This window comes from Populus alba, chromosome 4, assembly GCF_005239225.2.
Source record: "Populus alba chromosome 4, ASM523922v2, whole genome shotgun sequence".
Lineage (NCBI taxonomy): Eukaryota > Viridiplantae > Streptophyta > Magnoliopsida > Malpighiales > Salicaceae > Populus > Populus alba.
In genome coordinates, this window is record NC_133287.1 from 9,244,239 (window position 1) to 9,305,186 (window position 60,948).

Sequence of the window (60,948 nt, forward strand, 5' to 3'; positions counted from 1 at the left end):
TTACAGCAATTTTTAGGTCTTTGCTTTACGAGGCTTGTGGGAGGATAGTGAACCCAATTTATGGATCAGTTGGGTTGATGTGGTCGGGAAGCTGGCCACTTTGTCAAGCAGCCGTTGAAGCCGTGCTAAGAGGTGCGTCGATAACTCAAATCAACTCTGAAACCGCAGCTAATGCCCAGGGACCTCCGCTGAAAGCTTATGATATACGGCACGTTTCGAAAGATGAGAACTCGGCTGCCTCAAACGATGCTAACCGGGTCAGGACTCGGTGTCGAGTCGGGCGAGTTGTGAAGCCGAAAGCTAGCAAACCGTCTTGTGGTGGTAATGGGTTGGGGTCGATTGTTGCTGACTTGTCGGCGACACGGGACGGCTTGACTCGGTCCACGAGTCACGAGTCCTCGGTGAGTCACCAATCCGAGTTGGCAATGGTGGACGGTGAAAGCAAAGAGACGGACGAGAGCATGATGTCTGTGGAAACAGCAGAGGATTCATTGCTGTTCCGATCCGAACCGGAGTCAAAGAGCGATTTGGCGACCCAAGACGCTGCTAGTAACGAAATTGCCGGGGTTGGGCTGGACTTAGCTCTGGGCCTTGAGCCCGTGTCACGAGCGCATCTCGTTGTTCCGGTGAAGAAGAGAAGAATTGAAGCTCCCTGGTCTAGTGATATTGACACGTGTAAGATGGAGCTGGGACTTGACTACGCAGCTTGAATCGATGAGAAAGCCCAAAGGAAACGTGAAGGGTTTTTTTTTTTTTTTTTTTTTTTCCCGGGGTTTTTTCCCTCGGTGTAATTTATTTTGTTTGATTTTGCGGCCCTTTATGGTGAAAATAGAGCTGTACAAACCTGGTTTTTACATGGACAGAAACGGTAAATGATCAATAGAGGGATCTTTTTAACCTTTGAGCAATCAAATCCATTTGATTTGTTGTGGGGATCCCCCCCCCCCCCAAGAGTCTCCCTCCTTCAACATCTGTGGAGGCATGGAGTGCTCAAGCGATTCAAAAGTAATGGCTTCAACTGTTCAATCTCGCCGCTAAAAGGAGAGTCGTCAATGGTGGTTGGATGTCATGGGGACTCGTGTGCCTGTACGCCTGGTTTGAATGGGTGTGTGTTTTACTGGATGCGGAGTCTCATGTGATGATGGAATGATGTTAAAAGCTGTGGAAGACTCTTGACACGGGGGGTGGCCGGTGGGGGGCGCTCAAAACAAGGAAAATAATCTACGAGCTGGGGGTTGCTCTGCTGTCTATGTCAGGGCTAGTTTCGTTATTAACACATTTAAATTTTTTTGTCTAAATAAATGAAAAAAGAATGGGTTAAATGGTACTGTTTATACATTTCAGGTTAAAAAACACAATATTTATTGCTTGTTGCTAAAGGAATAACGGAACTCGTAGAAAAGATGAAAGAAAGGGATTTTGTAAATACACCAAAGCTTTTATTATAATAATACTAGTATGGTAAAAAAAATTTATGAATCTAACAATAACAAGAAATATCAATAATAATAATCTAAATATGCCATATCTGCAGTAAAGAACAATGAGCTAGCTGTTATTATTGGGTGTTGTTAATTTATTATCATTGAGCAATAATGTATGATTCATTCATTCGAGTTATTATTGTTTGTTTTTCAAGTTTTTTTTTTAATTATCTAATTTTTTTATTAGATGTTGCTATTTTGAATAGAGATAAATTGTATTGTGATATTGATTGTTTTTAAATAATTTTTATTTAAAATATATTAAAATAATTTTTTTTTTAATTTTTAATATTTATTTTAACTGTAATAATTTTAATTTACTGTAATTTTGTTTTTATAAAAAAATTATGTGTCAGGTGGCCTGAACTGCTCTGCCAGATACATGCGCATGTCTTGCACATGTACAAAAGTAGGTGTGACGTGCACTGTTTTTGATGGCACCTTTTGCTTAGGTTCTGTACTTTCAGTTTTCCATCATGGGAAGAGGCATGGCTCCTGTCCAATCAGGAATCAAAGCCGTTTCCTTGCCCCTCTCTCTCTCGTTCGTTAATTTGGGCCTCAGACTCACCCAATGCTTTTAAAGTCCGTTTCACCCTCCTCTCCTGTGCCCCACTGCCCCTCTTCCATGCAAATGTTAGCCAGGAAGAAGCCCCCTAATTCGTCATATCACGTATCCTCTTCACTTTACCTGCGTGGGACTTGATTTTTAGAGTTGTAAAGGGAATTTTTTTTTTAATATTTTAAATTATTTCTTATTTTTTATATACTAATATTAAAAAAAAAAAATATATCATTTTAATATATTTTTAAATAAAAAATTATTTTAAAAAGGAACGTTATTAAGCTTTCAAATATATATTTAAGATGACTTTGTTTTAATTTTTAATTTTTTTCTGTTTAAAAATATATTAAATTATTATTTTTATTATTTTTTATGATTTTAATATATTAATATTAAAAAATCTAAAAAATATCATATATTATATTATTAAATACATGTGTCATTAAGCTACATACAAGGTAAAAAGTTCATCCCACATGTCCAGATGTGTGGGGTTGTTTTACTAGGTCTCAGCGTTCCTTTCCTATTACTAATTGATGTTTCGATCACAAAAGTTTTCAAGGTTTATTTGAAGTGGTTTTGTGATGTTTAAAAGTTTAGCGATGATTATATTTTAAAGTATTTTTTATTTAAAAAGAATATATTTTGTTTTAAATTTATTTTTGATATTATTATATTAAAATAATCTAAAATAAAAAATAAAAAATATTTTTAAATAGTTTTTTTAATTTTTGCAAATCTATATTTAAACTGGACTCTGATTTGTTTTGCGAAATAAGAATGAAAAAGAAATAAATTATTTGAACATAAATTTTTTGTTGTGTGAATATAGATGATGCTTTATTTAATATTTTTCCGAGGAAGGTAAGTATTCTAAGAATAATCATTCATTTGCATTTTATTTATCTAAATTAATAATTATATTTAAATTAATATATTTTATGTGGTTTATATATATATATATATTTAATTAAATGTAATTGTTAATAATTACGTAAGATTCAATTTAAATAAATAAAGTATGAAGTTGTGAGTATTTATAATACTTCTGATGTAGTTTTTTCTATATAAAATTTGATCTAAGTTAAATTTTATTTTAAATTATTTTTTATTAAAATAATACTATTTTTAATTAAAAGAATATTGATCTGCTATATTAATTAAAAAAATTAGAAGTATATTTTTTTAAGATATTTTTCAATTGAAAATAAATATTTTTTTTTAATTCCAACAATCTACATACTTAAAAAACAATTTAAAAAAAATAGTTAGAAGATAAAAACAATCACTCCTTACAAATCCCCTTGATTTGTCATTGGACTTGGCCCAAACCACACTAAAAAACTACGAAGAACAAATAAACTCAAAGAAGGGGGGGGGGGGGGGGTTCCTCCATTGAGAGTTCCACCGCTGCCATCTCTAGCTAGCGGCAATTTGCTTGAACTCTCTCTCTCTCTCTCTCTCTCAGGTATGCGCCTCTCTCCTCCTCCTTATCACATTTTACAAAACCCTAAGTTTTTGATTCTTTACTTTATTTTCTTACAAAAAGATCAATCACGAGTTTATAGTTCTAAATTTTGAGTCTAGTTAATATTTTTTATATATATAATTTTGTTGAAGAATGGATGGGAATAGGTGGAAACTTTTCAAGAAACCGGTAAATACTCAATTTAAAAGGAAAGGGGTGAGTATTAGTTGTAGGAAAGGAAAATACGAAGAATTATCTTGATGATGGTACTGTTTGTAGGATACTGTGTCCGTCCAGAGAGATTTGGAGTGTTATTGGAAAGGGTGGGAATATAGTGAAAGCCTTAAGGGAAGAAAGGCAGTCCAAAATTACTGTTGCTGATTCAGTTCAGGGTTTGGACGAGAGAGTTATTATTTTTTATAGTTCTTCGGTTAAACCTCCGATAAAAAATGACGATGACGAGGAATTGGAGCCACATTGTGCTGGCTGGACGCGCCTTTGAAAGTTCACGGCCGTATTGTGGATGGTGAATTGATGATGATAAGGAGAATAATTTTGTCACGGCAAGGCTTCTTGTTCAGAATAATATGGTACGTTGTGTTTTAGGAAAACGGGGAGATGTTACTCAGAGGTTAAGAAGAGAGACTGGTGTAAACATACGTGTTCTTGCTGTGCTACGGACACTGATGAATTGGTCCAGGTAATATATGATGTTGGTCTCTCTTTTGCTTCATCGGGTTTTTATTGGACATGATACTGGCAACGCATTGTTATTTCTTTTATTCCAATTCTTTTTCCCCAGTAACTGAATTATAGTTAATATGTAGGCTTTTTGGCTGACTATAATTTGTATTAGAAGTGGATGATAATTCATGTTAACATTTGACAAATTACCGAAGCTGTGTGTTGGTATTATGTAGTAGTACAGATTTTGGCATATGAGTATTGATCGTGAATGAATATGAATCATGCCATCTCTCTCTTTAATTGGCCTGTCTTGAGAATTGTAAATCGTTCTTGAACCTTTTCAAAGAAAATATTGATTCGACTTTCATCATGAGATCACATTAAAGACATGTCCGGAGATTGATGGCATTGCATTCTTGTATGTTCCCAAGGTAGAACTCTGTTATATGCATGTTGGAGAAGGTATTTTGTTATTATGCATGGATTGCTCACCAGGGGAAGGTGTGCTAATTCTTTTATTCCTTCTTTTCGATAAACGCTGTTGTTTTTTGGGCTCTTGGTCCTAATTAGTTCCTGTAGTTGTGAGCCAGGATAACTAGTTGTTAAGTAGGAGGATTCAGGAATCTCATTTGCATTTGTATCTTGCATACAAGAAAAAAAAGGCTTAAAGTCCTATTCTGTATAGTCTGCTCCATCACTTGATTATCACTACTGCAGAAAAATAATTGCTAAGTTGAAGACCTGTTAGGTAGCGCATATTTTTTTTTTGTCCCGTTAAGGTTTTTGGCTGTGCCTTCTGGAGACTACTTGCCAGTGGTTTGGTTCTGGATAATGAGAACATGTAATTAGTTTTGGGCGTGCAATGCACTGAGCCCACCCATATCAAGTTGCAGTTTTAGCATCATTAGGAACGAATGTAAAGCCTGCTCTTTTTAGGTAAGAATGCAGTGTGCAGCTTTAACTTTTTTTTACTGCATTATACCTCAAGTTTGTGATTTTTTGATACAAAATTAATGTAGCTCATGCAATTGCAGTCTGATCTTTCTAATAATTTCTTGAGTATAAAATGACATCTGAGAAGAAATACCTTGGTTTGCAAATTGTCCTTTGCCTCTTCAACCTTTGATGGTAACTGCAGCATAATGGATTTAAGAAGTGGCATCAAACACTTATTTGAAGTTTGTAGTGAATTATGTGAGACAGGATATGGAAATAGTCTTTCATTGGCTTTTGAGAGGCTGATTCTCAGTGCTTTTTTCTACGTGAGCGAAGTTAATTGAGATGCCCAACAACCCAAGGACTTAGCAAAATCTTAACTGGAAGGATATTGGGATTCTTGGAATTCTTTTAATGCGTATGCCAATAGTTGAATAAAGTAGTATCACTAGATAAAGTAGACGAGTGCCTCATGTGGAAGATTGTTGGGTTGATTGAAGTCACATATATGATCTGAAAGTTACTAATTGAATTTTGATATAACCATATCATCCAATGGATTGTAGTGTAGTTGACTCAATACCTAAGTGGATATGTTAACGTTGTTTGGCTAAAGACTTTTGGCATTGACATCTTTATGCTTTCAACTGATTTCACTGCTAGATTTCTTACCCGAGTTCCGCCTTGTGAATCAGCATAGTGGAATGCAGGTCTTCTAAAAAAGATGGGTCTTCTTTGGCTGTTTGTACGCTTCTCATGAGCAGTTGACATAGGCGGTCGCCATGAACTGTCCTCAAAGATGTGACAATTATTTCCCCAATAGAGCTCAAGTGATCTGCTTGACTGAACGCTCTTTGTATTGGAAGGAATGTTGTAGTTTCAAGTTTGAGTTTGAGAGATACATACAGAAATGAGTATACCCCTGCAAGATCTTAGCGTACACTGGTTAAGTCATGACAGTTGTAAAGGATGAGGCCAAACATGCAGAAGAGGTGGGTGGATTGACCTTTCTCACCTTATTGTTATATCTAGTGCAGGAAGACTGGCATAACTACGGAATTAATAGCATTTATGAAGGACATTTATTTTTCTATTTTGACCTCTTTCCCTGTTTTCTTTGTTATATTATTTTATGTGAAGTGTGAGTTGTTTCATATTCTTTACTGTGTCTTCAATAGAAGATAGATGGGGTTTTCCCTGGCATTAGTAGATACGCTATTCATACTTTGAAGTTCACTTTCTCCATTTAGCAACCTCCAGCCAGATGATGAGTGGTACCTCTTCCCCCTTGAAAAGGAAGAGTTACGTACGGGAGCTTTTAAGAATGGAGTAGGACAGAGCTATGCCATGATCCTGTCATATAGCCTTCTATTATCATATGATTTGACTATTTACTTAATAACTACATATTTTCTTATGATTTTTCTCTGTGATTGGGTTATGCCCTTACCCCCATTGCATTATGCAGGCTGGGGAGATTTCTTTTATCCCTGTTTGATAGTTTCGAAGCTATTTTTTTATACTATATCTAATCCTGGCAGAATTTTGGTGGTTAGCCCTGCATATATATGGGAGCACAAATGGGAGCACAAGTGAACTGGTTCTTTTTCTTTTTTTAACTGGTTTATTCTACAAATTTGTCCTTTATGTAGGAAGAAACAGTTTAAGAGGATTGGCCATAATGATAATGACACCCTAGTTCTTAGATTCAGTAAATTGTTAGTTTGATTGCATCCTGCTCTTGGTGGTTTCATTCTGGTTGAATTTGACAACAAAGATTTTCTCTCCCTGGAGTTTAAGATGGTGGATTGCTTTGCTAGGATTGGTGGTCTTTGCTTTTCTAAAGGCTTTATAACCTGACCAATTTCCATTACTGTTGTATATTTTGATGTTGTTTTTTCCCTAGAGACATTGTAATATTTCTCAATGCTTAATGAGTATCTGGTTGGGGTAGTATATGTGGTACTTTTGGCTGAGCTTTAAGTTGGCAAGACTATCTAACAGGCTGTTATTACGAGGGCTTTAGAAGTTAACATCTATCCTGAGTTGGATTGATGTATATAACATACAAAAGTGCCGTAGTACTTCCTGGACCTGTAAACTGCTGCTAAGTTGAAAGAATGTGGTGGTATGGCGTGTCTTTTGCATGCAAGAAACTGCACTGAAACAGAAGTCTAGGAGGGTTTGTTCAGCATACACATTACAAGAAGCGGACCTTTTCTATCCATAAGGTGACTCTGGAACAGAAGTCTAGGAGGGTTTGTTCAGCATATACATTACAAGAAACACACTTTTTCTATCCATAAGGTGACTGATCATGCCTCATTGCATGTTGTCAAGTATTTGATGATTGTGTGAGCTCACTGCTTTTGAGCATTTGGATGCAGAAGCATCATCATTTGCACTGGTGTGCACAGGGACATGAGTACAAACTTGATTGCTGCATAATTATGTTACGATGTTTTATTATGGAATCATAGCAATGGGCGCACGCGCGCCTTGCATATTACTTTTTGTAACATTCCAAGTTCATGTTTATGAAATATTGCATGTAGATTTTCCCCTCTTCATTAATCTATGGAAAAGTTGGAATTTTCGTGCAACTCCCTACAGTGTGTAATTTCAAAAGGTAAATTTCAGATCTCTGGAAAACCAGCTGTGGCAAAGAGGGCTCTTTATGAAATACCTGCTCTATTGCATCAGAATCTGCGCAAGGACAAATCTCCAAGTGTTTCAGGGTCTATGGAATCCAAGATCACAAACCATTGAAGCAATTCTTCAGCTTCAGAATAAAACTAGTGAATTTTCTGAAAAGGGTATGATTACTAGACTTCTGGTTCCGTCAAGCAAGGCTGGCTGCAATCTTGGACAAGGAGGTCAGGATATCAATGAAATGAGGAGGTTGCGGGCAGAAATTCACGTATACCCCAAGAATGAATAGCCTAAATGTGCATCTGAAGATGAGGAGCTTTTACAGGTAATGAGGTTGAATGCAGCACTTCACAATCAATATATTTTGCTGATTTTAATGTTTTAACTGATGATGCTCTGATTTTTTTCCCCTTTTCCTTGGAGCTTGGCTATTATTTGAGGTAAACTTCATACTGGTTTTCTCAGATATCTGGAAATTATGGTGTTGCTAAAGATGTTTTGGTAGATATTGCATCTGACTCGGAGAAAGAACTTTGCATGATGAAAATGCTGGAGCAGAACCTGAGCGTGCTGGACCTGTCCTGGGCTTTGGGCTGGCACACAACTTGCTAGGAATAGGACACCCACCATCTGTTATGATGGGAGCTAGCAATTCTGGTGGATATGAACCTCTCAAGGTAATTTTGTTTCTTTTTTCCATCTTTATGTACTTTATATGCTGACTATGTGACTACCTGTTTAAGTTTTTTGTGATAAATTCAGTGACGAGGGTTATAGATTGTTCTTGTTGGGAATTAGTGTATTTCTACCACACTCTGGGCAGTAACTTGTACTTTTAAATCTGTTTTTCTGTAGTGATATAATTGAATTGAGACAATATCTTGATTGAACATAGGCCACAGTTCCATAATGTATTTAGGAATGTCTGAACCAAGAAAATAAATTGATTTATATCCCACAGTTAGGGGTGCTTGAACTGCTAAACAAAACTCTTCTTTCTTCTGCTGCAAGTCCAGCACATGCTGTGTTTGTGTGTGTAATGTGGACGAAACACAGGTGCAAGTCCAGCTGCTATGGGGAATTGATAATGTTTCTATTTTTGCAAGTACATGTTAGCATTTGAATAATAATGTGATTGAGTTCTTTGTTATTCTCCAAATTTCAGATACCCAACTATGAAACCATGTTTTGGAGGCTAATAACTCGCCTAATATGAACCGTGTTTTGGAGGCCTATAACTCACATAATGGAATGGATTCTGTCATTAGATCTGGAGGGTGTGATGTTTCAATTATTGACGAGGTATGTTCTTGACATATTTTCTGATACAAGTCTTGACCATTCTAAGAGCTCCTACAATTTCTGGCCTTGTTGTTTAGCAGAAGCATATAAAATTTGTGAGGATTTGGACATATTTTCTGATACAAGTCTTGGTTTTTTTGCGTTCATATCAAGCATGGAACAACCACAAAAATATCACCCATGATTTCAAACTGTGCCATTGAGTTTTATGAGCTTTCAGGTTTTTGTAAAGTTCATCAATGATCGTCTGCTAGAGTCTGCTAGATGATTGATGCTGCTGCTAATAAGTGGTTCCATTAGCTGGTGACATGGCAGACCAGATCAACATAAATATATATCGTTTGACATATCAACAAGTGACAATGGCAACTAGTCCATGCCTCGTGTTTCGAGAATTCAGAAATCTCAACTCAATTTGCTGAGTTATAATTCCTGATTAATGAAAAAGCAACACTTATGGTCATTATGTGGACAAAACCATTCTAAGAGCTCCTACAATTTCTGATCAGAATTCTTGTTCTTTCTAACTTTTAGTGGTTGTTTCTCCCTTCTTATAATGGCCTTTTCTCTCCCCAAACACACAGTTCATGGTACCATCCATCTCCTCCTTTTGGTGCCTTGGAGTCTCCAAACCAAATATTTTTCAAATAATTAAAATAGTATTGCCAGGCATAAGTTCTTTAGCACAATTTCCACAGATAAAAAGAAAGGCATCATTTTCCAAATCTCATTTATATTTGTTAAGATACCAGTAAATGTTTCCATTTAGCATCATTATGATGTACTGATGGCAGTGATAAAATTATTGAGTTGTGAAATCTGAGAAATGCCACATGTCTCTGAATTCAAATAAATCATTTAGAGGAGAGCGAGTTTTTTAGAGTTCTCAAGAGACACATTAGGAAACCAACTAAAATTCCTTGATACAGGTAGCAAATAAAACTGCCTTCTGCACCAGCATAGAGTTACAACTGCAGATTGAGTTGGAACTTCCCAGTTGTATGAGTTCACTCACAGTCTCGCCTTTCTCCTGGTCTCTTTAAGCTAAACTCATCCCTGAACTCTTCTTGATCTAAAAACATAACCACTACTTGAAGAAAACTAATATCTGAGTTTTCTCATACACGACCTGCTTCCTTCCTGCTGTGTTTCTCTTCAACAACATCCTGCTTCTATTTATGTTGCTCAATTGATTCATGGTTTGACTATCATGGTTTTCCTTGGACTCATCATCCATGCTTGATCATGTGGGTATGTGTTGATTGTAGCAGTGGTCATGGAGCTGGCCTTGCCATTGGCAATATTCCTTCCCTCAAGGAATTTACACTGCCAGTACTATACGTAACTAGCTTAAAGCATTGTGAATAATGGCTCTATTCTGGTGCTTTCAAAGCAATAAAACTGAAACATTAGATGAAATTAACCTTTACAGTTGAAGGAATTTTTGTAGTATTTTGTTTTGCTCTGTAGCATCAATCATTTGTAATATTTTATTTCATGAATTTTATTTTTGCAAAAGATTCTTAAATTTCTTTATACAAAATGCAGGTTGTTGGAACAAGGTTGAAGCTTTTACATCCCATTATGGTAGTTATGAAGTTGAGAATCACGGATCTTCTGAGCATTTGACTGCTGCACAAAGTCTTTATCGAGCTTTCATGTCTTCCGGTGGACAGAACATGAATTCCCACCAGGTTTCCTACCAAACCAGCGTAAATTCCCAGCAAAGCTCATACCAAAGCATGAATGCTCACCAGCAAGACCCCTACCAAAGCAAGAACACGCAGCAGATCACCTAACAAAACGTCCATGCTCAGCAGAACACGTACCGGGACATGAATGCTCGGCAGATCCCCTATTAAAATATGAGGGCACATCAAAGCCCCTACTCCATGACTGCCCAGCAAGGTTTCCACAAATACTAACGCTCCACAAAGTTCCAACAACAACAGTTCTCAGCAAGTCGCTTACCATCACCGAGCACCGACTTTGATTTGCCCATTTTGTATCAGGATTTGTCATTTAGTGTCCTAACAATAATAATTATTGGGAAAAAAAGAGAGGAAGGTTTCTTAACTACAACTGGCAGATAGACTCGTCAGCAGGACAGGATGCACAGCGATTGCTCTAGCTGTGACATTATCTCGGGGGATACGTTAGTGGAGGTGCAATTTTGGCTGGTTAGTGCAAATTGTTAACTTCTGATTAGAGAAGACAGGATTTTTATTCTTTAAAATCGACAATCAAGTATTTTCTAGAATCGAAATCATTAAAATCTTATCAGGATGAGAAATCTGTTGGAAATCCATGTAATTCCTGCTGCGGTTCCATCCTTAAATGACATGCATCAGAACCAATTTAGATTCAGATGGTTTGGTGACCAGGAGTGATGTGATTATTGGTTGTCTCTTCAGTACTTTGAGCTCTGTTGTGGATGTATACCAAAAAGCTAGCTTTCTTCTAAATGATTCAAGTAGATCTTGAATGGATTGATATGATCTCTTCGGAAAAGGCATAATCAAGCTTTACAGCTCAATATTTATCCTTAACCCATTGCAGACGACCTGTGCGTGTTCGAGGTCCCGAGTTTTGACAGAAACGCCAACAAGTCTCGAGTACCCTTGCACCTTCTAGGCTCCATTGCATACAACTGGTAGCACATTGCAATGGCACACCCAAGGTTGACTTGGTATGAAGTGGGGATGAATTTTGTACTGAAAAGTACAAGTTTGATCACGTATGGGCCTGGGTCATTTTGCACATGCAATACAAGAAATGGATAAGAGTCTGGTATCCACTACTCATCAGCAACCAGAAGAAATTCAAGATAGATGGTATCCTCAATAAACAAGTGCACCCTCAACTTGGCCACTTAATCAGAGGTATTGTGGCGATCCATGTTGAAGATTTGATCTTGTTTGCATTATAATCATAATTCTATCTAGTGCTATGAAAATTACTTGTTGATTGCCCACAAAAGGAGTTGTTGTACAGCGGTAGAATCTTGTCATTTCAAAGCTGCAACACAAGAACTTGCACCACAACAGGAGGCATCACAAGCCATGTTTGATAGACTGCCATAAATTGAGCGCACCCATGAAATCATGCAATCAGACTTTTCCACATGAAATCTGTCCCAAGTTATTGTAGTGTCGAGTTTTGTGACACCCTTGACTCAATTCCATAGGACCGACAAAAGTGTCCATGACTGTTGAGGCGAGAATGCTGTCAGCATTTCACTTTGGATTCACTAAGGAAGACTTTCCGAGGGCATCATTGTTTTTGTGTATTTTGAAGTGTGTGAGAGTCATGTAGATGTCTACAAGTCACAGAAACCTTAATCCTCACCTCAGATTTCCTGTGGGTTGCTCTTTCAGAAACACAGTATTGCGTCATGTTGAATTGCTTCCATGTGTGGATGAACACGAGAGCATGATCATGTTGAATTGCTTCCATGTGTGGTTGAACACGAGAGCATGATCATGTTTTAGCTTGCCAATAAACTCCATGTTTCTTCCCTTGATAAATAGTGTGTGATGCATGTAAGCTTTGTAACAAGGAATTTGCAATGAATAATGTGCTATGAAGGGTTCGATAAACACAGATGAATTAAGGTAGTAACGTTTAGCCCAGATTGTAAAGTAGCATGTTTCTAACATGAAATATATATAGTCATATTTCTTACATTGTTTTCAAATTAGCTTTTAGCATTAAGATCAAGTCTGTTAAAAGACATAGAAATCATTTTATCACCCTTTATCATAAGATCTGAAACTTGAATAATTACATGGAAATCAAACCCACTTACAATTAATTATCAAAACACTAAAAAGTAGTGGTTTTTTATTTTTTTTTTTATTTTTTTTTCCAATTTTAATCTAAACCTTTAATATTTAGTTTGTTTGATAGGGATTTGATTTTATGATTCGGTTTACTTTATATGTGGTTATCCCACTCTCATGATTTGGGTCGAGAGTTTGATATATTAACTTGATTTTTTTTTTAATTTTAATTTTATTATTTAATATTTGATTTGTTGGGGGGTTGATATTCATGGTTATCCCACCATTAAAACATTTGGCAGGTTAACTCAGTTTGACACTGATAATTTTTTTAGTCCTTTTATAAAACTAATATTGTTAGAGAATATTATAAATCAAATCTTGGAACCTTACTTAACAGTTTAAGTTATTGGGTTAATTGGTTCTTTGATAGATATTTTTTCAATTTCATCATTTAATATTGAGGTTGTTTGAGAATTGAGTTTCATAATTTTTTTTTATTTTTTTTTCTATAAGGTTATCTCAATCTTATAAACTAGTTTGTGGATCTAGCAAGTTAATCTGTTGACATAGGTTGTTTTTTTTAGATTTTTTAAATTGATTTCTTTTTTAATTTTATACTTTAATATTAAATTGATTAGAGACTAGGCTTTATAATTTGTGAGGATTTGCTTTTAGGGGTTATTATGATTTCATGACCATGATTGTGGATCTAACATATTTATCTCAAGTTGATCAGATATATTGTCTTTTTAATAGTTTAATTAAAATACCGTCTTGAATTTTTCTCGAGTCAAGCCTCTCATGATTTGTTTTTTATTAGAAAAAATATTAGCAAGGCCTGGATATTTTTTTTTAATGTTAAAAAAAAATTAATTTGACCCATAATATAACACGAGTCAGTAATGTAGTTTAAACTAAGTTTTTAGATTGTGGTTGGTTAGTATATAGAAAAAATATAAACATATTTGATTGAAAACAATAATAAAAATATAAAAATAAATCTTTATCTATTTTTTTTTTTTATTTTCAAAACAATAATAGAGATGTACACTAAGAGTTTCTGAACATTAATGCCGTGTAGAGATGAATCCCTTTCAACTGACATGTACACTAGGAGTTTCTAACATAAAATGCAGTAGTAATCATATCTCCAATGAATCGAAGAAAATATGGCACTTGTGAATTCCATTATATATATACATATAAAAACTCATTTCGACATTTTCTAATGCCGTGTAGAGATGAATCCCTTTCAACTGTGGTTTCCAAAATCACCAAAGTCATATAATGTATCACTGTTCCTTTGACTTTCTTGGCAAAAATAAAGTCAACTGTTTCTTCTCACCCAACATGGTTCACTGTGCTAATTAGTCAAGCATGTTTCCGCATTGTCTCCATCAAATATTCCACTTCATCCGAAATCTTCATTTTGATAAAAGAATTACCAGAAACAAACACAAAAGGATGGAAATATTCATTGACCGGATCCCAGTTTGCTCGACGCTTAGTTTTTGGTTTTTTGAGAGAATTTCTGTTGGATTTTTAGGCTGCACAAGAGAGATAACCTCCTTCCTTTCTCAATCTCTTAATTTATTCCAAGTCTGCGTGCTGAAATTATTGCTATTGTTTTTATTTATTAGAAGGCACATTTGGATTATATACACGATAGTAGATAGAGATTATAACTACAAAGTTAGTGGAATGTATTGGATGGGTTTTTCTATTTGTGTAATTATTTCTTTTCTATTGAAAGAAAGATTGTATTAATATCATATTATTGTGATTAATTAAGTACATTTCTGAAATCTCTCTTGAAAATTGATGATGTGTTCATACCCTATATCTTTTATATTTATCTCCCTCTTTTATTTTTGTCCATTTACTATGGGGATGAAATTAAAATCAACACATATTTTCTGTAGAATTTAACAATACAGATGAGGTAGAATGATTTTCTTATTTTTCTTTTGTATTTGTTGTGCATAAAGTCTAAGTAATTATAATATAGTTGTGAGTAAATCACTCTTACCAATTTGCTATACAAAATTTAAAAGTAAAATATGAAGATGTAAATCAAGGCGTGTAACAGAACCGAAAATAAAGATCCAGGATTGCTATTATATCTTCTCCGCTTGCTGAGGTTTGGCTTGATTTTTAGTTGTTGCACAATTTTCTACGTGATCAACGGATCTCAATTCAATGTTTTCAAAGAATTATCTCACATAAAATCTCAAGCGTCTTAATAATAGTTTTATACTATTATTTAACACACTCCTTTAAGTGAAAGTTTTTTAAATTTGAAACTTGTATAAACCAATACTATTTTATGTTTAATTTTTATTAATTAGAATGAGATGATGATATTTGAACTTGTAACCACTTGATTAATAAGATTCTGATACTATATTACAAAATTATCTGACTCAAAAACTTAAAATTATTAGATGGATCCCAATAATAAATTACTTTTCTTGCTCCCACTCATCTGTCAACTCTTTTTAATTTGTTAAACAACATCTGTTTCTCCATCGTTTGAATAAATTTTGCATTCTTCTATTTCAAAATGGAAGTAAGATACAATTAAAAAAAGATGTAATCTAGTTTTTAGTGCCAATTGCCTGTTTAATAGACCTGTTAATTGTTGATGTTTATAAGAAGATTAAACAAGGTTTTCAATTGATCACAATCTTTTATTATAGACCTTTCAATAAAAAATAATACATGCATTCAAACTCATCAAACTGCACAAGTATCGAAATTTTATAATTATCAATAAATAAAATAGTGTCATTTTCTTTCTTTCATTTCCTCTCATGTTTTATTTGAAAAGAATGGATCGTTTATTACCACATCAAATAATCTTAAGCATCTAAGGTTGTGTTGGGTTTGGTATTAAAAATTAGAGATTTAGGACCGAGGAATGAAATATAAGGTTGTAAAAAAAATAGTTGAGAGGCAGAATATAAGGACAACTACCATAAAATTAGCAAATACAAATAGAAACACCAATAACATTTTTTCGTCATTATAGTACGGTGACATTTATTGACCAATTTTTTCCACTGCTAAATCTGTCAGTAAACACCAACAAGAATATGTTATCGTTATATACTGAGGGAATCACAGTGGGAATAGAAGGAATAAAAAAAAATCCAACCAGTACAATGACATATAAGTTTTTACAGACAAAGTTACCGACGAAAGTAGACCAACAATACAATTTGTCCGTGAATATCCCGATGAAAAATTTTTGTCGGTATATATCGATAACATTAAGAATGATATTAAAATAGGATTTAAAAAGGTAAATCATATGGTGACGTGACATTTATATCGATGGAATTGCCATCAAAATAATTTTGTTAGTTAATCCGTCAGTAATATTTAATTTATGACCTGACGCTTGACCCTCCTCTCCCCCTCCCCCATTTCTACTTTTTCCTTGTAAAATTTTTCTCTACAACTAAACAATCACCCCCTCAATCTTAACACAACTCAACCTTCCACAACCTTTTCAATCACCATAACACTCAGTTTGTTAGCATTCGTATTCTGATTCAAATTTTATTGAGGATTCTTCACCTTAAGTAAGCAAATCTACATTTTTTTTTTTAATTTTAAACATAATTTTAAAATGTTTATTTTGTATATTTTTGTAGTATATGTATTTTGTCTGGGTGTTTACTTGTTTTATAATTTTTTTTCTCAAACAAACTTGTTGTATGGATATATGATTTGTACATCTTATAGTTTGTTTTAGATTTTGTAAAATTATATTTGTTTGTAAATTGTTAAAACTTATGTTGAATTACTGACTTAGATATTTTGTGATGAAATAAATAATGGCTTATTTAACTTAGTTTTATATTGTGTCAATTTTATTACTGAGTTGTAATTTCCGATAAATGTGTACAAATTTTCATTTATATAGATAATTGATAATGAATTAAGATAAGTATTAAAATAGATTGAATAAGCTTGAGCTAAACCAATATTTTTGCAAATTTATTTAGTTAACGTAGTTAATTAATACATGTTGTCATCATTATTTTAATTAATAGATGATCGTTCATAGACATATCGAGATTCACCCCAAGGATTGCAGATGATGAATTATTGTAATAGGGCTTAGGATTTTATTAATTACGCAATATCTAATCCAAGAAATATTAGTAGATGTGGTATTAGATATTCATGTAAAAGGTGTAAAACTAAAAAGTTTATTGATCTAAATATTGTAACGATGCATCTTTTATAAAAGGGTTCATAGAGCAATACCTATGTTGATATGCACATGAAGAACAATATGTTCCACACGAGACCATGTTATAAATGATGATTGGGTCAACTTCTAGAGCTAGCAATGTGCATGGAGTTGTAGAAGACAATAACAATCCTTATAGGAATATCATTATGGATGCGATGAGAATGAATTAGATGCATGTCGGTCAATGTTCAATCATAGATGAAGAACTTAATGTAGACGCAACCAAGTTTTTTATTTTTTGAAAGATTATAACGAACCATTATGGGATGATTGCACAAATCACAATAAATTATTGATTGTTGCACAAGTGTTCACCATTAAGTCGGATCATGAGTTGAGCGAGGCCAATTATGAAAGAATTATCGAATAGGTAAGAAGCAGTTTACCTTTAGAGAATAGGCTGAAAGAGAACTTCTATGCTGCTAAGTTTATGACGAAACCCATTCATCTAGGATACCATAAAATTGATACGTGTCTAAACTTTTACATGCTGTACTACCTTGAAAATTCAGAGCTGATCGAGTGTAGGACATGTGGGCATTCTCGTTGTAAACCCAAAATTAACAGGGAAAATACTTTTATCGCATGTAAAAAAACTTAGATACTTTTCAATCATATATAGATTGTAAAGGTTATTTATGTCACCAAAGATTGCTGAGCACATGACATGACACCAATCATATGATACGGTGGATAGAATGATGGTGCACCCTTTTGATGGTGAAGCATTGAAACAATTAGTCTAGGTTGGAATATGGATGTTTGTCTTCAACTGTTGATTGATAAGTTGACGTAGTTATGGTCATCCGGGGTTTTGACAAATAATGTATTAACAAAACAAAATTTTCAGATGAATACAACCTTGATGTGGACTATCAATGATTTTCTATCTTATGGAATTGTTTTTGGTTGGAGCATACATGAAAAACTAGCATGACCATACTGTATGGAAAATAATAAGGCATTTACGCTTACAAACGGCGGTAAATTTTTTTTTTTTGGATTGCCATCAACGGTTCTTACCAATAGATCACAAGTATAGAAAGAGCAAAAATGACTTCTTTGTTGGTAGAGTTGAAAAGGAAGTTGCATCGCCACATCTTTCGGGTGAAGAATAGTATGACATGGTGTTAGAGTACGGTGATATTGTGTTTGGTTTCCAATCCGATAAGCAGAAGTTTTCCAGTTTTGGTTTGACCCATAATTAGGTAAAACAAAGTATTTTTTAGAAGCTTTCTTATTAGAAGACCAATCTTTTCCGTCACAACATTGACTTCATGCACATAGAAAGATTTTGAGAACATTTTCAATGTGGTTATGGACGTGAAGGAGAAGACAAAGGACAATATCAAGACTAGAATGAATATAGCTTTGTTTTGTCACCATAAAAATATAGAGTTGGTTTATGTTGGGTCACAGGTCATAAAGCCTAAAGTAAGCTTCACCTTAAATAAGAATGCACATTAATTACTTGTCTATCCATGGCTTAAGAGTCTTCATTTTCTTGATGCACATGCCTCAAACATATCAAGGTTGGTTAATTTGGAAGATTGCAAATTGTATGGAATGAAGAGTTATGATTGCCACATGTTTATGCAAACACGAATTATTAGCTTATCGGAATTTATCACTAATTAGGATATGAGATGCACTAATGAAGATCAGTTATTTGTTTAGAGATATATGCTCCAACAAGTTGTAGACATAACACATTAAGAGGTTTGAAACGAATATTGTCTAGACAATATGCAAACTTAAAATGATATTCACTCCATCATTTTTTTGACTTCATGGCGTATGTACCCATACATTTACCGTTTAATTATTATTATCTATCAGGATACTTAATTTCATTACACATTTCTTGTTAACTATTCATAGTTATACTTCGTGTACCATGTTTATAAATTAGAAAGGAATGCTAGTGTTACTTTGTATTTATTAAGTCTCGATCCTGGAAGAAAGATGAAGTGTTATAACAGTTATTTCATTAATAGACATGTGTTTTATACTGAAGAATATGGGTGGGGTAGAAAGACATATAACAATGAGGTTTGTGTTAAGGGATCGACTTCTAATGAGTTTGAAGTTGACTATTATAAGAAATTAGAAGAAGTGATTGAATTGCAATATCATAGCGAGCAATATAGTATTTTTATTCAAATGCTATTGGTATGACACCACTGAAAGAAAAATTAGAGTAAATCCCCATCATGGTTTAGTCAAAATTAATTTAAAAGCTAGACTTCACAACGTTAACAATGTCTTTGTTTTCGCAAAGCAATGTTAGTAAGTTTATTACACACACACCCCTTCATTTAGAAATAATTGCTCAAGAGTTGATTGGTTATCTATATTGAAAACCAAACCTAGGGGTCTTGTCGAAGTTGTTCAGTATGGGAACAATGAATTAAATATGAGAGATGATGTCTTTCAAGTTAGTGAGTTAGTTGATTCTTATTGATTTGCTACATCAATTGAATTAGAAGAAAATTTAAATTTTCACATCCTCAAGAATTTTTTTGTTTATGTTGAGGAGTTGAATATTGTTTTGAGTTCCAGCGGACATGCACAAGTCGATGAAGATGATGATAATGATGAAATCAATATAGAAGATTACAATAGAGCCGACGATGAGTCAATTGAAGAAGAAGAAGACAATTCTGACTAATTTATAAAACATGAAAGTGTAATGCCATGCCATAAACTATAATGTAATATTTATTAATGAAATTCTCTATAAACAAATATTTATTTTATTATTGTTATGTAAACTGATGTTATTGTGGTGTCCGTGCAGCTATCAATTTAAGTATTTGCAAAATGGATAGATAGAGAATACAAATACAATTTGGTGTCATACACTATTTTACATAGATAAAAATATCGACAATTTGTTCATTACAAACGGGTATATTGACAAGCTATTTCTGTCAGTGTATTTTAGAGGCGATGGGCATTGTTCCCCTTGTCCCTGGCACTATTTATGAAACTAATTAAACATGGTATACTGAAGGGCTATTTATGTCGGTATATTTTAAAGGCGATGAGAATTGTTCCTCTTTTCCCTGCACTATTTATGTAACTAATTACACATGGGTATACCAATAGGCTGTGTCCGTTGGTATATTTGAGAGGCAATGATAATTGTTCCCCTTCACAAGTTGGTGATGCCTATTAAATTTTTTAATAATTCTAATGGAATTACCAATGAAATGCGAATTTCAACGCACTAACACTTAATGTTTTTATTGATTGAGGTGCATGTTTTCATAGTTTTCCTAATGAAATCATTAATAGATGAGAATTCTAATGCTCTAGTAATTAATGCATTTCTTACTGAGCGACATAGTTCTGACTATTGACTATGATACCGATAGAATAAAAAAAAACTGGAGTGGTTTTGTGAAATTTTTAGTGCAAATAAAATTTTTAAAGAGATTTTACAACGGAATCACTGATAGAATATTAAAAAATAATAATATTTAATTGGTCGTCGGTAATTTATCCATAAAACCTAATATAAAAGCTCCACGAACGCAACATATCTTTATCCTTTTTTATCTTGGCTTAAAAACTTAGTTTTCTCTCTTATTCTCTTCTCTCTGGTTTGCTATTCTATTCTGTCTCTCAAATATCAAGGCTATTTTAAAGTATTTTTTTTTTTTTCCTAAGGTTTTTTTAACAATTATTTGTTTTTTTTTGTATCACACGTGGTTCAACTCCGAAATTAAACATGCCATTAAGATAAGAATTTTTCATTCCTTATTCATTATATGTTTTTGCATAATTTTTTTCTTTTTTGTCTCTAATTTGTTCAATTATTTGTTCTTCATAATTTTATGAAGCAATAGTTGTGTTGAATTTTAATTGTTATTGCAATAATTTTTCATTATTTTGCTGAAATTTAGTTATTATTTGCAAAAAAAAATTAATTATTGTTTTGTATGGTATTCCATTTAGAACAATTTTTTTTTTTTTTATGAATTTAGGATCACAAGTATTAGCACTGAGAAATAATTGTGTTGAATTGTAGTTGCTATTGAAATAATGTTTTCATTATTTTGTTGAATTTTAGTTATTTTATTTGTTTAATTTTTTGTTAATATTTAATTAAATGTGTAGGATTAATTTTAATTATTATATTGTATGTATTCCATTTAAAATAAATTCTTGTAAATTTAGGATTAAAAGTATTATCATGTAGAAAATGAGAATGTTCTACAAAATTGAATTATAAAAAATTGTTGGTAGAAATAGAATAAAATAAACTGGTATGTGGCATATATGTTGTTTATTTGTAGGATTAAAATTTTTGAGCAGGTTTTCGTACAGGGGAGCTGCTGCCAATTTTTTTTTTTAAATCATTTTTTTTTTTTTGTAAATTTATGTAGATGTTTAGGGCAAAATTAATTGCACGTTGTGAGCACAAGATTGCTGCTAGTTCTTCTAGCAACGATAATGACAACCACGAGTCATTAAATGCCAACCAATAAGAGTCACCTGAGGCACATGTATCGACTCACAACGCTGCCTCTTTAAGTGTGATGCTTCAACATAGAGGGGGGTCCCTTCACAGCGAGATCCATTCACCCACATGTACGAGGCACAATGAAATGATGCCCTTTCAATGTAAGTTTGTTTTTGGTTTATGTTTAAAATTTATGAACAAATAATATGATTTCACAATCCAAATAAAGATAGGTTTCCAAACATCTTGAATAGAAACTGTAGTCGATGCATGGTTTTCAAGATTTAAGGTTAGCATTAACTTAAAATTTTACTATTTATTATGTTAATTCATTTACTTTATTGAAATTACTGAAATTTTTCTTTTTATAAATTTTGAATGCAAGACAAAATTTGAGTGGGATAAAGCAAATGATAATGTTATAAGGAGGGTTTTGGAGAATCATGTTGCAACTAAGTAACATCGAAATCAAGATAATTTTTTTTATTCCAAATATTAAAATTTTATTTGTCATTTACTTATAGATAATACGTTTGTATCATATAGGTTGTGTGATTTTTGGTACGAGGCGCAAAAGAAATATAAAAAATATGTCAAAGAAAGCGCTCTACCAGGCTGGAATGACATGATAGTTTGGAAGGATTTTAAGAGATTATATGGGTGGAATACATTCAGCACATGATGTCCGAGCATTTTACACGATGATTATAGTTTGATGCGGGGAACCAAAGCCAAAAAATTCACGGTTTCGTTACCATGCACACCGATAATTCATCATGTTTGTTTCGTATGTGAAACAGATGGTAACATTTATTTTAATTACATATATAGTTTTTAATTTGTTGTTATTTATAAATATATTTAACTGACAACATTTTAATCTTGCAGGCTACGGATTTTGGATGTGAGCCAAGCCCAAAAGAGCTTTTTATAAAAATGCATGTGCATAGTGATGACAACCAAAAAGAGGTGTAGTAGTTTGTTGACAACCGAGCTCAACACTTTGTGATATATTGGTTTTCAACCATTTTTTTCTTAAGTTATTATTTACTTGAATTTGATGATTTTATTTTTTATTTTCAGGAGACATATAACATCCGGTTTAAAGAGAGATACATGTACGATCATTTGACCCACTTGGATTTTGATTTAATTTTATGATTGGAGGCAGAATCATCCGGTGGACCTGATAGAAATCGAGTATATGAACTCTCTAATACAATGGTTTAGAACTTATAGACGACCCATAGTGTTTCAACCATTGGGTGCTCGCAATCGATCCTGAGCACCAGTCTTTGGAGTTCATGGTCGTGTTAGATCAAGGAGTGCAAGAACGTATGACCCTTCTCAATGAAAATATGAATGACTCTTTATTGATTATTAAGAACTCTGTTGAATAGTTATGGATGTGAGATCATAGATGGGTGGTACATATGCACCCTTATTGGTCCCATGGTCTCCGTGGATGACAACCAACCTCCTCCTCCTCCTCCTCAAGCGCTACCTCTATTCTAGTTTCATTGTAATTGAACATATAAATTTGTAATAAATATTTACTTTTTATATTAAGATAATTTATTTTTAAATTTTTGAATTTTATATTAATTTAATTTTTAAAAAACTATTTTCTATTTATGTTCAATATATATTTTTTTAAAATATTTTTAAATTATTACTGACGGGGTTACCGACGAAATAATTCCGTCAGTATATTCTAGAGAGTTGAAAAAAAATTATGGCAAATGCCATTGCAACTGTTAAATCACCGACAAAATAATTCTGTTAATATATTCTAGAGAGTTGGAATAGAATTACTGCAAATACCACTGCAACTCGCCACCAGATTACCTATGGTTATCCTGTCGATGATATACTAAATAGCACCAAGAGAATTACCAACAAATTGAAGTGGGTAATATTGTTTTTTTGGCGTGCATGGTCCATTTATAAAGCTATCGATAAATTTATTAACAATGAATTTACCGAGAGACCAGAAATTATCGACGAGTATTTTTTTGATGGACAGTTTCTATCCATGATTCCATCGATAAAATAATCATAAATAGAATGTTAGTGTAAATAATGATAGAAATTTTTGTTGGTAAAACTATTAAATCTAGTAATGGATGTTCAATAGGTGTATAAAAATAATTAAATCAAAGTTTAAATTAGATATACTATAAAATAATGTAAAATATATACAAATGAGACCAAAAATTACATGCATAGACAAAAAATGAAGAGTTGGGAAAAAAAAAACTCAAGTTACAAAACTTAATTTAAACAACTCTTTGGATGTTTAAGAGTGTTGTGATTTTTGCATTTTGATGTATTTTAAAAGTAATTTCACTTAACAAAATATTGAATTAATGTTTTTTTAATAATTTTTAATAGTTTTGATGTTTTGATATTAAAAATACCATAAAAAGTATTTTAATTTATTTTCAAGCGGAAAACAAGTGAACCATGGACAACGTCAAATACACACCATCTAACCCATTAAATTTCTCCCATGACACATAAAAATTACTATCAAATGAGAAAATGAAGGGTTAAAAATATTAAAAGATTAACATTTAACTCCCTTGTCAATGAATTGTAACTCAATCGATATTAATCTCTCTCTTCTTCCACGGAGTCTTGAATTGGAACCTATTTTCTTATAACCAAATTTCATTTTAGAACTTAGCTAGCACTAACGCTATATTAATTGGCTGCTTTTAGAGGCTAACCCACTACAATCCCTTTGTGATCTTGTCTTGACTAACTTTTCATTTGTCAAGATTCCAATTCATGCCTAATCCGTAGCCTAATATATGTTGTGGTGCATTACTGCATTTAGATAGAAATAATAATTACTTTATATATATATATATATATATATATATTATTATAAGAACGTGACATTGAATTTCTTCAGACCATTGACAAAAGGGATGGATGAATGGAGACTTGATGGTTTTCTTCAAACTTTTCAAAGGTATAATGTGCGCCAAGCAAACCCTACATGCTATCTATCTATTAGCCAAGGCACAAATAATACTTGGACAAGTTATTCGACCCAAATAGATTCTTTAATTAAGTGGGTTGCCGGTGTCACGTGCTAGTCATGTGATTTGCCTTAACCTAGATTGGATAAAAGCATAACCCTATTTAACATAAATATCTAATTTTGGTTGTTAATTTAAGGACTTGTAAAAATAGTCAAGATACGTGCAAACTAACTTAAATATTCATGTTAATAATAATAATAAAAAGAAATATCTAATTGTATGTCAAGTTTTGCTTAAAAACTATTCATACTGAATAATTTATTTAAGGATTGATTATGTTTTGATCACCAATAACATAAGATCTTAATGCATTTTACCCTTTATTATAAAGAAAAACTTATTTCTCATGACTTCCTCTTAAATTCAAACTTGAAATTATAATGTAGAGAATATTATAATCATACTTTACCTAAGCCATGCCTAGTATCAAAGCTAATATGAGTGGGATCAAATGCACAAGTCATGGCAAGTTGCATGGAAAGTGGTCCAGGAATTTGAACGTCGTAGGCACTAAGTAAGAAAATATTGATACTTGCACCAATATTGTACGTCGTGTAATTAAATCCTACACAAAGACAGGTGATAAACTTAAAACTATAATTTAACATGCCGACAGAAGCTCATCTCTGTTGAAAAAAGAAATGTTTATTTTTATGTTTTAAAAATTTAATTTTTATTTTATTTTTATTTTATTTTTAATTTTTATATATTTTCTAATATTTTAATGTGATAATATCAAAAAAAACTTTTAAAATACAAGTACAATAATTCTCTCGTACTCCCATCACCGCTTCCACTAGGCAATGTGCTCTTAGAAGTCACCGTGCGCACTTGGCCACAGCATAAACAGACATGCAGAGTCTTTCATCTTTCATAATAACTTAGAGATTATTATTTTCTTTTCTTTTTTGTGTTCTTTTTTTCTTTTTCTCGAAAGAAATTGATGGCATGGGCCTTTTCTTCTTCTCTCTTTTACAAATATGTTTGCAAGTATATGCACATCTTATAGGAACTTGAGGACTGTGTATCCTTCAATTAGACATGCAAAACGTACGTTTACAAAATTATCAATAAAAGAGATGCAAACAGATTGGTAAGTTTATTACGTTTGTAATGATGCAAGATTTTTAATTTAATTGTGTTTATTTCTCATGGTAATTTCACTAGAAAAAATATAAAATATTTGCCAACATAGATTAAAAATGGTGGGTTTTACAATTGCGTACATTTTGAAAGTATATTGCAATATACTAATGTAGCTTATTGAAACAAGACAGAAAATAAAAAAAATAACTTAAAATAAAACTAACCAAGGAAAGTTTAATGACCAATAATACTACAACACTAAAACAATGTGTTTTTTTTTTTTTAATAATGTTTCACTGTTCATATGAATATGCACATATTAATATACTTATTTAATTTAAATGAAAATAACTTTTTATTGTAACTCAGTTGATTAACGTGTATATCTAAACCTAGAGGTCTTGAGTTTAAGAGCCGGGAGCCAATATTTCTTTAAGATAACAAAATGATATGTTGTTTGTATTTTTTTTTTTTAAGAATAAATAAATGTCAGGCGCATGTGTACTTGTTACTAGTGGGTTAGATACTAGACTTGACACTTTTCTGTTCTTTTTTTTTTTTTATATTTGGTTTATTTTTTTGGCACTAAAAAAACTTATCAAATTCAGTTATTTTTTGGTTTTGACATGATTCTTAAATTTTATTATAAATAATTATTTAAAAATTTTAAATTTTTTTTTTCAATCATTATGTATCTATATGAAAATAATAATACTAATAATAATTTATTCATAAAAATTCGATTCAAAATATTTTTTTATTCTTAAAATTTTAAAATAGATTTTGAACATGATCATTTTATTATATTTATAATTTTTTTAGCTTTCAATCACACAAAACATAAAGATACTATTATGATATATATTTTGTTTGCATTAACAATCATAAAATAATTTTTTTTAACTTGAGATTATGATTGCAATCAAATACCTAACTTTTACCAAGTTAAACAAAAGATGCGTCAATAAAAATGTTTATCTTGATGAAATTGTTTTTTTCAAAACTACTATTTTTTCAAGTTTAATAACAAAGATAAAAAAAAAATTCCTTGTGACCTATCTATTTTTTTTTAATTCCCACAACACAACACAACTTAAACATACAAACTAGTTAATTGCTAAACATATACCAAATTTGCGTACAAAATGGTCATGAATTTGGCCAAAGAAATTTGTGGCATTTACTAGCTAGGCCTTGACAAAGAGGAGGAAGCAAAACTTGCCCCACCTTCCGAATAACGTGTCTTTGCCATTTCTAAGTGGCGACCACCAAAAACCAATGAGCTGCATCCATTTTCCACAACACACACCAGTTTCTAGCTGTGAGAAATTGAAAACCTGAATATTGACCTATTGACTATGTGAGGGTCAACGCTTTTTCTTCTTCTTCTTTTTTCTTCTTGTGCCATGTTTTAAGTTTTCATATTCTTTTTAATTGATATATCAGATTAAATCCATTTGACTTAGAGAAAAAACACATGTAATTTTCACCAGAGCTAGTTATGGCTTTATAGTGATCTAACTTAAAAGAGTTTTCGAGTTCAATTCCAAGGCCCGTAACTTTTTCTTGAGTTGCGTGTAATTGATGTTCTAGAACAGGGATTTTTTTTTTTTTGAAAAATAACATATTTTGCTAAGAGTTTTGTAAAAAAATATTTAAGAAATAATATGATTTGAACATAATTATGTTCTAGAATATCATTTTTATATATAACCGCTATTCAAAATAATAATTGCATCTCAAAATATATTTTTCTACACAAATACTATTTGAAATAGTGGTCATTTAGTGAATGTTTCAAAACATCTTTCTTTTACAAATCTATTTATCTTAATAAAAGTCAATCAAATATTACATGAAGATCCAAATAGCTAAAAGAAGAAATTGAAAATTCAATGGTCAAGAAAAAAAAGAGAGATAAAGTGAGGTGGCAAGATAGAGAAATGGGAGAAGAAAAAAATGAAAGAAATAATGGGTCATCGGAGACACATCAAAACTTTGTTTTCGATACATCTAGTACCGTTAAAATGATTACTACACATTGGAAGAACACCAAAGGAGGTCAAAATTAACCCTAAACAAAACACCTAACAAATTACGACAATGTTTGGTAGTCTTTTAAGGTGTGGTTAGAATCATCTCATCGAAATCTTTTTAACGGTAATGGGTGTGTTGAAAACAAAGCCTTGGTATGTCCCATTCTTTCTTGGCTATTAGATCTTGAATCTCATTTTTTGGCCATTGATCTTCATAAAATTTTGGATTGATTTTTTATGCATGTTAATTGAATTGAGAGGGACATGGTTTTTAAAACAACAGTTATTCCCAACAACGATTATGTTCAACAATTAATTGTGAGGAACAAAGATGAAGATATAAAAATAAATTATTTTTTAAGATAATTTTAAAGTGAATTTATATTATTTTAAAATATAAAAGATAGGAGACATGTTTCTTTTATCTCTATCTCTTCTGTCTAGAGACAACAACCAAATGCTATCGTGAAGTTTACCAAATTGAACTAACTGAGTTAGATGATTAAATACTAGAATTCATTTAGATTTTATTAATTAATATCAAATAATATAATTAATATATACTAAAAGGCCTTGACATTTCAATGTAGCAATGATCAATGAAATGCCAAGATCTTTTACATTTTGATCCTTAAATTTTTTTTAGAATTTTTTTAATCTCAAACTTAGTCTTTTTATTAAATTTCATTATTTGACATTGGGTTTACTGGTTATTGGACATTGGGTTTACTAGTTATTGGAGTTCATAATTTGTTCCAATTTGTTTTCTAGGGAGTTATCCTGTCTCATGACCTAAGTTAGCCATGTTGACTCGAGTTATTTTTTTTTAATTATTTTTTTCTCAACTTTATCTTTTAACATTAGATTAATTTTGAAATTGAGCTTCATAATTTTTCTTAGTTTTATTTCTATGGGATTATCATGGTCTCATGACTCGGGTTACGAATTTTGCGGGTTAGTTAGGTTGACTACGACTTTTTTTGTCCTTTTTTAATTAAATATATATATATATATATATATATATTTTTTAATTTCATCCTTCAACATTGGGTTGATTGAGAACTAGACTTTATACCTTTTTTTTTTATTTGCTTTATATGGAGCTATACAAGTCTTTTAACCTGAGTTTGATAAGTTAACTCTAGTTAACTTGGGTTCATTTTTTTTTTCTTATTTTAATCATTTAAAATTGGGTTGATTGGAAGTTAAGCATTATAATTTTTTTAATTTAATTTCTATGAGGATATTATCATTTTATGACCCGGGTTGTGAGTTAAGAAAGCTGACTTGGGTTTTTTTTGTTGTTTTTTGGTTGAGACTTTTTCAATTTTATCTTTTAATATTGGATTGATTGGAAATTATACTTCATAATTTGATACAGTTTGTGTTCTCTGAGGTTATCCCGGTTTCATGATCTGGATCGTGAGTTTGACCAGTTGACTCATATGATTTCTATTTATTTATTCCATCCTTCAATATTAAGTTGATTGAGAATTGAGTTTCATAGTTTGTTTCAATTTGTTTTCTATGGGGTTATCCCGAAATCATAACTCATATTTAACATGTTAATCTTGGTTGACTCGGATTAGATGAATTTTATTTTCAATTTCATCCTTCAATATTGAGAATTGGATTAATATATTTTTGTTTTTTTTGCTTTCAATAGGGTTATTAGGGTCTCAAGAATTGGGTAGTAAATTTGGCAGGTTGACCTGAGTCAATATAATATGTTATCATTTAAATATTTTTAAAAAAGATATCGTCTTAATTTTTTTTTGAGTTAAACTATATTTTTATTAGGCGTCCGGATTGTCTTTGAACTTTCCATGTTGACCATATCATTTTATGTCAATCCTTGTATAGTATATTTATTTTTTACTAAAAATTACATTAATAATATCTAGATATTTCTTTGTGTCAAAAAAAAAAATCTGATTTGACCCTAGCTTAGTGTGTACAATAAGATACTTACTACTAATTAAACTAATTGGATTGAGGATCATATCTATAATTATTTTTTAGGGGATATGATAAGTTGATTAGTGTCATGCCAACCTGTTTCTTTATTGTCTTTTTGGTACAAGATTACTATGCCAACATGAATCCAAAAAAGCAGTCTTAAAAAAAAAAAACAAAAAAAAAAAAAGATTAGCACCCTAATGAAAATCTAGACACTTCGGAGACAAAATCTTATAGATCTAGAAGATTGGCTGGGGCAGATACTAGCAAGGATCTTTTCTTGCATTAGCCAAACATGACTTTAAGAATTTAGGTTTTCATAATTTAGATAGTTGAGCAATCTATGCCTCATACTCTAAAGTCTTAAGATTCACTAAAAGATCTCCAAATATTTTTGAATGGCTTGGATTTTGTTTTATACAACACTTATGAAGGCAGAAATTGATTGTCAAGAATTATCGGACCATTGGGATGTTTTAGTGATGGCTGCTGAGGCACATTAGGCCAATCATATATTGTCGGTGCCCTTGATGGGATTTCATAACATTATGTTTTTCCATCTTAATATTGTTGATCATAATGATAATTAATTCCATCGTGGTTGAATAGGGAGAAGTTGTACCTGATTTATGTCGAAGAATATATATATATATATATATATATATATATATATATCGTGGTTGAATAGGGAGAAGTTGTACCTGATTTATGTCGAAGAATATATATATATATATATATTGAAAGTATTTAGCACGATATATTAGACAATATTTAATATGATCTTAACTTTCAAAGCATTTAACTTCGAGATAAATGAGTTTTTTATGAATATTTTGACAAGCATTCAAGAAGAATTAGGAGTCTGGCACTTCACGTAATTATTCGACGAGCAAATTTAAAATGAGGGTCTTATTTTATATCACAGCAATTTCCTGTTTTTTTCTAGAAAAAATAATATATATATATATATATATATATATATAATTTATTTATAGAATATCATGTTACTAATATTACCATAACCATAACCAACATCACACTGTCAATATCACCTCCATTATCATCATCGCGGCGACTATCATCATTATCATAATACAACTATATATCACTATAGTTTTTTATGCCTACCATCTTCTTCTAGTATCATCATCATTATCATTATTAATTCTAATTATATTACCATTATATCTCCTAACCATTATAAATATATTTGACTATATTTACTTTGATCATATTATTACATCAACCTCTATCATATCATTGTCATCAATTGCGCCCATCATTATTTACAAATAAAATAACAATCATTATGATCATATTATCACCGCCATTGCCACTATCATATATATTATTGCTATGATACCATCGTTTAATCATATTGATTAAATTATATATAATTTTTACTTTTTATATTATTTAATTAATAGTATATTATTATGTTTTTTAAATCAATTAGTTTGTATAAGGTTTGCTTCATGCATTTTCTCATAAAAAAATATATTTTTTAAATAATAAACAATAAGCATAAAACAATTTTTGGTTTTCTAAAAATAGAAAACCATAAACGATAAATGGTACTAGAAGTTACCTTAATTTTATTTTTTTTATTTTTGCCTTCAAAAACTTATTTGTCAAATAGTCATTTGGTTATTTTAATATTCCCTTTTACCATAAGTTATTTTAATTACTTCCCAAAAGAATATATTTTCTCATATAGGTTCCCAAAATTTTTAAAAACTTCAATAAAACCCTTTCTGTACAAAATCATAACAAAAAATATATTAGAATTTATTTTTAAAAAATATTTTCTTTAGACCAATTTCTTAAAAGATTAGGATGAAAGGGTATAGTTAATAATAAGTGAAGAATCCCTTGAGGATTCATTTAATATTTTTTTTCTCTAGAAACTTACAAAATTATGGGTTATTGATGGATCAAAGTGTTTTACATATGTTATTTTTGCCTAAAACTTATTGCATTGAGCCTAAGTATATATGGCTTTGACAAGTTGTCTGATCCAACATCTCCGGGTTCAATTACACACTAAGTCTAAGTACATGTGGGTCTAACAAGCTACCAAACCCGACAACTTAGGGCTTAGCATCTCACTAAACTTAAATAGATGTAGAATTGATGATCTTTTTAGGCCTCATATTAAGCCACAAAACTCAGCTTGTTTTCTTCTCATGACCCCTAATATAAAATGTTAAGGTCTTTCTCTACATTCCTAGGTGTATAAAAATTTTCAAGAGGCCCTACCACTTATCCTTTATTAGTCATGTGCAAGGGATATTTATCTATTTTTAATTCATATGTTAGAGATATTTTTTTTTGTTAATGATATCCGGCCAAAATAACATTCCAACCCTTTCTCTCCACAAAAAAAAAAAAAAAAAAAACTCATGGGCTATAAAGACCTTATGATTCATTCAATAAAAAAGATTCACAATCTCTATTATTTATAACATATTTTATTTTTAAAGTATCTCTCTAAAATATCATTGTTTTTTCTCTTAAAAAGATACTTAAGCATTAAAGAGCCCCTAAATCTGCCAAAAAGGACCTTTTACAGGTAACAACTATCAGTCATCATAGTCAATAAGAATGAATTAGATTGTTAGAACCACGAGATGAACCAATCATCCAAAACATAAGTCTTTCTCTTAAGTTACTTGGATTTTTTAGGACATCATCATTGGTATTGTCTGTGAAAAACTGATAAAAAAACCATCAATTATTCTTCCTGAACTAGTTTTTGACATCCCCTATCATTATTAAGGGTAGATAATCAAAACACACCAAGAATAAGATGTGTCATAGACCTCCCTATAACTGCTGACACAACTACTCTATCAAAGCATCAACAACTTTTCAATAAATTCTGACTCCTCATAAAGGTAGTGATAGGCATTTAAGGGAATCATCAGGTCCAATAAGCCCAGTACAGTAACTTGGAACTGACCTCTATTATGGTTTTTAGTGGCCTCTGTTTTAAATTTGTATTGCTTCTTAGCACCATTATGCTAGCCAAAAGAAGCTCCATAGAGCTATAACATCACTCGGCCAAGAGGATGGTGTCCATTCTTATGATCTCATTGATGGTACCAATAAAGTTAGGATATGATTACTTTAATGATCAAGAATGTTCCAAATCAAATTGTGAGGCACAATCTATCATGAAAATTGGACATGAAATGTTTGTAAAAGAATCAGGATGCTATGTAACATTTTTGTTGCTCTAAGTTAGGATATGATTTCTTCTATATTTCCTGGGGCTCAGTGAGACAAGCAAATTTGGTCTACACCTTTTTGACAACTTCACAAATATTGTTCAAACCTCAAGAGCTTAAAAGCCGTCAATAATTACAAGAGGAATGTTAGTTCAAACTATAAAAGATGTGAAGTCTCTTTGGCCAACTATCCAAGGAAAAGTAAGTCAATTACCCAGAATATATTTACTAACGAAACTCTATAGAATTGAGACCATGATCTTAGTAGAAATTGGATATCCAAATCATTGAGTTGATTATACCTTATAGGACAATAAAAATATACCATATTCAATGACTAAGAATTTAAGTTTCTTATGTATAAATTAACTAATTCAAAGTAACGATGTTTTCATCTTCTCCAGGTGATGCTTTAGAGCAATGACCCCATAACTCTTCTAAGGATGGGATGAACTCAATTTCTCTAATGTGATTACACAATTTACCTTAGAAGGGATCAACTCAGTCTTTTTAGTGCGGTTGCACAACTTAACTTTGAAGGGATTGACATGATCTCCTTAGTTTGATTGCATAACTCTCCAAGGATGGGGTTGACATGACACGTCTTTAGGGAAATGGCCCCAAAACTCTTCCAAGGATGGTATGTAATTAGTTTTCTTAGTGCAATTACACAATTTACCTTAGAATGGATTAACTCAATCTATATACTGCAAATGCAAAACTACCCTAAAAGGGATGGATATAGTCCCCCTAGTGCGATTGCATAACTTTTTAAGGATGAGATTGACACGACATCTCTCTAGTAAAAAAAAACCCCATAACTCTTTCAAGGATAAGATGAACTAAGTCTTCCTAGTGCAATTGCACAATTTACCTTTGAAATGATCAACTTAGTCTTCATAGTACGATTGCATAACTTACCTTGAAATGGATTGATATGTTCTCCCTAATATGATTTCAAAACTCTCAAAGTATGAGATTGACACGATACCTCTCCAGGGAAATGGCCCCATAACTCTTCCAAGGATAGGATGTAGTTAGTCTTATCGTGCGATTGCATAATTCATCTTGGAAGGGATTAACCTAGTCTCCCTAGTATGATTGTATAATTTACCTTGATTGATATTGTCTCCCTAGTGTGATTCTAGGGTTTGATTCTACTAAATCTTACTAATATTAGGCAAAGTTCAAAGTTTGATTCTTGCCAAATTTTGAAACTGAATGTTTGACCTATACAAACTTTCAAAAGTATTTTTCTAAGTATGGATGTTGGACCCATACAAACTTTCATGACTCTTGTGGATATGTTTGCGAAGGTAAAAAAAACTAATACATGTCATTACCACCATCAATGCTAACGACCAAATGGTAATAGGTCCTAAAAACATTAATTATAGGCACAATTCTGAAAAGCCTAAGAAACTTATCAAAGGTAGAGCCCAAGGTCGGTTGGTTTATACGTTGAACCAAGCCTTAAAAACCAACACATGTCATACGTTGATTGCCCATGTAAGCCTAAGACAGAGCCCAAGCTCCATATCAAACCACAAGACTCCACTTGTTTTTTCTTGTGTCCCTTAAAATGTTAAGGTTAAGGCTACTGGTCTCTCTGCACCTCTAGGTTTATAAAAGTCTTCAAAAGATCCTACCAGTTATTCCTCATTAATGATGTATAAAAAATATTTACTTCTCTTTAATGTATGTTTCAGAGATATATTTTTTTTGTTAATGCTATAAGGGTAAGATGACACTCTAGCCCCTCCACTTCATAAAATAACAAGACTCATGAATTATAAAGACCCTATGAATCCTTTAATAAAAATAAAGTTTACAATCTTTATTCTTTACAACATATTTATTTTTAGGACATCATCATTTATAATTTAGGAACTAATTCAAAGTTTGCCTACTTTTTTTTTTTAAATAGGAATTGTCCATTAACAAGATATGGTGAGAGATTATGTACTATATATACGTTATAATATATATTAAGGAAATTATGTCCAAGCTTAAAAATCCAACCTATTGGTGAGTGCCCCTTTTATGATCTATTTATATCCCCAACATAATAATTAGCCTAATGAATTCTTGGGCGATGCGTGGAAGGTATTTTAGTTGGCGGCTAATTCAGGCTAATTCACTAGTCATTGATGTTACTAGCAGCCTAACCTCATCTTTAATCTTTGATTTACTGATGGAATTAACACCACGTACCTTAGTGCTAGAAAGGGTTAATTTATGGATATATACTTATCCTAGATGTTGAAGTAAACTATAGCTCATAAATTAATCAAAGTTATCGACCGCTTAAAGATAGTGTGAGATGGGGAATTTACTAATATTATATACTAAATGGCCGCACGAGCTATCACCTAAAAGTATATGGACATTTAATAATGATCCACTTGAACCTCAATTTAATAATGGACATGAGGATTTAAATGATAACTTTGGAGTTCTTCGGAAGAGACACATTCTCTTGTAGCATAATTTTAAATTGGTGAAGCACTTAGTAGTTTCATTATGTTTTTGCAAGGCAAACAAGAGTGGTGGGGAAGGACACGGTAGTGAAGGTGAGAGTAATGGTGGCGCATAATTTGATATCATCTAGTGCATTTCTTTTTTTATCACATATTTTAACACAATTAAATATATGTTTACATCAAGGAGAGAGGCCTTGTATATTATACATCTATTCACCTTTCTTCCCTCGTGCTCTCGTTCACCTACTTCTTCTTCTTCTTCTTCTTTTTCTTTTATAAATATATTAAAATAATTTTTATTTTTTTTTAATATTAACACATAAAAACAATATATAAATATAATAAAAAAATTATTTTTTTTTTAAATTAACTCAAGTGCAAACTCGACGGGGCATTAAAGTACAAACCACTACTTTTCAGCCATTTAATAAAACCCACTCGTGCAAAGGGAAGATAATGAATAAAAAGGTTTAAAATTAATCGTTATATATCATAGGATTGTATATCATTTTCAACATACATTACATATAATACGTATAGCATACATATTAGAAAACACCAATTAATTACATTAATTGACCTCTCAAGGATTCGGCACCACTTGCATCTAATATCAAATCTATATAATATCATAATGTTTAAATTGATTTATGTAACATAAATCGAGGTCGAGCCTAGCTCGAATGTTATATTAAATCGCAAATTAGCATTCAAATTGTTTTGTTAATTTCTTGATAAGCTTGAATTTGTTCACAAACATAAAAATTGAACAAATATCATTAGTTGTAATATAATAAATGTTTAAAAATTATTTGTCTTTTTCTCAATCCTATATATCAGTCTTAATTTGAATGAAAAAAAAATTCATTTAGTGCATCATATTATATGTATTTTGTAATTTATTTGCATTCACCATATAATAAAATATTTTTAAAAAATATTTTTATCCTCACAAATATATAAAGTCAAATATTAAATTATTCTTCAAAAATAATGTTGTTAGATAATTCAATAATAAAGGATGATAGACGACTCTAACATATATAAATTAATTAGAAAAGTAATTAAAACAATTTATGAATTTTTTTTTCACAATCACAACCAGGTGTACGTAAATTAAAAACAAGTATTAGAATAAAATTAAACATAAATAAAAATATAAGATATTTTCATTTTTCATTAATATTATAAGAAATATTAATTAATTTTTAATTTTATTTTATTATTAAATAAAATATTTCACTTTTCTAGTTAACTTTTTTTTTTTTTTAGTTTAGACAATATTACATTTGGTTTCCAATAGATTTTCAAATTGTTTTATATTTATTTTCAATCTTAGTGGTATATATACATAATATGATGTCATCCTAAAAAATCCAAGTAGCTTAAGAGAAAATTTTATGTCTTAAATAAATGGTTAATCTCTTGATTCTAACAAACCGATCTACTCTTTCTAGCAAAGAAGGTCGGTGGCTAGTGCTTGATATTTGCAAAAAATCCTCTTTGATGAATTTAGAGATTCTCCATTTCTTAAGTAAATATATTTTTTTAGAGAAAATACAGTGATATCTTAGAGAGAGACTCTGAGAATAAATATGGAGTAGAGAATCGAGACCTACTCCCTCATTTAAAAGATTCTGGTGTATTTATAATTTATAAGTCTTTTTATGGAGATAAAGGATTAAAGTATGAACAAAATATCCCAAACTCATCAGAGTAAAATGTCTTTAACCTATGAGAGTAAAATATAGAGCCTAAGATTCTTTAGAAATAAAAGGAGCACGAGCTTAAAGCCTGAAATATATTTACATTATAATATAATATTTACATATCTTAATATTGATATAAAATAGACACACACACACATATATATATTAACTATTTTATTTTTTATTAAATAATAAATAATAGTCAAATAAAGGATATCCATATACATATTTTATTTTTATTTCGAGGTTTCACAATGAAACAGTAATTTGATTAATAGAATTCTTTTTTTTTGTTAATAAATATTTTAAAAGCTTATGCTACACAATGAAAACAAACCAATTTTCTGTACCTAAGTCCCATTTCATATGTTACAAAAAAAAAAAAAAAAATCCCACTCACCTTTCTCAAAATTTGAGCCAGAGATCTGATCTCCAAGAAGAAATTCGATATCTTAACCATTAAAGAATTCTCTTAGGGGCAAGTGTTTGTTTTTATAAACTAGAAATATGGTCCAATGGCCGGGAGGGCGAATTTTTAAATATAAATTTACATCCTTTACTAAGTTACTAATATGTGCTAAATATACTTATAATAATCCCTTCTAAAAGATTTAATATATACTCTGTTCTCCTCAAATTAGTAGTTAATTAAGAAAAATATATATTAAAACTTGAGAAATTTGAATAACATCGAGCTCGAGACAACATGTGCTTTGATTTTGGAAAAATTATCGGATCAAATTAAATCACTTAAAGTACAGATACGTTTGTCATAACAATTTCCTTCTAATTAAGATCTAGTCTTTTATAGTATTTACTAACATATTCTTCCCGGATCTTTACTATGATTTTTTCGTGATCTTTTTTCTGTTCATGTCATTAATAACATAATTGTCGAGGTGTATATAATCTACTTGATACCAGTAATTTGATGTATAAAAAACAATCTCATCTTGAAAAAAAAAAAAAAAAAAGTTGGAATTTCTCGTGCAAAGTGATCAAGGACAGTGACAAAAAAAGAGGAATAAAGAAATAGTAAGTTGAAGCAAAAATAATAGAAGGAAAAGAGTAGTGGAAGGAGCAGAATAACAGGCTGCAGGTGCAGGAAGTATATGATGGGGGGAGAGGGCAGTGGCTGATCAGAAAGCATCCTTTTTAAGGGCCAAAATGCCCTACGCAAGCTGGCCTTGCTATTTGTTTTATGAGCGTAGAAAGTGAGAGCACTTAGCTAAATCAAAGATCTAATTGGAGAGAAAACAATGGAAGAATCATAGTTATCTTTACAAGTGATGTGGGCATCAATTGCTAAAGAAGAAACCCTTTTTCCCCCTCTTCACATCTTTGTTTCTTTATTTAGTCTTTTCCATGAGCATCAAAGGCTGATCTACACAGCACTCACACTCGTTTTCCATCGCCTTTAGATACTCTAATGGCTTCATTTGACCTCTTAAGCATGCCTCTAGTGCCTCTCTCCTTCCTTCATTGGATGGCCTCCTGAGTTTTTTTGGCTTCACAAAAGCTTGCCTTAAATTAATCTGGTCTTAGATTACTCGGAGTAGTTAGGATATTTTGCTAATTTAGAGGTTAATCAGCACAGTTAATTACTTGTGAAAATGGACAGGCAAAGGCATGTTTGAACAAAACCTCTCTCACAGTCTTACTGTGCTTTTTTGATTTTATTAGTGGCTGTATCACCTTGTTTACAAAATTGAGAGCACAAACTTCACTACTTAGACATCTAATTTCTTGACTGTAATATAATGAAAAAATCTTTTTTTCACGAATTCAAGGGCTTCAAGTAAACTTGAACCCCATATTTTGGTTTTATTGTAAGGACGACAACAGGAGCATGGCGGTAACTATCTGAAATATTGAAGCTAAACTGGGAAATCAACATGGCTAATATGATTTTAGCTTCCATCATAGCAAAGGATTGGCCTATACAATTCCGGGGACCGGCCGCAAAAGGGATGAAATGCCGTCCGGGAGCGAATGACTTGGAGGCAAATCTGTCAGGATTGAACTCATTTGCATCTTTTCCCCATAATTCTTCGCTGTGGTGAATTGCTAGAACCGGAATCCATATCTGTAGCCCCTTCGGAATATCAAGATCACCTAGCTTAATATCTTCGAAGGCCATTCGAGGGAGCAAAGTACCCGATGGGTAGAGCCTCAGAGACTCGCTTACAACCATGTTTAACTGCAGCAAAGGAAAAAAGTTCGTATACAGGTTAGTTGACCATGAAGAACAGACTTGACCAGATAATCGGGGAATCAAAAGGCAAGGAATGCAGGTGGTTTTTGGCTTTAATGGAAGGTACAAAACTTTACATGGCCACTATAGGACCTTTGTTGACCATACCAACCTGCTTGAACCTAAAGAATACGAAATTCCTTTTGACTCATTAATTTAGGATGATTCCATTTTAATCATCACTAGGCTGGCAGCTAGGCTGTTAAATGGATTAATCAATATTGGGATTCTTTGGCTTCTTCCATTAAACTACATCTTGAAGCAATCTAGCTTAGAAAAACGAGCTCTGGAGTGGCGAACCATGAACTATAAGGCCTGATTTGTTAAATTAGGTGGTGGTGGTTCTATATTTTCTTTGGAAATGACCCTAGACTTGTCGTTTTCATACATAACTGAGTGCCACCAGCTAGCTAAAAAGCACAATAGTACAAGAGCATTTTGTCTAATTCTCTTTAATGACAAAAAGATATGCTACCTTAAAAAGAGAGAGAAATGAAAATATTTAAAACTGATATTCTTTAGCTTATCTGAGGAAGTTTGTCATTGCTAATTATATTGCTGCAAGTAGGATTTGGTAGGTACAACTTTTAGTTAAAAGTTTTAGAAAGGTTAGGCAATAACAACTATCTTATCAGTAGACAGGACAATTTTCAATTTACAATTGAATTCTTCACGAAGCTAGAGGAAATTACACTTAGAATCATAGTGTTGGATTTCAGTGTAATTATACCTCCCTGCACCATGGATTATACTGCCAATTAAGGCCCCCACTGTTTTGCATGGTTTAGGGTAAAGGGGACGGATTTTGAAAGGCTTGATAAATTGTTACTTACCAGATTGAATTTGGGAAGATGGTCGATTGAAGGAGTTTCACCATTGCAGACTTCTTTCACCTCTGCTCTCACCTTTTCTTGCCAGGAAGGGTTGCTAGCTAGGAGCATGACTGTCCATGTGAGTAAAAGAGAAGTTGTCTCATGTCCAGCGAAGAAGAATGTCTTACATTCATCCATAACCAACTGCAGGTTTATATTAAAACCATCACTTGTCTTCTTCTCCATCTCGTTTAGAAGCATCCCCAGTAAATCATCTCCATAAGAACTACTTCTGCCGATCTCTACGCAGTCTTTCCGGCTTTGTATGATCTCCAGCAGTAATCTATCCACCTCCATCTTCTTAGATTTTATTTGTCTGTTGTAGTTGCTTGGAAAGAACCTGTCAGAGGAATACATTAAAATTTAATCCCACATGACCCTGAATCTATTGTTAATGCAAGTTGTCGCAGACAAGGAATCACTAGTAAATTTCTGAAGAGCCAGAACCGACTTGAAAGAGAAAGAAGAGTATCAAAGGAAAAAAAATGACCACGTAAAAGAAATCCATACACTACTTTTTATCGGATATAGAATCAGATTATAAAAAAAGAAAAAAAAAAATTCTACTTCTCTGAATAAGACCTACCGGCTTCCGGGAAGGCACAAGTGCCTAGTTGCCTGATGACAAAGACTTTGCAATTCTGTTAAGAGATGGAATATTTGCTTCCCCTTTTCATAGCTACTACCGAACTGGGTTCTTGAAATTATATCAGCAGTAACTCTAGACATGTATTCACCGATTTCTACCTCTGTTTGGCCTGATTCCACTGCATTTTGCAGTGATCGGAGCATATTCTTTGTGCATTCCACCATCAGCCCTGCTTTGCTCTTCATAACCAGGAAAATAAAAAATCTAAATTAACCCACCATTTTTACCAGCACTTCAATCATTAAAAACGAATCAAATACTGAATCATGTCATAAGCTATATATTAACCTTGAGCCTTTCTCCCATGAAGGACGGCGCCGCAATATGGCGTTGATGATACCAGTCACTGCCGTTAGCCATTAACAAACCACGACCAATAAAATGTTTTGTTCCTTCTCTCTGCAGCCATGATTTTCCAGATTTAGTGCTATACTTTGTTAGAAGTTCCTTGATCATTTCTGTCTCCGATATGCACAGCCGTGGCTCTACCCCATTCCAAAATATGAACCTTTTCCCTGTAAGAAAAACAAAAAAGGAGAGCAAATATAAGTTTTTTCTTTCAGTAAAACAATGAATCAAGTCTCCGGTTCATGTCCCGTCGTCTCGACAGTGAGATATACTTGCATACCGTATTGTTTAGACCAAGCAACGTAATGTGGCAAGAGACGATTGACGGTGTCATGAGTGATGTGATCCATGTCCTTGGAAGTTGATTTAGAAACATAAGCGGCAACGTCTAGGATGTTTCCGGTGAGAGGACGGGGTTTTGGGCCACGCACTCCTTGCTTCTCCATGATTTTCTTGATGCGCCTTGGTGTAAGAAAATAACATGATATGGTGTCATATGCAACCTTGAGAAATGAAAAGATGAATATAACTAATAGACTTGTCAACACTAACATCATCACAGCCATGGTTGGTGGTGATCAATCAACTTATAAGCAATACACTTTGACACAGCAGACAGGGAAAAAAATATTGAGAGTTGCAGACTCGAGGATTGTCTAGTGTATCAACTGAGGAACATTAATTTATAGGCATAACAAAAAAGCACGAATTTTTAAAAGTTGTTTTTTTTTTTTTTTTTAAATGATATTAGAGGTTAAAGAGATATCTATTTTTAACAAAAACATCCTTATAGTTTCAATTTAGGCGATTGAATTCTTGCAATTTTCTCCATTATGTAATAGAGGTCCCTCGTCTATAATTATCTGTTAATTTTGACTTTTGAAAGTATGGGAACGCATGTTACCTTTTTATTAGTTTTTCAGTAGTGGTGTTTGACTGTTTGTAGATATAGTTGGGTTGAGTTTGAGTCTATAATTATATCTAATTTCAATTTTTAATATTTTATAAATAATAAATTTGATTGATTTATTTTTAAAACTTGAGTGAGTTGAATATATCAAGTTGAGCTAAAAACATTTTTTTTTTATGGATATTAAGATATTCACATATTGCTCTTTTTAGTTACGTTGAAAACTGGATGTGAAACATTTATAAATAAAATAAAATAAATATTCAATTCACAAATTACCAAATATAAATAAAAATAGAGAATAAAGTATATATATTGGGTCGGGTTGATCAGATTTTAAAAATCTTGATAAGTTACTAGACCGTGATATTAATTTCTTTGTATTTTTGACCAGCTATTATCTATAATATCCATATTATCATATATTGACGGATTAGGTCAAGTCAGATAATGCAAATATTACAGGAGAACCAAATTTTTTTTAATATCCCTAGTTTCAAGTTTAGAAAAAGTTCAAATTAATTTAAATTTTGAAAAAACAAATTTCTTGCCAACATTTTATTTATATATAAATAAATTTTTTTTCTAATTTATTTATTTAAAAAGTTACTTTTAACTATATTTTAAGATTTTAGAAATGATTATTATTTTTTTAACTCGACTTATTCTGGATTTGTTATTATTTTTATTTATTTAACTAACTCTTTACATATTTACCTAAATAAAGTGATTTTTTTAATTTTTTTTATTTATGTTTTTTTTTACTTGATAAAATTATGTATTTATAGATGAAACTTTTTTTATTCAACTTTTTATTTTTCTCATAGGCTTGTTTTTCTTAATTTATTTTTTCATGAAAGCTGATTTTATGTGTTTGAGATTTTATAATTTTGCATAAAATGCATTTATTTACTAATACTTTTATTTGGATTTTACAAATAAAATAAATAAAAAATAATCTAGAAACATAATACAAATATGAAAATCAACATAAAGTTTTAATCATTTTTTTCTTTTTAAATATAAAGTAAAAAAATGTTTTCTAATCTAAAACAATTTCTAAGTATAAATAAATAAAAATGTGAAAAACAAAATTGATTTTTAATTTTAATATATATATATATATATTAATTTTTTTAAAAATAAATAAATAAATATGTGAAAAAGAATTGATTTTTAATTTTAATATATATATTATTTTTTTTTATAAAAAAACTTCTTTTTTTCTATGATAGGAACGAATAAAAAGCTCACATGTGTTCCCCTCCCTTTTAAAAGGAAAAATTAATGGATAATTAGGTTGATTATAAATAGAAGGACCTCTATTGCCTAACGGACCAAACATCATAAGGATCTAATTGCCCATATTGAAATCGAAAGGGTATCTTTATCAAAAACCAAAAACGCAAGGACCTCTAATATCATTAAACATTTTTTTCCTATTATGTTTTTGGGTAGATTGGTAAATTTGGGGATTTGTTTTTCTATTTATAAAATATGCCAGTCAAATTGTTGATTTGCAGCATGATAAAATAATTAATAACATTTCGAATTATAAATCTACTATAATTTTCAAAACTAAATCTAATTCTTTATTCCACATAAGGTAAACAATAAATTATTTGCTTTTTATAGTAATCTATTGCGCTACTTTTGTTTTTTTAGAAGTAAATCTATTTTTTAATAATAGCCCGTTGTTTTTACTTTTCACAAATATTTTAAAAAGATATTAAAACATTTATATATTTTTATTTATTTCAAATTAATTCTTTTATATCAATCTTTTTCATATCTTTTACACATATCTTATATATAGAATTTTTTTCATTAATTAGCTCATTTCTTTTATATCAAAATTTTTTTATAGGTTGAAGATTCAAATATTAAACATATCGTTTGAGAACATGGTGTAAATCGCATTTCCAAAAAAATTCAAAAAATATTTTGGCTTAAAAATAATTTTTTTTTATATGTTATCGTTTTGATGCATTAATCTTAAAATAATTTTAAGAAAATAAAAAAATATATTATTTTAATGATTTTGGCATGAAAAACACTTTAAAAAGTAACTACAACCACACTTCCAAATACATTGGTCTAGATTACCAATTTTGAGTAGATTGGTAAATATGAATTGTTTTTTCTATTTTTTTGGTAGATTGGTAAATTTGAGGGTTTTTTTTTTCTATTTATAAAATTTTCAATCAAATTGTTTGCTTGATGATAGTAGTTTAAAAAAATTGAGACCCTCTCGTAATTGTTTTTAAAGATATGACTGTTATATTTGCTAAATATAAATCTTTAAAATCAAACGGGATAAACATGGTTTAAAGCATGATAAAAACAATAACATTTTATGGATTTAGTGCATTGAATTCAAATTATCAAATCTACTACAATTTTCAAAACAAAATCTAATTCCGCATTACATATATAAGGCAAATAATTTATCTTCGGCCTTGTAATCTATTGTGTTTTGTTTTTTCTAGAACTAAATCTATGTCCTAATAAATCTATATCTACAATTCTGCCTACATATATAAGGCAAATAATCTATTGTGTTTTGTTTTTTGTTAACAATCACGTTCATCCACACTTCCCCAATTATTAAGTATTAGCACCACCTAAATAAATAAATAACCAAGCACAACCAATTAATGAATATGAAGAGTAAGAAACTAAAAGAGATAAGTTTTAAACGCTAGATCATTTAGTGCAAATATTTTTTTTAGTAAATGTTTTTTTTTTTTGTTAAGAAATAAATCATGTTGTCAATTTTTATTTAAGAAATATATTACATATTTATGGGTGAAGACACGATTAAAAAAAATGAACAATGAACCTCAAAGTCCCTTAACCTATTCAAACGTCTATTACAATCTAAACAATGAACTTCAAAGTCCCTTAACCTATCCAAACGTCTATTTCAATCTATTAGTTTAATTATGTATCATTTACATCCTTATTTTATTTTAATCAATCCATTAATAATTAAGATATGATTTTCTTTTATATTCGTCAATGTTTCATTTATTCACTTATCTCGAAATTTTATTTTTTTTCATTTTAATTGATAAATAATTTATGAAAAAATAATTGCAATTAACAAGCATGATTGAATTAGGTTGAAGTTATAAAAAACAATAATTAGGATAAAACAGAATGGGTGTTTGAACAAATTTAGAATTTGGATTTTGAAATGTTTTTTTTTTTATTATTGAAAATAAGTATATATAAAACATATTAATTTCAACACAATGAAAAATAAATAGATTATTATAATGAAAAAGCAAAATATAGTCCATCAAATTTAAATGATTTTTCTTAATTTTTAAACTTAAAAATAAATTGCAGAAATGAATATAAATCATTGAATGAGAAAAATAAAAACTTCAAGACTTTTAACAATCTTGTTTATTTATAATCAATCAGACAGCTAATATCAGATCGTTTTCATTGAATGATTCCAAAACACCTAAAAAATAAGATGTAAATTAAGGTTTTCTGGAAAACTTAACCTCTAATTAGTTTTTATCAAACAAACATGAAAGAATACAACAGCATCAACACAAAAAATTCCAAGTTTGAAAACAAAAAAAACTACACTTCAAAGGATAAATTACATGTGAATTTTATAATAATTCAGCTCTAGCCAAATGTTGCACTCCCTATGTTGAAAGTTTGGGCTTCTATTATCATATGTAACCCGAAACCATATTTTTTGCATTCGAATATTTTTTATAGGCTAAAGATCCAAACCTTTAAATATGATTTTTTATCTCTTGTTCAAGAACAAAACCTAACAATTTTTTTTTATAGGAAATATTTTTTTAAAATTGTTCATGCTCTTTTTCATGGACTCAAAGTCGAGACCTAACAATCTTTTTATGGGATAAATATTGAAACCTATACAACCTTTATATAAGAGCAAAGTCAAAACATAAATGGTATTTTTCACTGGATGAAGATCAAAACCTACATGAGATCACATGTGTTGTAACCCAATTTTGACCAATTGGCTTTTTAATTTAATTTTATAGTGTTTAAAATGTAGAATTTAAAAAATCATAGATTTATTTCGATGAAAAATGTGATTTATCAGCTTGCGTGAAAATTAAGAACTGCAATGTGCTTTTGTCATTATATCCTTATCTTCAAGATAATCCATATCTTCAGGATAATCATTGTCTTCAAGATAATGATAGTTATTCACTTTTAAATTTGATTATTAATCAAATTCAAACTTAAAAGAAGAGAATGAGTTTGATTGAAACTTTGTTTCTCACACATGATAGGACTCTTTCACTATAAATACAGATCTCAGGGTATCCACAAGGAAAAGGAGCATCATAAAAAAAAAAAAAAAAAAAAAAAACTAAGAGGAGGCCAATAAAAGAAATCCTATGAGGAGGTCATTAGGAAAAATCAAGAAAAAAAAAAAAACAGAAATTAGAGAGAACGAGAGAGGAAAAGGGAGAGAAAGAACTCAGAAAAACAAACAAAAAAAAAAAACATAACACAAAGGCGGAGAGGAAGAAGGAACAAAGGGGAGGAAAACAAAAACAGAAGGAATAATACCAGAAGTAAGTCATTGTCCCCACCTTTTCACTTTTAATTACCCTCTTCCTGTAGCAAGTGTGCACAAGTAGCTCGCGCACACTTGCAAAGAAAAATATATCGGCCAGGTAACTGGTTTGAACCAGTAACTGGGCTGGTTTGGCTGGGTCTAGCCTAGCCTGCATGGTTGGGCTAGATCCAACCCAAAAAGAAAAAAGAAAAAAAAAGTGGGTCAGGTTTGGACTTTAGGCTCAGCCTTCTCAAATTGTGTTTGCTAAGGGTGTGTTTGACAAAACACACCCTTATGCCTTAGCCATAATCTTTATGCCCATTATAATTTGATATTTGACCAAACAAACCTCTTTTTTATAACAGAAAATTCCAAAAATATTTAGGGGTCTTCGTTGATTTATTTGTGAGCCCTTTGCACTTTGTTTTATTTTTTTCTTTGTGTTTGTATTTTTTTGTAGATGTGCTCAATCTGTGGACTATTACTGTTAAATACAAATATGTCGTGTAATGTTTTTTTTACTTCCATCTAAAAAAGGGCAAATAATAATAAAGGATAAACAAGAAAAAAAATGGCATAGAAAATTTCTTTTTCAAATTCTTTTTTTTTTTTTTGCGAAATTATTCACTTACACCATAGTTAGTTATCATATTGTTTTGGATTTGCATGACATTTACCAACGCTAGAGTTGGAAATATTCCTAGGAATTATTTACTAATGCTAGAGTCAGGAATATGTAATGAATAATAAAAAAGGAAAAAAAAAACAAATTATTAGTAGTTTTAGACAAAACCAACAATACAGCTTGCCTCAGGTAGGACGCTTAAGGGGTGATAGCATCTTTTCTTCTGCGTAACTAGTCTCATACAATAGAATCTATGTTGACTAGTTAGGGTTCATAATAATCATAATATAGGTGACAACTCCTTGAACAAGAAATTTTTCCCTAAAAAAAATAAGGTGCCAGATATCTCTTTTTTTTTCAATCAATATTATTTTCTTAATTGGTCGTCATGATATACGAGTGTTACAACATGAAAGTTCACCACTGAATATTCAAATGATTATAATGCCACTTACACTCTATCAATATTTTTTACTATAAAAATGAAAACAATACTCACTCACATAATAGATTACAAAGAAAATCTAAGTGTAAGTGTAATATAACTCTTTAGGTAAATATAGTTGTCGATCAATATGGAAGAGAGAAAGTAAACTCAAAATAGATAGAATGTGATTATGTCAAGATAAGAATAATTATTCAATGATTGCATCAAGCTATGAATGGAGTTATCGGGCAACTTATCCAATCTAAGTCATAATAATAATAATAAGTTGAAGGGAGTTGGATGTGAGAAGAAAAATAACTTATCCTAGAGCCTGTTTGGTGAGTTATGAATTGCATGTAAATGAGGTTGTCAAGTATGACACATGAAATGATTAAGAACATTCACGTCAAAAACTACATCATGCCTTGTAATATCTAGTTGCAATGAGACTCGCATCTTGAAGTGAGCCTATATGTGAAAGGAAAATAAAGAGTGTCAACATGAGATTTCATAAATCTAACACCGAGTAATTTCTCAACCCATTTTTAAAAGCTTCCTTAAGATTATAACGTGGCTTGCGTAAATGGTAAATAAGGTTAAGAATAACTAGGTAAAAATAAGGATATATAGACTTTTTCTTCAAGTTCGTTATAGAGAAAGGTCTTTTGGATATCTTTCATTGCAAATACAAATGAAAATATCAACAAAAACAATTATAACATTGGTATATTGTAGTAAAATTTACCGATAAAATATAATCTTGCCATGTCCCTCAATATATACCAACAAAAATTATTTATTGATGTATATCAAAAAAATTACAATGGAATAATAATAAATAAAAAGAATGATATGTTATTTTACAGATAGTATATTACCGATAAAATAAATATATCACTAATAGTTATCGATAAGTCTGTTAGTAAGATTTAAGTTATGATCTAATGAAGCGACCCTCCTTTCTCATTTATTTTTTTTCTTAAATTTATCAGTAAATTCATTAATAAGATTTAAAAATTTTATTTTTTGAAATAGAAAATTCAATCCCCTTTTCTGACAAATGAATTCATTGATCAAATTTTTAAAAAATAATTGTTAGAGTCTCTTCGAAAATTGACTTCATCCATCTGTCCAAATAATTTCCAAGAGGTCGTTAACATCAAGAGAGATCATACCGTCCATCTCAACCAATGAAATTTTTGTATCTTCTTCTTCATCAAACACCATATCTGCCAGGTCTTGTATTCCCTATTCAATTGTCAGCTAATCAAATGGAAATTTTTTATTATTTTTATTATTCATAAAAAAAGGGACATTTCTTGCTACATATACCTCGACTCATTATTCAAGAAAACAACGATTGGTTCCTCTTCTTTTGTGCTTGGAAATAACGTACCTACGCATAAAAAAACAAATATAATTGTAATAAAGTAGCACAAGTTGCTCTTTTGTTGTCTGATCTTGATCGATCTTGATAAAGTGTCCTTGGGTTTCAAAAAAACATCAATTTTGATCGATTACCAATTATTGAAAATGGTGTTGATCATGAATCTTGCTGTGGCTTCTGAACTCCTGCCATATTTGCATGTGGCTTTATTTCATCGAAGGCTTTTTTTCAGGCTTGCAGTCAATGTGTAAGCTTGCATCCATGGCTTTCTCTTGCCATATATACAATATCGACTGTAGAGTTCAAAACTAGCAACACAACTCTTTCTACATGAATTTCTCAAATTTTGTATATTTTGGAAGTATAAGCTTAAACCCATTATTGCAAGTACTTTAGTAATACAAAATCTTTTAGGGTTTATCTCCACAAAGCCATGCATGTAGCATAAATTAAACTTTGTAGCTTCGAATTTGGAATCGAGAGAAATAATGCACCGTTTAACTTTGTTGCTTTATATATTCGATCAAATCCGTGCAAGGAACCTGTTCATATTTTACGGGGTCAATTCGTTCAAAAGGCAGGGAAGATGCTTAATTGACTTTGTGTGTCTTAATTTGGTGTTTGACCACTTTATCAGTCAACGTAGAACCTTGATTAAAACGATTCGTTCCATGCTTAATTAATTCTTCAAATATTGCACAGGCAATTAAAGCTTGTTTTATACACAAGAAGGTGCATGAATTCCCTGTCTTTTTAACCTCCTCTCTTTCCTTCTGGTAAAGGGTTAAAGAAGCAGGCCTGCATGGGATACCCAACATGATGTTAATATTTCTGACGAAATGACGTCCATGACGATTAATTAATTAACCCATAGAATAATATTGTCGTCTATAATCTTCACGCCTCATAAATTCAGCATACCAACATGTTCAATAGTAATAATAATAATAATAATAATAATTAAAAATAGTGTAGCACACCAAATCAAATTAATTAGAAAAAATGATAAAATAGTTACTATGCATGCACCCAATAATCTAACTCTTTGATATGATAAAACAAAGAATTTCACATATCCTAAGATAAATTAATCATAATGGCCGAAAATCAAGCATACTCACGAGGTTTATATTAATCACCTCAATTAGAAGATTTTGTAATTAATTAATAATACTTGCTTGATCATGTCTCTATGTATCCAAGCATATAACCTTTACTTCACTGAATATTTCATACTACACGAAGAAACTCAAATAAGTTTATGAGTGTGAGAATCATAACTAAACAAAAATCAAAATCCCGAATTCTGTAAGCAAAATAGAAATAGAAAATTCTCCACCAAATCTATATAAAATCTTGCATTTTCTTTACATTGCATGGCACATGCAAAGCACCTAGCTATAAATAAATGGTAATAATATGAACACAAGATAATAATAGTAATAATAATAACTGTGCGAAATTTCATCGACATTCCTGTTAAAAGCTCATAAAGAGATTGGCTCGTACACCGAGTGGATCAAGAATCAACGCATGCATAGAATCCAGCCGAAAGTTAAAATACAAATTCTCCCAAATTTAGAAAAAAATAAATAATCTGGGCTTGCTGGAAAATATGATCAAAAGGGAACACAGAATCCCTTTCAAGAATCAAAAATTTATCGTATCATCGATCTTCGGATAAGTTCTATGAACAGAAAATGCACTCTCACTCATCTAATGGCAGGGATTGGTGAGTCGGTGCGTAAAACATATCCATGATCATAGTAAAATAGGCTCTAAAGTAACTTTTCTAAAAGGCAATTGAAGCAGAGATTAATTTAAAATGTCATCGATAACGGAAAGGGTTTCAGGGAATCGTGATCTGCTAATGATTAATTCCGCATTGGCTCCACATTTCAAATATAATTAATTAATAGGGAATTAATTAAAAAGCAATAATTGAACGGGGAAAAGGATGGGGATGAGAGGACGTGAAAAAAGATTAAGGCTGTTGTTTAATTATCTCTCGTGTTCTTTTGTCATTTTATGAGTCTCTAGAAGTAATTATCAAAGTTTTCCGTACGTCGAGTGTTAATAAATTAATATTCAGATATTTTTATCCACCGTGAGAAAAGAGTATCAAGTAGAAAATTAAAGTAGCAGAGTTATTAATGAATTTTTAAAAAAAGAATATGTCAGCTATTTATCCACTTGTAGAATAATTTTAAACTTTTAAATCTAAATTCTATATATTTAATTTTATTTCTTTGGATGTACTGGCATATAATACTATTAAAAGAAACTAAAAGGGTAGAACATTTACCGTAATTCTTTGTACCGTAACAAAACGACACAAATGGCTTTGGAAAGGGTAAAATAGTTTTTTTATTGTTTTTGTGCATGATAAAATAACTAATATATAATTAGAAATTTAAAAAAAAAATAAAACTATGCACTGATTGACAGGGGTATTTTTTAATTTTTTATTTCAAGCACAAAAAAATAATCTTAATGTCTTTGAATTAAATTTGTCTTTGCCTCTCAACTGAAGAGTGACACGTGTATCAAAAAAATATCAAGTTTTGCTCTGGTAGCCTTTTTTTTTCTTTACGCTCTCCTCTTCAGTTTAGAACTTTACCCTTTATATTTTTAAAATAGCCCTTTGATTTTGTTTTTTTTCAGATTTGATCCTAAATTTTTTTTATTTTAGTAATATTTTGCTTTTTAATTAACCTCAAATCTAGAAGACGTACGTGGAAGTTTTTCTTAATTTTAATTCAATAAAGTATTTATTTATTTTTTAATGAAAACGAATTGTTGACTAAACGAGTAAAAAAGAAGGGGAATGGGGGAGGACATGAACATGTGCATCGGTCCTAAAGAATTAGCCTTTAAACGAGAGCAAAGAACATGCTCTCATGGGGAGAAAGGATCATCGAGTGCCCTTGTAGGGGGGCAGTGTGCCTCTCACAAGATGGAGGACAAATTAGACAAATTTTGAATCAAAGGACCCCACATGTTGAAGCATATCAATTAATTTTGCATGTTTTAGCAAATTGATGGGTTCTGTATGCCTTCGTCCCAAGAAACGAAATGGACTGATCGAGGCAAGGCAAAACCATGCATGTGTTCCATTTGCTCCCTCTACATGCACTCTCTTGGTTTTTGGTCTACGGGAATGACAAAAACAGGCATCATATTTTTCCCCTTTTTTTTCTTTAATATTTCAGATATCTCGACGACAAAGTTTTTCTATGAGAAAACCACGTATAAAGAATATAAAAAAATCCTCCCTTTGGATTCGATATTAACCTATTTGGAGAGTTTGCAGGTTGCGGTTGCTTTTCAAAGTATTTTTCGTGTCGAAATGCATAAAAATAATTTTTTTTTTTATTTTTTAAAAATTATTTTTAAGATCAACGAATCAAAATAATTCCAAACATATAAAAAAAATTTTAATAAAAAAATAAATTTTTATGGAACGCAGTTTGCACTATGTTTTCAAATAGTGTCTTAATCTAAACAAAAATGATTGAGAAATGTTGATGTAGTGCATGATTATTCTCACTTCCATTAATGGATTCTCCAGCAGGTCCTGTGTGAATGTTAAAAAACGAAAAATTAAAAAAGTAATAATGGTATTGAATAATTTATCAGATATCAGATTCGTCTGCTCTTGTGGTTGGCATTAACAAGAAAGATTTCTTGGTTTATGGTTTTAAATGAAACATGTAGTGTATGAATGAGACCCACACAGCAAACTTTAATCTCACATCTGATGAACCCAGGTCGGTGATAATAGCATAAATTTCAACTTGTCATTGCAAAGGATTAACATAAAAACCTCTACTTGTTTTTGCACAGCCCAACGATGGAATCGTTATACAGTCTATAAAATTTATTGATATTATAGTAAGGATTATGTTTTAAAATATTTTTTATATTTTTAATTTTTATTTTTAATATTAACACTTTAAACCCATATAAAAATATCAAACTTTTTCAATAAAAAACTTTGTAGAAAGCAAAAATAAATACGCTCAAAGGGTATATTGAGCCATATTTGCCTGAGCACCTGTCAAAGTCAAGGGCATATTCCTTTCTATCCAGAGAAGGCAGAAAGGAGAGAAAATTCCTTCAGTGTTTAGAATATATTTAGCAGTGTCATAGCGGTTGTTTGTTAAATAATTTTTTGTATTAAAATATAGATTAATAATATTTTTTATTTTTAAAAAATTATTTTTAAAATCAACATATCAAAACAATCTAAAATATTCAAATTATATTAAATTTTAATAAAAAAAATTAAATTTTTTAAAAACTGTGTTTCCAATCTGATTCTTAGCATGGGGCAAGTTATTGAACCTGTGATTTGATTGATAAAAAACTGTAAAAAGAACAGAACAACTCTAGTACAATTCACTACTAATGCGGTACGGAAAGGATCCATGTTTTTTTACATCAAGCTAGCCTAGCCCATCTCAGGAGAATGAATGCTGTAGCAGTGACTGCAGGGCATTCTCACCTCCTGTCCGTGATGAACTTGAAAAATTCCATGGAAAGATGACAGGTCTCTTTCTTCAATCATGAGTACGAGACACTTTGATTGTGTTTTAGCTCGTATTGTACGATAGAAGGGATAAAAAATAGAAAACAAAATATTTTTCATTTAAAAAATAAATTTATAATTTACTGTAGTGCATGATAACATTCCTTCTCTTTTTATTCCATCTTTTCTGATAAATTGTTGTTGTTTTGATGATGACAAGTCTCCACAATTAACCAAACATTTCACTTTCACGCTTTATACCTGAGAAATCATCAACATGCAAGTTCGGCATTTTGAGCTTCAACTCCCGAAGAAGAAGTTATTTTGGTAATTGCTTTTCCTTTCAGGGATTCTTTTTATCAGGTAACTCATCAATCAAGAGATATGGTCCCATGGTTACACAGGAAAGACTCCAACACGAGGCGTTTTCCTTTCTTGGATGGGGGCATGGGTGGTTGCATGCCGGAGGCTCATCGGCAAACAGTTTATTAGTGAAACCAGGGATGAACTCCATATCTTAAAGCACCTCGAAATCAAGGGCTTGACAGAAACTAGGCCTCAAGACCTCAAAAAGATTCCAGGGTCCAAGAGGTGTATTTTCCTCTTGAAATCTCTTCCAAGTTCCAAGGACTCCCCGAATTACTTTCCCTCAAGTCATATGGGTTCCGAGCTGGGGTACCAGGTAGGTGCCAAGTTCAAAAACTACAACCTGCGTACCTTCATAAGGTAGGGGACGCTGCTCTACATATCTAGATGATTCATCTAATCAAATATAATACAGACATTAGCAGATGTAATTTACGCCCGTGATAAGAGATGGTAGTCGCCTTGCCATGACCTCATTGTCGTTTTCTTTTCTTGCCTGCTTACAAATTGGAAAGGGTATACGCGGTTCATTCTACAACTCTGGAAAGAAATGGCACTGGCAAATCTAATGAAGACCCAGCAACCATCACAGGAAGTTCAAAGCAAATTTAATTTCGAAAGTCATCAATCCCTACGGCTATTGCAAATCAACATAGAGCAAAATGATAAATGGGAGACTGGAGCTACATGATTAGTTGAGATGTGTTTCACTGTAATAGTTCTTCAGCCTGCATATGCTTACATATATGCCCCTGCCATCTCTACATCTGTGCCCCCACCAGCACAGCAACAAGATTCTAAATGCTAATACTAGGAACCTAAACCAAAAAACACAAAAATCAATTAAGTTTCTTTTCTTTGTCTCCAGATGTAAATTCTCTTGACAGCATCCATTGCTTTGCATTGGTGTAAACAGTAAAGCCCAATAAATGAGGGAAGCAGAAATTCATGATCATTGCTTCAAAAAGGTAAGGATACTTCTCAGGAGGGCGAATGGTTAAGTATATAATATGAAAAATAAGAGAGCACAGAATCATCACAACTGAGAATGTGATCATAGGCCTAGAGAGATGCTTTTTAATATGCCTTCTTCCACTGGGTGCAAGGTAAAGAAGGATGGAAGAAGCATAAAGAGCCATGTAGGGCACAACCAGTTTGTCACGACACAGAAGAGGAAACATAGAGAGCAATGCACAAAGCATTAATAACATAGAGTGCACACCAGGCAATTCCATTGCCAACAAGGTTGCAGGCAGAAGCGGCAGCAGAATAGACTTCTCGTGAACTGCAAAAATAGTGACTCAAATACTAGTTACACATGAGATCATATAAAAATATATAATATTAGAGAAAGTCCTACATACCTTGGAATGAAAATAAGTAGAACGCGAAAGAACTATTCAGCAACCCATAAAGGAAACCTTTACTGCTCGGAGCCAATATTTGTTGAATCATTGAAGGCAGAAAAGTCAATATAGTAGCAACCAAGCTGACAAATCTCAGAGAATCTGTTGTAAATAATCTCTTCCATTTAATTAAAATTGAGGTACTGCACCAAAAGTTAGCCACATAATCTTCGTATATCCCCCTCTCAAAAGGAGCAAGACGTGAAAGAACCTGTACCAAGCACCAACTTGAAGTAAATAGTTATGCTTGAGTATAACAATCAACTTCAGAGAAGAATGACGACCATCAACGTTTTGGTTCATTGATCAACATATTCATATAACATGTTAAGTGTGAACTGCTAAGGTAAAAATATGGAATGAGTTGCATGTGTAAGCCAATACAAATAAAACAAGGACCAACAAACTTTTTCTAACAATATTAATACTGCTTCATACCCCAAAAAAGGCATCTCTTGAATGAAGATACGGCCACCAAACAATAGCAAATGTTCCTAGGACAGCCAAGCCCAATTTTAAAACCTCAAGTGGGGGATTCTTACGCCTTAGGCAGCTACCAAACAGGTGGCTGAAAAACGCAGGAGCATAATATGCACTCATCTGGATGAAAACACAGAAAAACATCACCTTTAGAATTTATAATTAACATCAACCTAATAACAAGTCTGGACAAGTAAAACGAAGAATAATAAGAAATTCTGATTTAATTTAGTTGGGAAGGGTATAAAAAGCATTCATTATTTTTACTTCTTTGTTTCTCATTATGCAGAAATCATATGTCATCTCTCAGAATAAATACGTTACCCCCCCCCCCAAAAAAAAAAAAAATATATATATATATATATAATAATAAAAAAAAATTAAAAATTAAAAATTAAAAAAAAAATGGTTTTGCCTGCAGACAACATGCAGATGGTGGAATCCAGTGAAAGAAAACGATTGTTCCAAGACTAGATCCACCTTCAACGGTAGTTTCTTCAATATTGCACTTGCACTAGCTTAAGAAGTGCAACAGACAAAGCCACAACCTATATAGATAAAAGTCTGTACTTTTATGTTTCTTTTCAATGGGAGCATGTTCTCATTTTAGTTTTAGGGTACTGGTTACCCTCATCTCTGTATATACATTATCTGTTTGCTACTTTTGTGGCTTTGTTACCTTTGATCTTAATATATTCTTACATTTGATCAAAAAAAAAAAAAAAAAAGTCTGTACTCAGTAAATATGGATGCATATGGAAAATTAGGATTTTCAAGATCCCATCATTCTCTATATTTTTCTTCTCAGCGTTTCTCACTTTTTGGCAGTCAGTGTTACAAACTATTAGTAAATATTACCAGTGTTCAAATATATTATCATCTAATTTATGGAAAAGCAATGTCATACACTTATTTCTCCATAAGAAATGGGCAATCCATATCCCAGAATGAGAAGCATGAAAACTAAAAATCTTTATGAACATGCAAAGAAATTAGAATGGAAAAGAAAACATATATGAAATGATAAAGATTCAAAATGACTATGGGTTCTATGAAAAGTTTCTTATGTGTAATTGGAAAAATTGTCAGATGGACTTAGTGTACCAACTAAGACTAGGCCAATAGTGGTGCGACAGTGTCTAAAAGAAAATGGACATTGATGTTTGAATTCACCCATGTGTTATGTATTTATTGGTTTAATCTATGAGTGAATTCCTTAGAACATTTCACATAATTAAGGAAAGACTGGTAATAACAGGGTTGGCACCAGAAAGATGGCAATTGCTGTAACTAAATCCTCTTGTGTATTCATGCAAGTTGCACATCATAAACAACAAGAGTTGTTTGCAATCTACCTTGACGATACAATATGCAGTAAAAAGAAAGAAGCCAGCCAACATCAAGTCACAAGGACTCAAATATGAGATGTTCAAATGCGCATCAGGATGGTTGACAGGTCTAATATGATTAATGATATTATGTAAAGGTGTGTTTGTTTTGCACCTGCTTTTGCGTTTGCAGTGCAAAAAACACAACAAGGTGTTTGGTAACCGTAGAAACTACGTTTTATACTGTGGGGCCACTAAAAAATTGAATTTGAAACACAGTTTTCGTGAAGCAGTTTTTACATCCTTTTTTAACTGAGTTTTGTAAAACACTATTTGTTTTTACGTTTCAAAAGCGCTTTTGAAAAAAATTGATAATTTTTTATTTTTTTTCTTTGCTTCAAATGAATATTTTTTGGTGTTTTAAATCATTTTAATGCGTTGATATCAAAAATAATTTTTTAAAAATAAAAATATATTATTTTAATGCATTTTCAAGTAAAAAGCACTTTGAAAAGTAACCGCAACCACACAACTACCAAACATTTTATACATGTTTTTTGCTGCACATAAACCTCAACCACAATTTTTACCAAATATGTATCTAAATCCAACTAACTACACCTAACCACATTTTTTTAAAACTTACTTTTTCAAACCACAACCACAAAAGCTACCTCAAAAACAAACGCACTTATATTCCCATCCGGGGCAATTCAAGCATTTATATATTCCAAAGTGGAATACAAATTAAGAAAGTACAGATAGGCAACTAAAGTCAAAAGATATCTATTTATTGTCATGTCATTGGGCTTCTTGGAAATCCGGTGGTAAGGATATTCGAGTTGGGTCTTTTATATATACTGATGGGAATCAATAAACAGACACCGGCTAAAACCCCTCCAAGCAACACTACAGAGCCATGCATTATGAGTAGAAAACCAGATATGCCTTCTTTTAAAAAAAAAAAAAAAAAAAAAAAACCCTTCAGACAAATAGTCTCAGCTATGACTTCTATAATTCTCCAACAGATATTAACAATTAGTAAGCCTCTCAATCATGGAATCACATTGTTCAGTCAGCAGGAACTACCATTTTCACAATTAGAATATAAACTGCATTCAAACTCTGAACCAGGAAACAAAACAGCATTGAGCACCCACTCAATAGTTACTACACATTCCTAATCAGATTCCCCATCCAACCTCACCACAGTTAAGCAATTGTGCTACAGTAGTTAACATTTCTAGCTCATTATTCTTCCAGCCTTTTATCAATGTGGTCAGACATTGGCAATGCAAAATATTCACTCTGTTTATGAAACATGATAAGGGAGTTACTTATCCAAAAAGTGCAAGGTCCTTAGATTTATGGATGGAAAACATTACAAGACTTCATGTTGATTCCAGACATAGAAATTATACTGTACAGCAAGTAACTTGTATATTGCAGAGAGTTTATGCAATGAAGTCACAAACTTCCTCATGCTCCCTCATAAAAGTTCCTTGAGCCAATTTCCTGCTGAACACCAATAAACTTGTATGTTGCATTTATTCAACGAAGACAAACATACACTTTCTAACAAACCCTCAAAAGAGCTCATTGAGTAAATTTCCTGCTAAACACATTATCACAGCTTTCGTCCAACCTAATTTAACTTTATAGGTTAACTGCCCTTAAATTTTGAAGGAAAAAACATTTATTTGCAATTTGCTAAGCTAACTAGTAAAATGTCACCATTTCCGATTAAATTATTTGTTGAGCACATACAAAATACAGACCTTGGGTATGTGAGCATATGGGGTCAAAGAACATATATCACTTGTCTTCAAATTAGTTAAACACTAACAGAAGGCCCTTCTAAATTAATAAATAATTCATGCAATGCAAAAAAAGAAGAAAAAAAAAAAGCACCTGTTTATGGTTAAGAGAAAGACAGAACAGAACACAAGCTAAGAGATTTTTCCGTGAGAGAACAGCAGCAACAGCACCTAAAGTAAGGCCCAAGCTGATGCAATTAAACTGAAACAAAACCATATAAAATAGAAGAATAATCACATACCTCACAATTTAATAAACTCATAACAAAAGACAAGCACAAACTGTATTCAAAACCTGAAAATGGCCATGATCAATTAAGATCAAGCATGGATTGATTAAAATAACAGCAATGTGCCATGCTACATCACTCTTATCTCCACCGGACGGGTTGCCCCCATGATAAATAAAAATAAAATAAAGCACAGCAGGGAAAAATATCAGCAAATCAGATGATAAAACTGTCCACCTCATTAGCAACTTCCTGCAAACAAAACACAAAACATTCAATACCCAATACAACTAAAAACTCAACAAAACATAAAAAGAACAAAAATTGACAAATGGGTTATGATCCTTACCCGAAATGTGTCTCATAACCACGAGAAGTAAACAGTGAAACAGAATTTGGATCAAAATACTTGAGAATAAGACCATGAAAGTAACTCTGATAAGCAGTTAATGGAGGGTAATCGAGACCCCAATAACTTAAATCATTGTTTGTAGTGTTGAAGTACCAATCTTTAATTGGTAAATTGGTTGTAATCTCCATCCAATGACGTTGAGCTTCAAAGTCACCAAATTTTGGTGGACTGCCTGCACCTGAATATGAATGGAGAGAAACTGAAACTCTGAGAAGGAGACTGAAGATGCTGATTAAAAGAAATGAGCCCATTATTCCTTTTTGGAAAAACAAGCAGGAGATGTCATAAAGGTTGTTGCTTTCAGTTTCTGGCTTGGGTTTTTGGACCTTCTTTCTCTCCTTTTCCATTTTTGTTTCTTTTCTTTTTGGAATGGAAATTACCTGATGTTTTTGTGGGTTTTTAATGGATTCTGGTGGGTGAAATTCTGGAGTTTTTGACAATGAATTTGGGTGGATCAGCAGTCATGATGGGTAAGGACGGAGCATGTTGGAGGCCGGAGGATGGCTGGTGCTCAGGGTACAAGAAAGTCTAAACGGCAAACTTTTCTTTCTTTTGGTGAAGGGCCGGGCAGGCCCAGGCTTAACGGATAGGGTTTGTGAGTTTTTGAGCTATTTTTTTCTAATAAAAGTTTTGGGTATTAAACAAATTGTGTTATTTACTTATTTTCCATCCATAAATATTGTGAATTTCACATCATAGTTGTTATACGGCGGGCATATTTTGATCTGAAAATTATATGATTTGATATTTAATTATAATTAAATCCAAAAAAAATATTAACTTAGCAAAACTTAACAAAACTTAGTTAATATTAATCGAGGGTTTCTAATAATCAAGTCAAACCCAAGTCAGGTCATAATTAGTTAGTATTATGGAAAATTTTAAAAAATATATTATTTTAATAAAAATAATTAATATGACCTAGTAAGATATCTCACATTTTTTTTCATATTACGATTTTCCAGCCTTTTCTTTTTCTTAATATAATTATTTATAGAAAGAAGTTATATCTTGCTTTTAAACTATTGGATTTCATCGGGATTATCTTTTAATTATTAAGAATTAAATTATATAAATAATAAATATATTTATGATAAAGGGAAATATCATATAAAATGTGATTTTTCAAATGTTTTATTATAGGTTTTAAGAAATAAAATAGATATATT

At 31.4% G+C, this 60,948-nt stretch overlaps 3 protein-coding genes and 1 long non-coding RNA gene across 10 annotated transcripts in view; 2 read left to right on the forward strand and 2 right to left on the reverse strand.

Annotated features, from left to right (window-relative positions):
* The window catches only part of LOC118055982 (LOB domain-containing protein 41), a 1,651-nt gene extending 754 nt beyond the window's left edge, over window positions 1-897 (forward strand). Inside the window, exon 2 of the mRNA XM_035068037.2 lies at window positions 7-897. Coding sequence (XP_034923928.1) covers window positions 7-710 — 704 coding nt within the window. The 3' untranslated portion in view covers window positions 711-897. The remainder of the gene's footprint in view (window positions 1-6) is intronic.
* Window positions 898-3,419: 2,522 nt separating this feature from the next.
* LOC118055983 (uncharacterized) lies at window positions 3,420-11,458 on the forward strand. 7 transcript variants are annotated; one of them, XR_004688739.2, is made up of 8 exons: window positions 3,422-3,514; window positions 3,794-4,214; window positions 5,833-6,129; window positions 7,142-7,444; window positions 7,778-8,114; window positions 8,255-8,466; window positions 8,955-9,091; window positions 10,640-11,458. It is a non-coding gene; the product is annotated as an uncharacterized lncRNA (long non-coding RNA). The 7 variants fall into 7 exon arrangements; XR_004688738.2 differs by having other exon boundaries at window positions 3,423-4,214; XR_004688740.2 differs by having other exon boundaries at window positions 3,423-4,214; window positions 5,838-6,129.
* A 27,344-nt stretch (window positions 11,459-38,802) lies between these two features.
* LOC118055984 (cytokinin hydroxylase) lies at window positions 38,803-41,937 on the reverse strand. Its single transcript, XM_035068039.2, has 5 exons — window positions 41,574-41,937; window positions 41,234-41,460; window positions 40,883-41,124; window positions 40,258-40,636; window positions 38,803-39,370 (listed from the first exon to the last, which is right to left on the reverse strand). The coding sequence occupies exons 1-5, from the start codon at window positions 41,857-41,859 to the stop codon at window positions 38,948-38,950; spliced, it is 1,557 nt and encodes a 518-aa protein (XP_034923930.1). The 5' UTR covers window positions 41,860-41,937; the 3' UTR covers window positions 38,803-38,947.
* A 12,755-nt stretch (window positions 41,938-54,692) lies between these two features.
* Window positions 54,693-60,416, reverse strand: LOC118055985 (probable dolichyl pyrophosphate Man9GlcNAc2 alpha-1,3-glucosyltransferase). Its single transcript, XM_035068040.2, has 6 exons — window positions 59,717-60,416; window positions 59,433-59,619; window positions 59,232-59,339; window positions 55,951-56,112; window positions 55,471-55,723; window positions 54,693-55,391 (listed from the first exon to the last, which is right to left on the reverse strand). The coding sequence occupies exons 1-6, from the start codon at window positions 60,124-60,126 to the stop codon at window positions 54,946-54,948; spliced, it is 1,566 nt and encodes a 521-aa protein (XP_034923931.1). The 5' UTR covers window positions 60,127-60,416; the 3' UTR covers window positions 54,693-54,945.
* Window positions 60,417-60,948: the final 532 nt, after the last annotated feature.

Coding starts and splice junctions, on each gene's coding strand:
- LOC118055984 (XM_035068039.2), bottom strand. CDS start 41,859: ATGGCTGTGATGATGTTAGTGTTGACAAGTCTATTAGTTATATTCATC. Junction 41,461..41,573: donor TGCTTGGTCTAAACAATACG/GTATGCAAGTAT, acceptor TTTTTCTTACAG/GGAAAAGGTTCATATTTTGG. Junction 41,125..41,233: donor TCATGGGAGAAAGGCTCAAG/GTTAATATATAG, acceptor CTGGTTATGAAG/AGCAAAGCAGGGCTGATGGT.
- LOC118055985 (XM_035068040.2), bottom strand. CDS start 60,126: ATGGAAAAGGAGAGAAAGAAGGTCCAAAAACCCAAGCCAGAAACTGAA. Junction 59,340..59,432: donor TTGATCATGGCCATTTTCAG/GTTTTGAATACA, acceptor GTTTTGTTTCAG/TTTAATTGCATCAGCTTGGG. Junction 55,724..55,950: donor CAAGAGATGCCTTTTTTGGG/GTATGAAGCAGT, acceptor TGCTTGGTACAG/GTTCTTTCACGTCTTGCTCC.